Source organism: Mastigoproctus giganteus, chromosome 9, assembly GCF_048544385.1.
Source record: "Mastigoproctus giganteus isolate SK-2022 chromosome 9, ASM4854438v1, whole genome shotgun sequence".
In the NCBI taxonomy this organism is placed as follows: Eukaryota; Metazoa; Arthropoda; class Arachnida; order Uropygi; family Thelyphonidae; genus Mastigoproctus; species Mastigoproctus giganteus.
In genome coordinates this window covers 98,574,053-98,646,141 of record NC_143583.1, presented here as the reverse complement: position 1 = coordinate 98,646,141, position 72,089 = coordinate 98,574,053, and the positions used below count along the sequence as shown (strand labels likewise).

At 38.9% G+C, this 72,089-nt stretch overlaps 1 protein-coding gene across 1 annotated transcript; it reads right to left on the bottom strand.

Annotated features, from left to right (window-relative positions):
* Positions 1–16,327: 16,327 nt before the first annotated feature.
* On the bottom strand, positions 16,328–67,925 carry LOC150080585 (N-acetylneuraminate lyase-like). Its single transcript, XM_090381356.1, has 11 exons — positions 67,623–67,925; positions 65,877–65,932; positions 64,748–64,818; positions 59,697–59,784; positions 56,992–57,049; positions 54,379–54,454; positions 48,826–48,918; positions 30,996–31,135; positions 29,078–29,209; positions 27,467–27,506; positions 16,328–16,602 (listed from the first exon to the last, which is right to left on the bottom strand). The coding sequence occupies exons 1-11, from the start codon at positions 67,671–67,673 to the stop codon at positions 16,445–16,447; spliced, it is 963 nt and encodes a 320-aa protein (XP_090237482.1). The 5' UTR covers positions 67,674–67,925; the 3' UTR covers positions 16,328–16,444.
* Positions 67,926–72,089: the final 4,164 nt, after the last annotated feature.

The following is a 72,089-nucleotide window of genomic DNA, read 5'->3' as shown; positions in this document are numbered from 1 at the left end:
GGGACATTTTTTTCGTCTCCTCATCGCCCCCCTTTTTCTTCTCCTCGTGGAGCATGGGCCTACTTCACTGAACTCTGGTCTGCGCGGTAGCACGGTGCTATCGTCACCGTCCTCCCCACACCAGGTGGAAAAGGCCCGGGTTCGAATGTCGTCGATGACGCGAGGGAACTTTAATGGGCCTTTTTCACTTCGTGGCTGAGTTAGATGGTCTCAGGCATAGATAGCAAGGTTTTATCCCCCCAGAAACTGGGATTTTTCGTCCAGAAAAACAGATAAATCGACCACAGAACACACACAAATAACAGACATAAATCACACAGCACGGCAGATGAATATAATTATTTGGGTGGCCTAAAAATAATAGTTTCCACTGAGCTCTAGAGAATACTCTGCTGCCTTAGCAGATCCAGTGCCCAGATCTTTTGTTTAAGACCATAGCTAGCTATTTAAACGACAGAAAAATTATTGTCAGGTCACAGCATAAAGTGTTTTCTAAGAATATTACTCGTGGGTGTCCTCAGGGCTCCGTCTTGGGCCCATGTTTTGGAATTTAGTGTTAAATATGTAGTTGGAGGTTCATAATAATGTGTCATAGGATAGTTTATGCTGATGACCTTGATGTGTACCTGGCAAGTCCAGTCAAGAGATACAGGGGTTTCTATGAGTGTAATGACTAATTTTGTTTCAGTGGGCAGTTCAACATAAATTAAAGATATCATACAATAACACGGTTATGATGCTATTTAACAGCAAATTAGACACTGGAACACCTCCTGTTGTTTCGGTTGATGGGCACAGGATTCCCATGGGGGCCCAGACTAAACATCTGGGTTTAATTATTGACAACAGGCTTACCTTTATGCCCCATCTGGATTTTCTCCGGTCATTATCGTATCGCAAGCACTGACTGGGGGCTTAGGAAGAAGGCCTTAGTTGTATATTATAGTGGTTTTCAAGAATTGTTACAGTTAACTTTAAACAGAAACTCCTATCAATTCAGAGGCGTACTATTTTAGCAATATTTAGAATTTGTAGGACTGCGTCTAATAATGCCATGAAAGTTTTGTCAGGGTTCTTGCCTCTAGATTTATATGTGGCTTATCGTGCTTTTTGTTATTTTTTTGCGTAAAAGAGTTACATTGGAATTAATTGGGATTACTTGTAATGTAGAATTTCACCGAAATAAGGGGGAAAAGGGATTATGAATCGGATGCTGGAACTTTAGCACGAAAGATGAGATTCCAGTAATGCTGGTGTAGTGAATAAGTTATTTATACTTAGGGTATCATTCGCCTCAGATAAAAAAGTTAATGCTCGGTTCTTTCCTGCAATGGAGATGCCGTATTTATTGACGGGACATGGTTCCTTGAATTTTGAATTGTTTTATTTTGGGCTGGCAACAGATCCTTACTGTTGTGGGGGGTGTTATTTAGAGATTAGATGGCTAGATTCTGGGGGGATAATATTTTTTTCTTTTATTATTATTTTTTTATTTATTTCTGTAATCATAAATCCCCTTAACCTTCCAGACCCACCTCTTTTAACTTTGTATTTCTCAATTAAATTTCCCCCTTAATTTACCACCCTCCACGTTAACACCTGACTTGTATACTGCACAGAAGATCACAGATTCTGGGGGAATAATAGTTCGTGTATGTCTCCTCTGGACTGGCTGAGTATTCAGAATGACTCAATACTACACATGATAAACATATACAAATTTGTTTATTTCACAGTATATACATTAAAGAATTGTATCATACAACATCAATTGGTATAATGTTAATAACTGGCATTATATGTGTGTTAAGATGTAAAATTAATAGCAAATGATATAATATGTCTCTTCGTGTCTTTCTGCTCTTTCTCCTTCTGGTTTAGGTTACATCTCATAACATTATTTTTACTTTCTAACAGTTAAACTTCCCAACTGGAATTACCTCAGTGAGCTTAACACCTCTATGGATATTGTCCTAGATTTATAAATCCCCGCTATAATCTTTCATTAATTTATCCCTTCCAAAATAATTCAATCTTAATATCTTGTAACGTTTCAAGTACATAGAACACCTTTACTTCTTAACTTAGAACATACCAGTCTCAAGTACATGTATCTAAATCTTCCTTGCTTTAACTTATCCTTGAGATGAAGTACATACATCTATGAACCCTTTTCTTCCTTTTATACTAATCAATACCAAATCTACTATCAACTAAATAAACATTTTTCTAAAGTCCTTCTCTTCAAATCTAGCTTAAAATTATTATCTCGTACTTACATATTAACTTAGGGAATCACTCTTTACACTACCTTTTCTCAGTTCAGGGGCGACTCATCATCAACAGCATAGGGCATCATCAGGCTCTAACTGGAAGTATTCATCGGCAAAGGAACTGCTGCTCATCTACAGGGATTCTCCTACGTTCAGGAACTCGCTCTTCTTTCCATACGGCTATTAAATAAGTTGCTCCGGCCTGCTTTTTGGGCGTCTGATCAGTTCGACGAAACTGGGAAGCATAATAGGATTATCAGGACTCTTCTTACTGCTTTATTAAGAAGCCTGGCTATGTAGCTCTTCCTTATCGTTCTATGGTGAGGCTTTTCGATCCTTTTTTCTCAGCTCCAGCATAGGTGTTTCCATCTTTCAACGGTTATCTCCTTCCTATTCCAACAACTCTTAAACAGCAACTCATTACTCTGTCCGCTACCTTCTGGCGATTCTCCCGGCACTTCTCGGGATTTCTTTCCAGCCGCACATCACTCAGGCATCTCCACGGGAACTCTCTCAACTTCCACACTGCCAAAACTCACAACTCTCCCAAAAACTCCTTTTTTGCATCTGCCTTTTGTTTCAGCCGCTCATTCTATTTTGATCCAATCGTCGTTCGTTCTCCATCATCTCATTATTCTCATTCGCTCTCTCCCACTTCTTCCGTTTTTCTTGGCCCTTCCCTCTCCTGGGATAACTTCTTGTTTACAAAATTTCAAGCAACTTCGATGAACTACAGGGCGTCTAGAAATTTCTAGATATTTCCTTGTGATCATTCCCGATTCACTTACCGCTATTAGTCTCCTCTGTTTCTTCTCTACCGCTCCTTGAAATTAGTAAGTGCTCAAGGAGTCGGTCTGTTTCATCTAGCGGCTAGCTATTTCTACATAGTGTATATCGCATCCAGGGTTTTCTTCACCCTCTTAGTTCTTAAAATCTTTCTCTCCACAAGGGGGAGTCGGTTCCCTTGTTCTTCTTCTTCCAAAGAGTTGCTCACTTTCTGTTTATGCGACCATGAACTGGCCTTGCGGTGCTCCCTTTGTACTAGTGTTCCAGTGCTCCCATTGTCTTGTGTACCGTCCTGCTACCCCCCGTTGTTACGTTAATCCTCCCCTACTTGACTGTATGGTACAGAGCGATCGCAATCTGAGCTTAAAATCATCCTATGTAAATAATATTATTTAATATATATATATTTTTCTTCCTGTTATGTTATTATATTTATAACATAACCTTCACTAGGATAAGTGTAAGAATTTTGTTCTTACATTCCTTCCGCCTCCCTTTAAAATTTATATCCCTATTATAAATTTTCTACAGGTTCCCTGCTTGTGCGTCTACTTCCATGGCCTACTTATTAACAACAACTCTATATTCCCTTTTGATCTGTCTCTAAGCAAGTACATGCCAACTCCTTTAATTGCCCTTCTAGATTATCCTAAATACTATAATATACATGTACACTACTTAAGTGTATATTTTGGGCTTCACTAAACTATTCCCATCCCATGTTTTCATTAAATGCTGCTCCTAAACACATTTGTTGTAGCCTGTTTGTCTCTTTCAACTTGAGGGCCCTTTCCCCATAGGAAGTTTCAGTTCTGTGGTTCCATGGCCATTCGATTCTTTTCGGCTCTGTTGATTCATTTACCAAGTTGTCATTCTTTTCACCTCCACTTTCTTCCACTTTATTTATCAGTTCGCTATCTTCATGTTTCTCTTTATCTTTCTCCCTTACTTCTAATGTTCCCACGTGTAGTGTTTTGGTTCTATTCCGCCGTCTGGGTCTCTTCTTTCGCCCTTTCACATCAATTTTTCCAGTCTCTTTCCACTTCTTTTCTTTCTTTTCAATTACCGAGCTTGATCTCTTATCGCTTCTCTCACTTACCGGACTTCCATAATTCATCTCTCTCATTTCTGGCCTATCCTTGCACTCTATTGGACCAAATATGAAGTTTCTTGAGCGCCAAGGATAAATTCGACCTGTCTTGATCTTCCATGACTTTCTGGGATCAGTATTCCCATACTTGACTCCCTGATCCACCATCTGAGTCCGGCAGAATCTGGCTATATGCCCATATCTGCTACACCTATAACACTTCACTTGCCTTGGATGATTCCATTTATGTTCTAGGGTGGCCAAAACTATTGGTTCTCTATTCATAAACTTATTTCTATGTGTGTGTGGCTTCCTCCTTGTGCTGCCTGATTTATTCCTCCCTTTTTCACAGGAATTATTTTTCCAGCATCTAAGATGCAGAGCATTCATGCTTATATGCTGCCCTTGATTTGTGCCCCTGTCTTGGCAGTGTTCATTTCTGTCCTTGTGATATCTATCCCTGTACCAGCAGTCCTTACCCCAGTGATTGCTTCGCCCGCATATATAGCATTTCTTTCCATATCTTTCTCGCCTAACTTCTTTGACTTCTCCTTTACACCCCCTGCTGTATCCACCTCTTGTGATCTGCCCCGTTTGAGTGTTTTCGCCCCACTGTCTATTATTTTGATCTTGAGCGTTCTTTTTTGTGTTCAATTCTCCTAATAATCTATTTAATTTAACTTCCATCCCAGCTATCTGTCTCTCTAGCCCCTCTAGCTTATTTCTCCCCCTTTTTCTTTAGTACTGCTTGGTTTTGTCTCTTCTCCCGTTGATACTATATTTATGTCCCTTCTAATTGCCCCCCGACTTTGGAAATCTAATTTTTGTTCTACTACGGCTAGTTCCAGGGCCTCTGCTAATGAATTTGGTTTTCTCCTCAAAATTTCTTTTTTGTATTTATCCCTGACCCCCATCAAAAACTGCCCCATCAGGATTTTGTCAAAAGCGCTACTTTCTTTTTCCGATACTTCTGTATTTAATTTTACATTTATAAATCTTTTATGATACTCTTCTACTGTTTCCTGACTTGTTTGAGAGTAGTTATTTAATATACCTATTCCTTCTAGAAAAGAGTTTTTCGGGGAAAATAGCTTTCTTAATATCTTTTCAAATTCATCTAGGGTTTCCACCTCCATCGCTTGGGTCTCCTCTAAATATTTAGTCTGGGCCCTGCCCTCCAGCTTGAATTCCGCCATCATGACTATTTCCAGTTCAGACAGGCCTTCCTTTTCTTTAATCAGTTTTAGTCTCCGTAGAAAATAGTCTATGCTTTCTGATGGCTCGCCCCTAAATGTTTTTAAAAACTTACTTAGTTTGAGTGTCCCCCTATTATCGTTCCCTACACTGGAAATAATAGTTTCTACTGATGTCTCCCGTCCATTATTATTTTCCATTTCTCTATCCCTACTGCTGTTCGCTCTCCTTGTAGCCATGACTTATCTTTGGGGGTTTAACTTCACTAACAATCTAATTTCTCTTTAATTCCAAAATTATATATATCTTAATCAATTCACAACTATATGCACATTACCTCAGATTAATCAACCTATTATACTTACTATTCTTTTTTCTGGCTCGCCAGCTGAATTTTTTCCTCAGTTTCAGCAACTGAATTACTTTTTATTCTGTCGTTCTGAACACCAGCCTTCCGTCGGGAGGATATATCCTGGCTGGCTCGCCAATTGTGGGGGGTGTTATTTAGAGATTAGATGGCTAGATTCTGGGGGGATAATACTTTTTTCTTTTATTATTATTTTTTTATTTATTTCTGTAATCATAAATCCCCTTAACCTTCCAGACCCACCTCTTTTAACTTTGTATTTCTCAATTAAATTTCCCCCTTAATTTACCACCCTCCACGTTAACACCTGACTTGTATACTGCACAGAAGATCACAGATTCTGGGGGAATAATAGTTCGTGTATGTCTCCTCTGGACTGGCTGAGTATTCAGAATGACTCAATACTACACATGATAAACATATACAAATTTGTTTATTTCACAGTATATACATTAAAGAATTGTATCATACAACATCAATTGGTATAATGTTAATAACTGGCATTATATGTGTGTTAAGATGTAAAATTAATAGCAAATGATATAATATGTCTCTTCGTGTCTTTCTGCTCTTTCTCCTTCTGGTTTAGGTTACATCTCATAACATTATTTTTACTTTCTAACAGTTAAACTTCCCAACTGGAATTACCTCAGTGAGCTTAACACCTCTATGGATATTGTCCTAGATTTATAAATCCCCGCTATAATCTTTCATTAATTTATCCCTTCCAAAATAATTCAATCTTAATATCTTGTAACGTTTCAAGTACATAGAACACCTTTACTTCTTAACTTAGAACATACCAGTCTCAAGTACATGTATCTAAATCTTCCTTGCTTTAACTTATCCTTGAGATGAAGTACATACATCTATGAACCCTTTTCTTCCTTTTATACTAATCAATACCAAATCTACTATCAACTAAATAAACATTTTTTCTAAAGTCCTTCTCTTCAAATCTAGCTTAAAATTATTATCTCGTACTTACATATTAACTTAGGGAATCACTCTTTACACTACCTTTTCTCAGTTCAGGGGCGACTCATCATCAACAGCATAGGGCATCATCAGGCTCCAACTGGAAGTATTCATCGGCAAAGGAACTGCTGCTCATCTACAGGGATTCTCCTACGTTCAGGAACTCGCTCTTCTTTCCATACGGCTATTAAATAAGTTGCTCCGGCCTGCTTTTTGGGCGTCTGATCAGTTCGACGAAACTGGGAAGCATAATAGGATTATCAGGACTCTTCTTACTGCTTTATTAAGAAGCCTGGCTATGTAGCTCTTCCTTATCGTTCTATGGTGAGGCTTTTCGATCCTTTTTTCTCAGCTCCAGCATAGGTGTTTCCATCTTTCAACGGTTATCTCCTTCCTATTCCAACAACTCTTAAACAGCAACTCATTACTCTGTCCGCTACCTTCTGGCGATTCTCCCGGCACTTCTCGGGATTTCTTTCCAGCCGCACATCACTCAGGCATCTCCACGGGAACTCTCTCAACTTCCACACTGCCAAAACTCACAACTCTCCCAAAAACTCCTTTTTTGCATCTGCCTTTTGTTTCAGCCGCTCATTCTATTTTGATCCAATCGTCGTTCGTTCTCCATCATCTCATTATTCTCATTCGCTCTCTCCCACTTCTTCCGTTTTTCTTGGCCCTTCCCTCTCCTGGGATAACTTCTTGTTTACAAAATTTCAAGCAACTTCGATGAACTACAGGGCATCTAGAAATTTCTAGATATTTCCTTGTGATCATTCCCGATTCACTTACCGCTATTAGTCTCCTCTGTTTCTTCTCTACCGCTCCTTGAAATTAGTAAGTGCTCAAGGAGTCGGTCTGTTTCATCTAGCGGCTAGCTATTTCTACATAGTGTATATCGCATCCAGGGTTTTCTTCACCCTCTTAGTTCTTAAAATCTTTCTCTCCACAAGGGGGAGTCGGTTCCCTTGTTCTTCTTCTTCCAAAGAGTTGCTCACTTTCTGTTTATGCGACCATGAACTGGCCTTGCGGTGCTCCCTTTGTACTAGTGTTCCAGTGCTCCCATTGTCTTGTGTACCGTCCTGCTACCCCCCGTTGTTACGTTAATCCTCCCCTACTTGACTGTATGGTACAGAGCGATCGCAATCTGAGCTTAAAATCATCCTATGTAAATAATATTATTTAATATATATATATTTTTCTTCCTGTTATGTTATTATATTTATAACATAACCTTCACTAGGATAAGTGTAAGAATTTTGTTCTTACACTGTTCCTGCTCATGTGAGGAATTATGGAATCACATTTTGCACGACTGTTTAATTTACGAACGATTTAGACTCAAATCGAACCAATGGCAATGAATATGTGTTTCTGCTTAGCAGGGAAAGATTTAATGCCTTGCAAAATTTTGTTAAAATGTTTTTACTAAAAGAAGACAAATGTCAAGGTTGGTATTAACCATTGGATGAGACTTGCTGCGTTTTGTTTTTCTTTTTTTTTGTGTTATTGGCGCTGAGAGAGTTGTCAGTGCAGGAATTGAATTCAGCAGTCCTGAGGATTTTTTTTTAGGTCCTAGCCACTGAAATCTCAGGAAATTAGGTGGCAGGACCTGCCAGAGTAAAAATCTAAAACTGGTGCACCTGGTCAACCTCCACGAGGTTTAGTGTGGACAACGCTGGGCCCCATCAGGAGCCGAGTGGCTAATAGAGCAGAAGAACAACGGTACATGACATTACACACCAGAAGATCCGCGCACTTTTAAATCTTTGGCCTTTACAGCGTACTGTATCACATGACAATGAAAACTACGCGGAGATGGGGGAATCCCCTGATGCCGTTTGACCCTAAACACACTTTACACTTACCCATTACGCGAATCCGTTATCCATTAAAAAGTGGAGGCACTGCTGTGACCGGTTTTGGAACTATTTGGTTCCATCACCATTTTAGGGGATAATGGACTCGCCTAACGGGGAATGATATCCGATTAAATACGATATTGGTAACTTCAGTTGAATACTTGCACAAATATAGTCGTGTGTAAAGAGCTTAAGCCCGTGCGCTGTCACCGTTACTAGAGGGACAACTGCGTCCCCAGAGTGAAGTGAAAAACATAACCCAGAGAAGGAATATTGATGAGGCTAAATGTAATAAGAAATAAATGAATTTTCTGCTTATACTCCGGGCCACATAAGCACAAAATATAAAGAATACGAGAACGTATTCTCTCTATTGTATACTAAGGCTATATTGTATACTGTCTGTAAATTGCGTGTGTTTGAGGTCGATTTTCTGTTTGTTGGACGAGAAACCCGAGTTTCAGGGAGGGGAAACCATGCTACCCTCGCCTGAGACCGACTAACTCAGCCACGCTGTGAAAAAGACCCATAAAAATTCCTGACATTATCGAGGGGGGTCGAACCCAGGTCTTTTCCATCCAGTAGGGGGGGACGGTGTTTCTACAACTGTGCTACCCACCGGGTGTATTTAGTGTTATGATCCCACAAGAAGTCGTCTTGCAGAGATCGAGACCAGGAAATGCAGAAACACAAAATGTAAACCATCTTTCCGAAAGTGTCACGAGGAATGGTAAAAAGGTGTCACGCATAAGAAACGTGTAAGAAAAGTACTTGCGAGATGCTTATTCTAACTGTCAACATTCAGTGGAGTAGAGTGGAGTGTCAAGTTTCTGTGGCCTTCCTCCGTACAACAGCGCTGTGGAATTATCCGTTACTGGCACGAACAAAGAACACCCTCGTCCCGCATGGTCCACACACCCCCGGCATCGGTGACGTTATATTTCTCGAGAAAAGAAACAAATCAGCATTTTAAAAGCAGCGGGTCCATTTGTTCCTGTTCGGCATCGCTCATCCTGGCAGGCCCCGCTGCCTCTTATCTCGTGCTGCGTGTAACCATCTCCGCACCTGAAATGGTTTAAAGCGAAGATTTCATCCGGATAACCCTCGACGGCGAAACCATAAACAAGAGAATAAAAGGACTCGAACAAGGCTTCAATTTAGGCGTACAGGCTTCGTGAAAGTTTCAGGCAATGACAACGATAAAAACGTTTGTCTCCATTCCAGACAAGAAGGTTCCTCTTGTTTTGCGCTCCACCCGAGCCTCTTGAATTCCCGAGCAGAAAAACAGTTACGCTGCAAAACTGAATTATTATGTAAACTGCGACATATTTCACCGGCGACAATGAGCTGTCTTTCCTCTTGTTCTCCGTCTATCGTTCCCTCTGCTTACATTATTGATGAGACTACGGGCTACGACGGACGACTCGTCGAAAGCGCGTGCCAGGGACGACGAAGACACCCTTCCCTGTAACGACGGTGTGTTTGTTAGTGGTGAATAATAAAGGAATGGATTTAAAGAAGCCGCTTCGAAGAAAGAAAACCTTCTAGACTTTCCTCCTCCTCCTCTCTCTCTCTCTCTCTCTGCGCGCGGCTTACCTAAAGGACTATCGCAACACGCAGAGGAAACGCTGCCTACATATCTTTAAAGCACTTCTTTAACTGTAACTGGATCGATGGGCAAGCGTACACCATCGGGTTTAGTTTGCGTTTAAACATTTGCCTCATTGGTAATCGCCGGACACTGAAGATACGGCCGTTATTGGCTTTCGGTTAGTGTTTCAAGAGGTTCTGTAATCAGAGACATCTGAAGGATGCGTCTAGTTCACCGTTTAAAAGAAGTAGAAACCTTGTATTTTCATTATTCACATTGTTAACCGCACCTTGCTGGCTGAATGGCCAATGTCCTATATTTGTAACGTTCATTTTTTGTTGGTTTTTATTCTTTTATGTTTATTATAATTTTGCAGGTTTTATAATTTTTGATGGTCTGGAATCGATATTGATGAGGCAACCGAAATATGCAGAAATCTCGGCATGAAAACTGGCTGGCAGAGAGAGACCAGAACAGGGAGGTTGTTGTTATTGTTGTAGGGTTTTAGGAGCATCTGCGTCTAAGGCCATATTGCTCCGTGTATACTGTCTGTAAATTGCGTGTGTTCTGAGGTCAATTTTCTGTTTGCTGGAGGAAAAACTTGAGTTTCCGGGAGAACAAACCATTCTTCCCACTCCTGAGACCGACTAACTCAGCCAAGTTGTGAAAAAGCCCTATAAAAATTCCTCCCGTCATCGAGGCGACTCAAACTCGGGTCTTTTCCATCCGGTGGGGGGAAGACGGACTGTGCTACCCACGCGGACTTAACGGGGAGGAGTTCTACTCGTGTACGAATTCAAAACGCAGAGATTGAATTCGATAGGTCCTTTCAAGATCAAAAAGGTGGTATAATATTGTCAATCCAACCAAGACGGCAGTGGAGTTCAACGGGCATTTTATAACGATCTTTACTATTAAAACCACATTAATGTCAAGAGAACAGTGAAACTGAATTGAACCGTTGTAAAATAAGTTCGCCTCTCTGAAAAGATTCTGAGGCTTGGAGACTGTAAGGCCACAGGACTCGATGGTGTAGATCTAATTAAACAGGCGGAAATTGAGTGCATTAAACGATTCTTTTAAACAGGATCTCTATCAGATTCCAGGATTTTTTTTCCCTGGACTATAAAAGTACCGAGTCTCCCTAATCCGTAAAGGAGGTGCTGAAAAATTAAAATTTGGGAAGGTGATTAACAATCAGAACCAAGCCTTGTTAATTCTAAAGGATTTGAATTTGCTGCAAGGGCTGCAAAATGGCAGCTAAAGTTTCTACCAAAAATGCACTTTGGGGATAGAAACCCAGAAGTAATTTATAGATTAGGGAAAGGGATATCAAAATATGTTTGAGATAATAAAGACTTCGTAATTACGATACGGAAAGACATGAATTTGCAGTGCAATTAAGCGGGAAAGAAGTGCCCACCACCAATTAATAAAATATTCGTAAAGATCAAATTGATTATAACCTTTCCCAATCTATTAGAACATAATTTTCATCCTGTTTTATTATGTATGGGAAATTTATGTGTGAAATAACTTAGCAACCAAAGAATCAAACGGATATAAAGGTTATTCTAGTTGAGGGATGGAATAACATCACCAATGACATCTTGGAACATGCAGTTGAATCCACGTCACTCTGAATTGCCGCTAAAAAGTGGATCTGTGTGATTATACAAACCTGATTCGCAAAATCTTTTCCAAACGCAGTGTTTCACTAAAACATACCCCCAACATTGTGGAAAGTTTTATTTTTCTCGTGTATAGTTAGGATTTTAAGCGATTATATAAACAAGCTTTTTTTAGTTGGAAAAACAAATATCCATTGCATGATACGATCAGATTACTTAAATGACACAAAGTTCTGGACGTATTTTATTTTTGACCAATCTTTTAGCATTACATCATCGAAAAAAAGCCGGTTTGCAGCAGACTCTGCATGAACACACTATACTAACACGCTAGAACATGGCAAAAAAGTATTAATTTTGAGATAATTAGAGAAAATTGTTTTCAAAGAGACCTTTCTCTTCGTTCGAGAAGTTATTATCGTGAAGCCAAAACAAAAGAGCCAATTACGTACAAAGATTTAGTCAAAATTAATCCACAGAAAGACTGGAGAGGAAAAAGTTGTTTAGTCGTACTAATAATATGTTCCTCGTTATTGAAGCGAAATTTCAAAATGTCCGTTAATTAAGTCAGAGTTGAGGAAGTTAACTTTTTAAATATATTTTTAATTCACTCGTTCAATTTTTCCCTATTCATTACACAAAATATATATTGATCAGTTTTACACTCGAATCCACAAAACTAATTTGCGTACCTACATCGGTTTCCCAACTTGATTTGGTATGATTATTGCAGTTTTTCATCCACTACTGCTGCCATCCTTTAAATATGAACGTAAGAAACAAATCTAATGCCCGATTTCATTAACAATACTTCCACCAGCTTTTGTAAATTCAGCAAATATTTTAGGATTAAGCCAAAACAAGTCCTCCTAATGTTTGGTATTCCGAAAATTCTCTCCACAACCGCTTTCAATACTAAATCAAGAAGAAATGCAGACAGGGATTATGGCTAATATTAAAAGAATTTATTAAACCTACCTTCTTGGTTTAAAGTGACGATTGTCAGTGGGATTTAGAACACAGACACTTGAATTTACCATCCTGGTGAAAAAAACGTTCCTGGAGTTTATTGATGCTTTCCCCTCCACTGCCCCGCGTGACCCCCTGTGGTGCAGCAACAGCAAAACGTCTCGTCAACCACATAACCTTCCACCATGTCGATGGCCACACCGTTCATCACTTCCGCTATTCTCGAGCTCACGTCTTCCGTATCGTTTGCTAACGTAGCCGTCTGCTCTTGACGGGAACAAATTCGTAGCTCGTGAGGAAAGAGTAACCAACGGGGCTCGATGTTTATTTTGCCTCGTGGAGCTTGCACCTGCCAACGGAGGGTGGATGTAGCCCGTCTATCTCTCGCCTTCCAAGTCACAGGATCTATGAAGCGGACAAACGCAGCGATTTCTTCAGGAAACTTAAGATTAAAAATTATTAAATTACTCTTCGGCATTCAACTAAATCTGGGTTTAATTTCTACAGATCGATTTTATTCCTGGTATTAATTCTTGACATCTGTTCGTATTTCTTTTCGCGTGTAATAGTAAAGAAACAACCACAAAAAAAAAAATCAGATTTAGTATTTTCTTCCTGGTTCCTCGTCCAACACCCCCAACTAGCTAATCTATGGTTTCACTGGAATGGGTCGGTGAAATAAACGTTTTCCTTTTTCCATCTGTAACGGAGATCGTAACGACTTGCAGTGCAACGTGCTAATGGTACGATAGTACGAGTGATTTCGATCTTGTGTTAAGGTATCATCAAGGCTGTCCCAAACGGTTTGGAACGGGAGAATATAAACAGATAATATCAGTGATATTAACGACCAATGACGTGTTTCACCACATTCCATGCATGTGTAATGGGCGCGTGGCAAAAAATAGAAACCTCTCTCTCTCTGCACAGCCTCTTTCGCTGTTCTACCTCGCTGTACGGTGACATCCATTAAAGATTAATTTGCGGAAGGACTTCATTCCAAACCTCTGAGAATTCGTAGTCGTCAATAGCAGCTCCACATATCTGTACATTTAATTACCTCGTGGAAAAGTCCCCACGGAAACCCATTAAAGAGTACCAGCGAAAAGCCAGTGATGCTGTGTTTTCCAAAAGAATTTTATTTACAAATAGAAGCATGTCGTAATGAGCTTAACTGGTTCTGTACAAACATAATCACAAATAATCTTCTATAATGTAGAATTATTTACTCGGGGAAGTTTTCGTTGTTACGAGGGCATTTCCCTTACCCGTGTGCCCCCCTTTTATACATCCCTATAGCTCGCAAACGCCTTGCAGAAAGCTTTAAAGATACTTTTATCAGCAAGCGTCCATTATCTCCACTTTCTGTTAATAGCTTGGAAAGATAAGTGGACAGAGTAGATATTGAAAAGTGCACTTAGTAATACAGTGTACTCTTTAAAATCCTGAATCTTTGGGAATTGAAAGGTGAGGATTTTAAAATTTTCAGTAGTTTAGAGAGATATCCCAACATAAATAACGGTTCTATTTATTAAATGAAAAACGAATGACAATAAACAAAATCGCAGCAAATCATATAATCTTAATTTTAAATACATACCTAGTATTATGGACAGAGAAATGTTAAGATTCCCAGAAAGTATAGTTTTCTGGGAATCTTGATCTTTATAATGGCTAACGTAAATATTAAAATTCACATTTTTACAGTTGTGCCCACCCTACGTATTTTCTACCTCTTTTCGCTCTGAGCCGTTCTAAACTGACTTCAAAATGGTCACAGGCTCACTCAAGCACTGTAGGACTAGCCACATAGCTGTCGTTTGCAAAGAGCAGTTCGCGCTAAGTTACGAAGCATACTGAATAAGCGATAGTACTAAAAGAGAGATGAATGTCTGCCTTTCGTACATAGATTGTTAAAGACAAATGCAATCGTTGATATTAGTGCGGGAATGCTTTCTTAATATTTCTTTTTTGGAAAATGTGCCAGATTATACGATTTAGAAGAAATGGGATTTTTCTTCATTGTCTGCAATGGACGGAATTCGTTGACAATGCTTCACAAATATGCTGTAAAAGCGAATGTGGAATTTCGTTAGTCTAGTCTTAGATGATTTATACCTTTGAGAACTGAAGGGAAAATCGGTGGAAGTTCGTAATTCTTGAATTTTAGAACCACTAGCCTAGAGTCATGAAAAAAGGGTGTACTGTATGTTGCTTTCAACTGCAGCGTATGTCACTTCCTTGTGACAAAGAAGTTGTTGTTGTTATAGTAGGGTTGTAGGAGCATCAGCGACTAAGGCCATATTGCTCCTTGTATAATATCCGTAAATTGTGTGTTCTGTGGTCGATTTTCTGTTTTTTAGACAAAAAGCCGTGTTTCCAGGAATAAAAACCATGCTACCCTCGCCTGAGACGTTACGAAGATGTACTTGGGACTAGTCGCGGAGCAAAGATTTTAACAAAGTATTGAGTTATGATTCTGAAATGCTTCCACAAACTGATCTACATTGAAGGGCTTCTAGATTTATCTGAGGAGTCTTAAATATCATCGCAGATAGCACAGTACATATAAGCATGGTGCTCTTCACACCGGGTGGAAAAAGATCTGGGTTCGAATCCCGTCGAAGATACGAGGAATTTCTGTGTTTTTTTCCGCAACGTGGTTGATTTAGTCTGTCACAGGGGAAGGTTAGATAGTTCTTATTCACGGAAACTCGGGTTTTTTTACCATTCAGCACACGAAATCCGCAGACAATATAATATGGTCTAAGTCGCTGATGTGACTGAAAAAACCTATAACAATAACAACTATCCACACACGAGTCTTCAGTGATGGAGAGTATGTATTCCTTCTGTCCAGTGGTAAAATAATCATTGCATTAGTCAATATAAACAGAGTTGTAAATAAACATTGTGAAAATATATCACTGGCCGATATCGAATTTTTACTCTTATAAAGAATAAGTCGCGTAGTTTAAATATCAATGCTTTAAAGAGGGAGTGTTACCAACACTGTGATTTTGAGGAAATGTAGGGACATGGTATCCTGAAAATTAAGGCGACATGGACAATTGGTCAGTTATTTCACCGTTAAAGATGATCCTGTTAGAATGCGATTGTTCGCTGGCCATTTCTTTAGAAAAAATTAAACAATCCCAGATCTCATGAGTCGTATGCTTGTGTTAAATTAACAGTTGACATGGTAATAGAGGTCCCCTCATGTGCCTGCTGTGGCCAGGGTAACAAGGCTTCGAGATTCAAAGCAAGGATACAAGATTTGAATGTACCATCAAACGAATATAATAAAAAGTATATAATCACTACACAGCCATGGCCACAGATGATCGCTATCAAGTCTCCAATGGATACATAAATTATGGATTCCATTGCTTTGAGACACCTGGCGATCTAAATTAATAAATTATCAGAAAATCTATCTTTTAGTCTCTTAAAATGATAATTCCTCTCATTGTTATGTAAATCGTGAGCTTTGAAACCATACATTTCTCTTTTTCTGAAAGAGTGCAGATGGCACACTACATGCTACTGGTAGACTGCACCGTTCAACAAAAATTGAATTACAGTCTTTGATTTGTCGAATATTTTAATGAGAAAACAAACAGCGACATAGAAACGCTTCATTTTCATGCTGAAACTGGAATTACATTTTCTCATTTAAACGAGTGGCCAGTGCAAATTGTTTCTATTTATTCCATTCAGCTGCACCCAAGATTTTCAAATCCTCTTTGAGAGACTTTTGTTGACATTCCGTCAATGGGATCAATGGAAGACGAGGCTGCCCAACAGAGAAAGTATCAACGACGATGTTCATTGCTGCTTTCAAAGCAGCTATCTGATGACCTGTAAAGAAAAATACCATTGTATTAACTGGAGGTACCATTCTTCTATAGTTAAACAGTATGTTTCTATAAAAATGTTTTAACACTTAAAACTGAAGAATAAATTTGAACATCAACCAACAGTGTTTTTTTCCTGAACACAGCAACAATATCTTATTTATTTTTAAACGTATTTGCTTAAATTTTTACAGGAAATTTAACACCAGGAGAAAATACCATGTAATCCTCACCTGAGACCAACTAACTCAACTACGTTGTGAAAAATATCTTAGATCGGTTGCACAAATGGTCTGGAAAATGTCAACTAAGGTTTAAGACTTTTAAATATAAGATTTTATACCTGAGAACATAAATCCTAGGAATTAGTTAAAAGATAGGGGAACAGTGTTAAGAGTGGTCAAGAGCGAAAATGGTTTAGGGACTACCGTTCACCGTTCATTCAGACATGACATTTTCTACACAGTGTAAACAAGCGGCTAGGAAGGCACATGGTATCTTGTTTATATACAGGACCTTCGCAAGTATGGAAAACAATGTCATCATCCGTTTGTATAAGACGATGGTTATACCTCACTTAGAATATTTTGTTAAAGTCTGAAGGCCATAGTTGAAAAACGACTTAGAACTTCTCAAAATGATTCAGAAATGGACAACCAGACTGATGAGAGGGTGCTAATCGATGTCCATGTGAAGCAGCTTAAAAAAAGTGCGGCTGCAAAGCTTGGCCACTAGTCATCTTAGGAGGGACCTGAGATATAAGGTCCTGGAGGGAATCAATAAAATGAAAGAGAAAAGCATATTTTTACTGGCAAAAGAATGAAGAACCAGGGATCACAAATAAATAATTTTGGGAAGTAACACAAGGCAAGATCTCATGAAGTTTACTTCCGGACAATGTGTTACAGATCATTGGAATGGATTACACGCAACAGTAGTCCAGGTTGAAGTTTGTTAAAATTCTAAGCGGAATTGGATCGGACTTTTTGGACAGGACTGTCATTATATAATACTAAATATACTTAAAAAATATATAAAAATTCCTCGAATCATTGATGGGATTCGAACTTAGGTCTTTTCCACCTGGTGTGTGACGGACGGTATTTATAATCACTGTACTACTGTGATGGCACGTCGGAATATGATTTAAAGTTCGTAACACACAATCAGACAAGCTGTAAAATTGTACACTATAACAGACACCACCTCTTTCTATTCTAACAAGGAATTTTTTCTTTGTATAGAATGAAACATTCTTCTCTGGAAGATTCGGAGTGTTGACTTTAGCAGGACTGCCGCAAGCTGAGGAATGCTGCGTTAAGAATGGCAATAGCATCGGGTGAATTATCTCAAAGCCGAGTCAAACTTCATCCAACAGTTGTAACATTCCCGGATGACGAGCTCTATTTACTTCCAAGCGCAATGAACAATAGGAAAATGATCACACAGCTCTCTCTCTCTCTCTCTCTCTCTCTCTCTCTCTCTCTCTCTCTCTCTCTCTCTCTCTCTCTCAGCAGTCACAGGAATGCTCCGATCATCTCCTTCAAAAGGCAAGCTCATCAGATTTGATGCAGATAAGAACAATATTCTTTCTCTTTTCGGATAAATCAAAGTTCATTCTTTTTAAATTGGTCCTCGACATGTTTTCACTTAGAGGAAACGCGGAACTTGCTCTCATATTTAAAACATCAGGGAAAGTGCTCACTCTCGTGGTGGTGGCCTGATCAAAAATCATTATTAACAATCAAGGTGATCGTCTCATCTTTGAGGAAAGCATCTTGGCTGCTGAGAGATACAGGGACGAAGTCCTTAAACCCTATATGAGGCTTTTTCAGAATTGTCATAAGCTCTGAATTCAAATTCATCGACAATAATTCCCTTTAAAATAAGGCTCAAGTGGTGGACAAAAGTTCTTCAAAGGGAAGATATTCTTCAGTTTGTCCGGCATGCCAGATCTTTGGAGAGACGCATTATGGTTAACTGACCTTCTATAAGATCTTTCAATTTTGTAAGACCTTCTCTAATACAGCAATGAAATTTATTACTACAAAGTCTGATAATGAGCCATATAAACACCAAGACCGTTGACACAGCTGTTTTATTATCTGCGGGGGAAGATCATATCCTCCCTATTAAGCGTATGAATTATGCAGATTAGCCCCTCATTGGAGAATTGTACGATCTCATGATTATGATTCATGAAAATTGATATATTTCTTTTCTAAACTCATACCGTTGTTAAAATTGTTAGTTTTGTTTTTTTATAACAAAGAAATTAAAGCTATGAGGTGCTAGCCAGTATATTCTCCCTTTAAACTACATATATTCTATGGTCGGTTTCCTAGTTTAATGGATGTGAGTTTCCAGGAGGGAAGTCCAAATAACCAAGACCCTTTCCAGACGGTGTGGATTAAATTCAATGTAATCAAGTCTTATGATAATACCCTCTACAAGGGACATGAGAATATCATCAGTTGAATACATATATTTCTTGATATTTCATATATATATTTATGGTTGCAACGTAATTCTCAAATACCAGTGCGGATAACCCTAGTTAAGTTAAACTAGATATTTTCCTTCTCGCCGCACCCAATTTGCACTATGCTTAGCGCTGAACATCGAAAGGAAGCAATCTAGTAGCCAGAGGAATAATTATGGGCATTCCACCTCCAGACACAACCCTAAAACGCAAAAGTCCTAAAATGTTCCCGAAGTTTTATGCGTGTCCCAAAAGGTTATAACCCGCAGCTTATAGCTCCGCTAGTAGAAAACAAAAAAGAATGAAGACGGCTGCCAGCACATTTTAAGCCATTCCTTTATCATGGCCCCGCACGGCTATGGCAGCACAGACAATCTACTTGCTATTCCCCATCCGTGCAGTTGTAGAAAATAACGCGAAACAAAGAATGACTTGTGAATTCGCCAAACAAGGTTTAAGGGGGGAGGCCTCTATTGTGGATGCAGGTAGCGTTGATTCTGGTGAAAGGCAAAGAACAACTCTTGCGCCACATTCTCATCTCTTTACTGGACAATGGAGACATCGCTTATTATTCCGACACACGTGTCTATAAACTTCTCGTGCGAAAGTTCAAAGAAATAAACACTAACCTACGAAAAACCACTGTGGTGTCAATGCAGAGAAAGTGTAGAAGTGCATATCTCAACTGCATTAATTGCCGCTCTCTATTCTCATCACTGATTTGCCGCACGAAGTGGTCAGAGTCAGTTCGGTGATCAATAATTAATGATGTCTGCACTGATGAATGGAATCAGTGGCTGGAAATGATTGAGTTGATTTAGGGCTTTCACCATTTGTCATACGAATGAATCCAAAGTATAACTGATATTCCTAACAAGTATAATTTCACTATTGACCACAGTAAATTGATATTTATAGTTAAGAATAAATTTGATTAATTATATAATTATAATTATAATTAAATTATCTAATTTAATTATTTAAAAGTCTGCTTAAAAATTCTTTACACAGTTCTCGTATAACCCAAAAAAATTAAACGAGTATTTTTTTTTTTTTTTTTTTGTTTTATCGTAGTCCTATTCCCATTAGCTCAGAACACAGTCCATATGATCCTCCTTCATTGTAATTAAACTGTTATTGTTTATTTTTTTCGCGACAGCAACTATAGCTTTGCGGTGTCAATATTAATATATTATATATGTAAAGTGTATGCACGTATGGTCTGGTTTCCTGTTTTAATGGATGAAAAACCGGTTTTTTTGGGGAGAAATAGAATTATTTAAAGTCCCAACTCTACTTCTGGATTCATTTATAACTGTAAAAATTTCGAACTCATACATTTTGCTATCTAATCTCAGAGCCTTATAGACCTCAATTAGGTCCCCCTCTAAGGAAATTGGATTCTAAGCTCCGTAGCCCACCACTTCAAAGTCTTTCCTCGTATGTACAGCCACTTGGCGATCACACCAAGTGCGTTTCAAGAAGCACGATGTACTCCATACTTGGACACAATATTCAAAGTGCGGTCTTCCAATTGCCTTATCCAGTGGGATTATAAGCAATCATCTAATTGATTTAATGGGATTATAGTCGATAAATCATCAACAAGACACCATGAGCCCCACATGGCCATATATGTCTGCACTGCACAGAGAACTCCATATTTGCTTGTATTGTAACTCCAAATCTCTTCCTCTGTCTACTTTTTCATACTCAACTTCACCAGCTAACTGTATAAGTTATCCTGGGGTTACTACTTCCCAAGTGTAAAACCTCGCATTTTGTTGCATTAAAACGTAGCTACCACTTCACCGCATATCTCTGAAGCCTATCCATGTTGCCCTGAGAAAGAGCTGCTCGACACACTGACCATTAACTACTCTTCCGATCGTGACATCATCTGCAAATTTTTACATCGCATCGTGTACCTCTTCGTCGGTGTCATTTAAGAAAATCAAAAATAACAGTTACCTCAGTACCAATCTGAACAGTAACCATTAATCTACCCACCGTCTCCTGCCCTGAAATCCATCTAAAGATTTCATTGTGATATTCCACAACTCTAATATATTTTCCCTCTGTGTGCTGCTCCCCATTTGGCAGAGACCACGCAATACCTTAAACTATAAGAGGTGCCTTTCCTAAAATTAAAACCATTACTTTGCCTTTAACAACTGCTACCTCTCTCTCGTCTTCCAAGACTGTATGAACACTCCCTGCCAATGGTTCCTGTATCGTGAGCCCTCTGATGTCATCTGGTTCGTAGGTGATGCGCAGGTTTAGAATATTCTTGCCCCTAGTAGTTAATATAAGTTAATATAAGCCAATAAGAAAACTAATCCTCTGTGTCTCTCTCTGTCTATTGTCTTTCCTAGTTTTTATTTAGTTTTGCGGATTTGATAAGTAAACAAGAACCCCTCTAAACATTGTGGCTCCCAACACCCAAAGTCTGCGATCCAGAGCAACTCTCATACCTTAACAACCCACACAACTTCATCTCGCAATGAGAAACTCCATCTTACTGCAGTTAAAGATCGTATTCTATTCAAATTTAAGGGAAGACGATCAGCGTGCGTGAGCGCAGAACTAAAACATTTCCAAACTTTTACTTTCTTCTCAAGTTTAAATAAATATCTGCAACTCGATGCAGTTCTTCTATTTCACCCTCTCAGGGACTTAATTACTGTTATTTAAAAGAGCGGTTTAAATTTCACTCGGGTTTTAATGATTGCGAATATAGCGAAGGAAGACGCGGGGAAATGAGATATGGCCACATCCTGCCTGTCCCTGCCTCCACATACTTAGATTACCAACAATGGGCCTCCATCTCACGTGCTACCATTAAGAGTAGTTTTCTGGTCCCAAGGAATCGAGCCACGATTCTGAATGTTAGTTCGCCACCACGATCACAAAGGTCGACATTAATCACCCCTCTGTTACGTTCACTGCGGAGACTTATTATGGGATACCGCGAGTTCTTGTAACAACCAGGAAAAACTACTGCACTTCTGGACAGCTAGCGTCGTAAACTCAATTGCTGTCTATATTACGGATGACGCCGTAGCAGGAAAAGAAAGCAAGAAAGCCGAGCCATTAATTTCTCTTTCTGCTATGCTACACGTCCCGTCCAAATGAAATAAATGTCCCTTCCGTATCTTGAAGTGCAGACGTCCCACCTAACAAGTAATTGGCTTCCGAAATGTTTTCAGAAGGTCCTTCCGAGGAGAAGAGCAATGAACGTTTTCACGTCTTGTGATCTTTCCCTCTTCTTTCATTTCCCTCCCTCTCACCCTCCCACTCTATTCCCGACAGAGAAAAGTGCTCGAAATGCAATTTCATAGCATCCTCTATGACGCTAAGTAGATATAAATTTGAGGAGTTTCCTAGTCGCCAAGCAAATCGAGAAGACAATGTAGCGCATGCAAGCCATCTGGTAATTCAGAACCGACTGATGCTTATTTAAACAGAGCGAGAAATGGGTATTCCACAACAACCCAAAGCAAAAATATGTGCGAATAACTAATAATAAATGTACTGTCTGTGAAAACAGTGGTGGGGAAGTTTGTCGATTTTGAGTAGAAGCTTTTTCTACTCAACTACTCAAATTCGAAAAAATAAAATAAAATAAAACCAACTATAGAATTGGTAGCCCTAAGGAAAGTACGAGGGTAATCTCGGGATGGATGGCAACAGAGTTTCCCTCCCACCAAAAAAAAACTTAAAATTTTAAAGTTTGGATAAACACCAGTTTCGGACATAAATTTGGACGTTCAACCGTGGATGTACAAGGTGTTGAATTTCTCAACAATCACGATGGATATCTGAAAACCAACTGGTTCTAACTCGCTACCAAATGAAATACTGCCTCTCATTTATCAGCAAAGCGCTCACCAATCTCCATAACAGGATTATTCAACAGTCTGAATACTTTCCAATTGGCTCAACTACCGGTGATGCCAGTAGCTAAGAAGGCAAACCCCCCCCCCAAAAAAAAAGAGAGAAAGACCTACAGCGCGCTATGTTATAACACTTTTAATGCCCAAATTGAATTAAAAATATTCCGTGATATTCCCTATCTCAATAAGAAAGACTTGCACTAGTGCTTAGGTTTCCCGATTATTAGAAGCCCTAGAAGATAGTATAGACAGGATTCGAACCCACACCTCTTCCACACCGCATTGAAGAGGCGTGGGTTCGAATCCTGTCAGACACCAGGAATTTTTATGGGTTTTTCCAACGTGGTATCAAATCCCGCGGTGATGTGCTGGACTGTTTCTGAGTCCGGCATCGTCTTTTGGGTCCTCTGGTGCTATTATTATTTATTAAAAATGGTTTATCTTCTCAACCATTTACTTATTTATTTATAAGTTAATTAATTAATTACTTTATTTATATACTTATTTGACAAAACATGCCTTAATGTGAAATTTTGCCCGCGTAGCGGTTTTATAAACATGAAAATGAAAGTGATGAATACCAAATTTTTCTTGTTTATATTATGTTTGTAACGGTTTTTATTCGAATTAATAAAAAGTTTTATTTTTTGGAAATAACATGTATAAAAATACAGTATTTATAAATTACATTTTTCATTAGAGAGTTGTATTTCGTAGTACAAGATCGACTAAAAATCTATTTTTTTTCCTTTTTTAATAAAAAAGAAACTTTAGGGTACCTCAGACCAGGCGCCATTGTAATTGTAACAGTTGGTAGTGCCACTACTGCTGAACTACAAAGATCTGAGGAAATTGGGGGCAGGGGGCCACTAATTTCCTCAGACGGAGGCAAAAATACCAATTCATCAAAGAGAGTGTACCGTATTACTAGTACGAACCTCAGGCCATACTCACAATCTATACTGGGACCATGCCATACAGACCGGGCATGGTCCAAGTATAGACTGCGGTCACAATCCCGCACAATAGACCGGGCATAACCCTCATCCACAAAACGAAATGGCTACTTTCATGACTGTCATAGCGGTGCCCAACACCAGCAACCTACTAGGAAAAGATCAAGAAATACACAGACCTAAGACAGGAGATCAAAGAGATGTGGCATATGGAACAAGTAACGACCATCCCGATCATCGTGTCAACATGTTGTCACGATGATCGGGATGATGTCATGATGTCTGTAGCATGTTGTCAAACAGGCTACAGAAGAGCTTAGTAGCAATAGGCTTCCAAAAGAACACGTACAAAGAACTCCAGAAAGTCGGAATCGTGAACATCTGTAAGACAGTCAGAGAGGTCCTCGATCAATACCAGTAACCGAACATAACAATCACCCAAGCACTTGGTACCACTATCCATAGCGGGATGGAAAGAAACCGTTAGATGAAGAAAGAAATAATAATAATAAAGAGAAAATACTATTTCATATAATTTCGGTTTTCCTAAACTGCTTTCGGTTTTTTTTAATCTGAAAACACCGAAAGCAGAAACGAAGCGGAAGGTAGAAGCAGTAACGCAAAGTTGTGCCTCATCTATCAGGATGTTTCACTTAATTACTCCGCGTAAATTTCCAAAACTACTCAAGTAAAACTTTATATGTATCTCCTTGAGTTCAACACAGGCCCTCCAAGGACAAAGAAAACGCCAGAAAAAAGAAGTCTTTGTTTTGGTCTCCAAAAAAAAAAACCACTTACAACTTCTTTGAGATCGTTGTCACTTGAAAAGAGGTGCCCACCGCACAAGTGTTTTTTCAAATTTCTGAAGAGGAAATAATTTTTGAGGAGCAGGTCTAGGTTGTAGAGCGGGTGATTTGACTCATGAAATTGGCACTCTCTCACAGCATCAAATGCTTAATGGGACTTGTGTGTGCAGGAGCATTATCATAAAGAAGTAAGCACCTCCTGTCAATTTCCCTCTTAGGTGTTCCTTTACGGCCCCGTTAAAATTTTTGGAACAGCAGCGTAGGTATTACTAATGATTGCTTTTAGTTGGTATGTAGTTTATTAGAATTCCTTCCATATCTCAAAAATAGTGTCCATTATCTTCCCGAATTCCTAATTTTTTTCAGTGGTGGCAACTCATACTGTTTCCATTGCATGGACAACTGTTTTCTTTCCATGTCCCAGCGATGAATTCACTTTTCATCACCAGGGTTTAAAGATTTTTAAAGAAATCCCTGCATATCTGCATCATGCATATGCAAACTTTCCTCACAAATTTGAGCGTCGCACTGTTTGTTTCTTTCTGAACAGGTGTGATAATTCTTGGCAACCAGCGAGAATGGATCTTTGAAAGAGCCAAGTGTTCATGGAGGATGGTTGATAAAAATCGTCAAAAATATTACATTCTATATCAATTTCAGACACTTTAATATATCTACTTGTATAAATAGATCTTCAATTTTTGGCCATTTTTGGAATTGTCAGTTCTGTTCGTCGTCACATGCAGGGCTCATCTTCTTTGGTAGGTAGATAGTAGTGAAGTTTTAGGAGCATCAGCGACTAAGACCATATTGCTCCGTGTATACTGTTTGTAAATTGCGTGTGTTCTGAGGTCGAGTTTTGGTTTTTCTGGATGAAAAACCATGCTACCCTCACCTGAGCACAACTAACTCAATCACGTTGTGAAAAAGGCCCATAAAAATTCCTCCCGTCATTGACTGAACTCGAACTTAGGTCTTTTCCACCCAGTGTGAGGAGGATGGCGATCCTACCAACTGTGCTACGCACGAGGGCAATCTTTGAATTCTCAACCCCATTTGAACTACTTAGACCAAAATTTTATAGAGTATTCAGAAAGGCATCATCCCCATATACAGCTTTCATGTCCTCAAATAACTTTTGGTTTATTCTCATCCTTTGTCAAAAATTTGATGGTGGCTCTACAGTTTCGTGACATCCATGTTTTCCTTTTGGTTGGCCACTTTAAATATCTTCTATACTTCACTATACTGAGCTTGACCTTCATAAAAACAAAAGATTCAGACATTTATGAGAGTATGATAAACTCAATTTTTTTATACATTAGATGTATTTATGGTCAATGTTACTTTTAGTCTACTTGTGTTTAAAACAATAAGTAAAAACAACGCACACAGTTAATTTGTATTTATATTCACTCAGCCTTGTAGTTGCTTGAGTGAACATCATTTTTCGATAACTCTTTTCTTTTTATTAACATCTTTAACAGACGCTGTCAAAGGCAACGATATTTATGCAAATATTAGGCAAAAATACGCTTGTAGCTTATTCATGTCATAACCTTCCGGTATTCAGAAGACCAGTCACTGCTGAAGGCTTTCTCCATCACCGCACGAGCACAGACAGTTTCCTCTGGTAAACACTGTCACACAGCTCATCTTTCAATCTTTTTGAAGTCTGAGTGAACCCTGGTGGAAAGAGACACACGCACACGCAAAAGATGCCATCGGAAAAAGCTGGTTGATACCAGGGAGATAATATTTAAATACAGGAGAGATAAGAAAAAGAAGAGAGCCTGATGAAGCTGGACGAAATGTAATCTCTTAATAATACTTTCTCAGAGCCTGGAGACCTTAACTTTAAGATTCGCCCACCGATGTGCTGTCAGAGACGCCAAATCGCCCTTAATATCTTCCTTAGGGGCTTTAGAAAAACACCATTTAACCCAAGATAATTTATCCATAATTAGTTCTTAAGTACTCTAATTAGCGGACCAAAGAGACAGGATGGTTTCGGAAGAGGGGACGTTTCTGTTCGAAAAAATAAAATAACGCGCTGGAGACCAACTACAGTCGGATGTCGAAACAACGACTTTTAGAAAAAAAGTCATAAAAAGCCCAAAGAACTAAAAAAAATGCTAATATATCTTTAAAATACACTGATACTATCTGAAGCGATATACTGTTTTAAGTAAATCGCGCTTAGTGATGATTTTCCTATTTCAAATGAGAATAAATTGTCCCTGGAAAGCAGTTCCCCGAAATGCAAGATTGATTTTACTAAAGCGTTTTTGTCTGCGGAATTAACGATTCACTTGGGAGGTTTAGTCCTTAAAATTACTCAATTTTAAACTATAAAAATATTTGCATAAATTCTATACATCTGGGTTATTTCCATTCCTTTCTACACTTAAAAATTCTTAATTTGGGATACGAACTGGATTCCTTTAATTACGATCAAATTTGATTTAATTTCCATCGCATTTTTACGTAACACGTTGAACCTTGACACCGTATTTTCCATGTTGCCCATTTAACCCTGACAACAACATAGAAAAAAGTGCTTCAAGCAAAGGGATGACCACTTGACTGTAAAATATATCTTGGAGCACCCTGGAATGGTATATATTTCACGGAATCTTTGGACCAAAGATGTTTATATCGTGGATTAACAGTTTTTCAATTCAGCCACATGTAGTTCCAATAGATAGTAATAGAATGCTATATTTACCGTTCTTCAGAATGGTATCCACGTTACTGGTGATCTGGCGCTGAAAAAGAAAAGTATAGTAAATCATAGAATCGGTAGCAATAACACAAGAAATAAATAAAACTAAAGTAATTAAAATATATATTCATCTTTTTTGTCTTCCTTACGATGTTGCTCATTTCTCACTCAACCAAACCCATCAATTAGTATCTTCCATCAATTCTATTTCTAATCAACTGAGAATTTCTTGAAACAACTACCCTTTTTGAAAATGTTTTGATTGCTAATAGAATCTTTAACTACAATCGGTAGGGTTCAAAACAGACTCGAGCAATGCCACCAGCACGTTCACCATCTTTGGAATGCCTAATTGCATCTAATATTATTTTATTGATCTCCTTTTTGAGGGTGGTGATCAAAAGTTTCAGAAACATTATTGTTTCTTTTTTATTTTAGTAAAAAGAAACCAATTTAACCAGAAAATATTGAAAAATAGTGGGCGAATCTGGGCAACCAGAATTCCAGAATATCATAACTTAGAAATTGTGGCAGAGTTAATCAAGGCCTGAAGGGACTTCTAGCACAACAACAACACGAGTTCCAAATTTAATAAAAGTAGAGCAAAATTAAACGATTTCATTCATCAACCTAATTGTGAGGGGAGTTCATCAAGATCTTATTCATACGAACTAGTTGTTATATCCCTGCGTCCTACTACTGAACCACACAATTTGAAAAAAAGTAGAACTGTGTTCTCAATGCTATGAGTTCTGTTAGTTCAGAATTTCCGTAACGCAGGCTCTTTGATGATCGCTCATTTATCTTTGGAGGTGTCTCCATAGCTTTCCCGCCCCCCTGATTAGACATTACGTTAAGTAAATAGTTGACAGGCTTGCAGCAATCCATCACTTAACTGTGACACTCTTTCCAACAGCATACGTAACAAGAAAAAAAAAAGTTAAATAGCAGTTTAAATAGCAGTTTACGAAAGCATTGGTACTGCAGAAAGACTAAAGATTGATTGCATACACTATTTAGAGCTCACATATTTGTTGCCAGTTTTTGACTCGCTCTTACTCTCCTCCAGATAAATGTACGCGCTGGAACATTCCTCTGGTCACCATGGAAACGCGCTACCAACACGTGATGAGCGACACCATCTTTTCCCGTTGTCCTTTTCGCCTGTCTTCGACTGAATGCAAACGGAACAACTAACCTTCGCCGACCCCCTCAGATAAATACGGGTGTCTGCCTCTATCACTGTCAAAACAAACATCCATCTTCAGCAACTTGAGGATACCCGAACCCCAGAGAGAAGAGCAAAGGTGTGGATGCTTTTGTTGTGACATTTCGTGATCTCTTTCTTCTGTTTCCTACAACCGCAAACTGTGGAGATGGTCCCGTTCGCATGGTATTCTTAATTTCGTTCGTCTACACTTGCGCAGATAATGTAATGACCAAGCTGCAATGGACAGCAAGTCGAAAATAACCGGATTCACATCGCAACAAATTTTCAGACCACCAAATGACCATGCCCCATTTGGTATATTTTTTTGACTTCTAGATGGAAGCAAAGTAATTTTTGTATCAAATGGTTATGATAAGCAATACATACTTTAATAAATATCTTACCGTTATTCCTATGGCTTCGCCTTTTCTGCCTTTTGCATATGCATCTCGAAGGCGGTGAGCTAGCGAGGCCATAAAATTGTACGTGGCACCAATACCAGCAGTAACTCCAACAGTCATGGCCGACAGGAAAACCTAACAGAAAAGAAAACAGTGGACATAAGCATGCCTTGGAACGAAACTTCAACGACAAACAGAATACAATAAATGGTATTCGAAAAATTCATCAAAAATAATCGAAGATCATTTAAGTTATGGTAAAAAAGGTAAAGTGCAGTCATTATCAACCCACTGCAGGATGGAAGCCTCCTCAACAATTCATGCTGAGGGAAATGGACCATAATCTGCCACGCTGGTCCAGTGCGGGTTGGCAGATCGACCGTATTCAGCAGTCAGGGGCTTGAACCCCGGTCTACTCAAAGAGCGTGTGCTACTGCACTCCCGCTCCTGACCACTCGGCTACGGAGGGATACCCTCGGTTATGGTAACAGCGGTTAATTTATGGTAAGTTATGGTAACAGCGGTTAATTTATGGTAAGTTATGGTAACAGCGGTTAATTTATGGTAAGTTATGGTAACAGCGGTTAATTTCCAGTATTCTCGTATATTTACAAAAGTGGGCCAAGAAAAACTCAATTATCATGGGCGGGTCAGGAAGAATTGATGAAAGACCGCTTATACTTCTTGTCCAATGAAAACGTAGTAAGATCTACATCGAGGTTTCGGACAAAGTAGAGCATCTCCAGTGGGTATAACTTATCTGAGAGGTTTAGCACCAACGCATAAAGACCCAGCACAATTATTACGTGAGTTTTCACATGCCACTAGCCACTGAGTGCGAAGGAATGCGCCAAAATAACGATTAAAGTCCTTGAATCCAAAAACAAAAATGCATAAGCCTTTATTTATGGCAATGTCTTGTCTTCGTCCGCTTCCATGAATGCAATAAAATGCCATGAATCGCGTCTAATAAATTGTGCAAGTACTATACGTATTTCGGGGAAATGTAACACTTTCCATGCCACTCTCTGCTACAGAATCGATTATCACGTGTGATGCAATAATGTTATCTCTTAATCTAAGTGTACATTTGTGGCATGAATCTGATTAAAGTCCTCGTAGATAACACGCGCAGAGCGTCGATGCCTCCTGCACGTATTAAAATCAGGATCCTGATATTAAAATTTAATTAGAAAAGTCAAAAATATGCCGCATAAAAATTGAGCTTGGGGAACGAAATTAATTAACTACTTTAACAAACTAGCAATTATCTTTCCCGTGTTTAGCAAGAACCGGTAACCAATAAAAACTTCGAAAACCTAATTAGCTTTAAGGAAGTCGAAAGAAACAAAGTAAAGAATGAATACAACACCCCAAATATTAATATCGAGCCAGATAAGAAATACCATTATCCACAGGGAAAATTAAGTGGGCGCAAATCAAAACATAAAATACAAACAGCATTTCCTTTTCCAAAAACTTCGTTAGAATAACTGCAAGACTCAACTACACTCCCATTTCAACCTTGCGCTTTAAATCAGCATCGGTCTTTGAACCTTCTTGCAACCAAACTTTGTGCTTAATATATATTTTTACGTTTGCCATTAGAAGTTTAATTAATGAACAGCAATTCTATTTTATAAATCTGAAGATACAGAAATAAAATTTCACTTCACTTTTCAAAAATGCACGCGTTCCAGCCAAATTAGATCGATACAACAGACAGGAACCAGACTAAATAAAAGCAGGCAATGAATACGTATTCTTCGTATTCACTTTTCAAATTGAGCTCGTGAAATTTTAAACTCGAAAATTTTTAAAGCAGACGACTTGAATTTTATCTTTTGGTCGATCAAATATTCTAACGAAAATTGAAATTCCCTATTAAGGAAAAAGAAAGAAAAGAATTCAAGAAAATTACCTCATCTACTCCAGACATCAGCTTCATTCCTTCTATAGACTGGCAACTAGCTAACTCCCGAATGTCTGGTGACGTATATTTAGCTCCACAGAAGTTTGGAATCGCGGCCTTCGCTTCCTTTAGAAATTCACTGACTTTTACTGAAAATAAAAAAAAAAGTTAGTTAATTTACGCAGCGACCTATGTTTCAGGCGCGTGAGCAAATAGTAATAAAATTCATGATTTAAAATAACAGAAGGGAAAAAAGCAGAAAGAGAACTCTTTTGGCGAATCCGCCATATTCCTTTCATTCCTCCAATCAGCGCACGACAACAAACATAATATCCAGTGCTTCAGCTCAATATATACTGTATATGGATAGCCTATGTCTGAAAAAATAATAAATTCCGGATTTCTATTCGTCCGATTTTAATAAAATTCGGGAGTACTCAACAAATCGTTCTAAAACAGCGAAATATAAAATTTTATCAAAGTCCATCCACTGAAAGTTGAGTTATTACATGAGGACGGACATAGGAAGACAACAGGCGCTTTACGCACATACTAACGCGCCTAAAAAGAGATACAGGCTTATATAAATATAGGCTTACGGTGTTTATTTATAAAGGCGGTTTATGTGTATTTATAATATAATGATCTGTAAAAATGTATAATTATAAATTTATAATATAATGATCTTTAAAAATATATATACGGATTCTTGTTAGTATGGATCATTGACTACGTGAGAGGAAAACCCCTATTATTTTAACTACAAACTGTTGGGTGGTCTGTGTGCACTAAGAGTACAGCAAGCGGTGGAGAGAGAGTATATGATCAGCTCGCGCACACACAGATGGATGTTCAAGAACGGTGGATCTTCAACGAAAATGTCTATGCCCAAAATATTCAAAGAACATTTTAATTTTCGAACTCTGGATTTACTCCACTTCAAGGTGTCTCCGCAAGGATCATCTCTTGGTCCTCTTTTATTCTCCGTTATCAATGAGCTTTATTACCTTCCATAAAGATCTCGGAATTCAAGTTCTCATCTACGCGAGTGATGTGAAATTGTTTTCGCAATCAACTCTATCATTGAAGCCACTGTCCTTCAAATTGCTACTGTCTCTGTTGTTGAATGGTCGAATTTTAAAGGAGTAAGAATTAGTCCCAGGTCGCAATTAGGGAAAAAAATCGAATCTTTTCATCTCATGAGTAAAACAGCAATTGCAAACAGTATTATCATCTCTGGTTAATCTGGCTTATAGACAGTCATCAGAATTCGTTGAAAAAATAGATACCCGGACCCTAATTTGCAGTACTGTTATTCTTACATTTAATGGAATTTGCATTCTCTATTTTGTCTCCCTGCAGAAAAAAAGTACATTAATTTTCAATCTACCTTAATCTGTGTATAAAAATTTCATCACCTCTTCAATGCTCTAGAGGAAGCACTGTATCTTCACGTTCTAACTTGATTCGCCATAGAAAAGCATGTCATTCCGATTACAAAAATGATGTCACAAATTATCCTTCATTAACCGAATGTCATCCTTGGATAACTTGATCTCTCAGAAGATATATTTTAAATTAGTAAATAAATACAGGCTTTCCACCAAGTGACAATCCATCACAAGGAGTCACCTGCCAGTAACTTGTGTAGTCTCTCGATTCGCAACCTCCGATTTCTAATTAGGATTCGTTGCCGAGATATGGTTCACAAGGAATGGAGTACTGAATCTACATAATATACAAAATTTGGCAGGAAAGAACTCACAAACGCAATTCTTTCCACAAAATACCAGCAGCAGAGCCACCTTTCAAAAAGGAAACTTTCGTTAAGTCACAGAAGTGATTCTGATTCGATTTTAGTACCCAAACTTGTTACAAGAAAAATGAAATTGAAAAGAACGTAAGGTGGGTATATGATAATGCAAGAATGGCTAAGCAGGAAATTGGAGGTTTCGCTCTAGATGGCAATGATCGAAGAAGTATTGAGTTACGAATATCGATTAACTACGTAGCTATGGTGACAGTAATGGTTAAGAACGGCCAACATTCCTATTATTCCATTCCGGATTAAATATAAGTAGGTTGTTAAAGCTGCGCCATAGAAGGAACGATCACAAACAGGGGGCTTACGTGGAATGGATTAGCAGAAAACACGAGCAATTCCCAGTAACGCTCTCTGGTGTGAATAGAAAGAAAATATAGTTATTAATAGGAAGGAAGTGTGCCTTTTATGAAGGGTGTTAAAAGTCGTAATCAGTTTCCATTTTATACTATTTACTAAATAAAATATTCTCAAAATTTTACCTCTCCTTTCAGATTCATAGTAATCTTGAGTTTTTCGTCACAAAAGATCCAAATAAATAGATTTCTTTCAGCAATATTTGCTACTCTACTTTTTAATATTTTAGCAATAATAAAACTAGAACAGAATTCATTACGATTGGATTTTCTAATATATTTGCTACGTGTGGCGCGTGTCTCATTCTAAGTCATGTGGATGATCACACCAGGTGTTCAATTATGACGTCTTTTTTTCTTCTTTCGGTTATTGGTTTGTGTTCTCATCTACTGGCCTTCCAAGAAGAGTGCCGCGATATTATTTGCAGTTCCAATGCCTTTGTAAGTTTATATTAAAAAAGGAACAGTGCAATAAAACCCGTCCGAGCTTCTAACATAGGCTATATTTAGGACCTCTTATAGCGCTTTTGGTTGTGCTCGGCTGGATAAAACTTCTCTTCTCTACATCACTTTATTGTGTCGCAATAAACTCAAGGCGTTTGCTTCTAGCAAGAAATGAAACACATTCACACCATTACTCCAAGAAATCTCCCAAGACGCTGTCATACAGAGCGGAAGTTTCTTGTCCTTGATACCTTTCTTCGCCTTGTGAAAGACCAGGTCGACAACTCTGTCTCGAAGATTCCAAATACTCGAAATTTTCAAACTTTTTTTTTTTTTCCTTCTAAAGAAATGTGAAAAAGGACTCTGTCTAACCAAAACACGCTTGTGAGTCGCTTTAAATAATCCACTCCAGCCAATTCAAGGTACGGTGACATGTCATTTCAGTATGCCTCTATACACACATCGACTTTAATACCACTGATGTCCGCTGGGAGGTTTTTCCTTATTCTCTGTTCGTCAATACAATAAGCCTCCACCAGCTTTGAGTGACAGTCGCTGTACACAGCTGCCTGTATTAAACCTCGAGGATAGCTATGGAAAGAAGAAACAGGATTTGATAGTGTCTGTTACACGGTGATGCAAGCACTGTCCTCTTGGCTTAAATCCGGCATAGTAAGCTACGCAACTTTCAATGAAATGTCTTCGCTCAAGTGAACCAAACTAATGAACAAGCTTAAAATATTGCCACACTTGATGGGTATTTTCTTCAGCAACGACGACAGGGAGTATAAGAGTGTTTCACTGAACTTCCAGATTGTCATTTAATTGATATTTTTTCTCCTTTCATAAAGCCTGTCAAGAACTCCATCTCCAAGCAAAAACTATTCAACCATCTTCCATTCTATTATGCGTGTGATCTTACATTTTTCACTCGATTCTTGTTTATTTGTCTTCAGATTCAACGTCTTTATTTCCGATAAACAAACGCAAACATATCCCTCCTCTGTGAGAAGACCCTTCAGTCAGATTTGATTATAAAGAAGTTTCAAGTAACAGAACAAAAGATGCTACCGAAAGCGTATTTTGTTATTTACACTCTTTTGTCTATTAACGCATAATAGAATAGCTAACTCGGCGGTTATAAATATTTTTTAAAGTAGTCAAAACATGTCCTCTGCTTTTCTATTGTTTGGCATTTCGGTGCTTAAACAACATTAACAATTTACAGAGTTTTGATCACCAAAAAATCTGCATACCTTGCGAAAGGTTTTTGAATGTCATAATATACCAGCAGGATAGGAAGTGACGGTTATTGACGTATACCTGCTGTTTGAATTAAGAATAAAGAATGAAGACAAACATGTGCACATCACATCCGCAAGAATCTTCACTCACTTCATTCAAGAATCTCCACAAAGGATTTGAGGAAGAAAAAATAAAAGCCGCTTTTATTATTTTATTATTTTATTATCAAATGAATAATAAACAATAAAGTAAATTGTTTCGGAAACATAAGCGTTTAAAAATATTAAATTAAGAAGCTTTCCACAAAGACGTGAACAATAAAATGATATTTTTTATCAAATTTGGAAAAATATTCGTGTACTTGCAAAGCGACTGCCATTTCTAAGATTTTGCACACTATTAAACCGAAGAGGATAATAAAGCATTGTCACGATTCGCCCAGGACCTCTTCGTGAGAAGAAGGGTGCAAATTGCCATACACTGAGGAAAAGAGGAAATGTCACTCAACCATGACAACGCAAAGACAAAACATATCACCAACCAGCATTTCTCCTCTTTAAACGAAAGAAGATTAAAACCGAAAAACTTGATGACAGACTGCAAGCGCAACCTCAACAACCTGAACTGCAAGTACAGGACTTGTCCCAGGAATGACCTACAACCCTAGAAGTTGATATCTCTTTAGAAGAAGTAGAACTTGAAATTTTGGGCTTTTTTCTTATCACAGCTGAATTAGTCAGCCCATGGAGTACGTTGTTTAGCAAACTGCAGGTTTTGCTTCCGTCAATTGGAAGAAAATGGTTCTTAAAGTCGGGTGGTTTTTCATCTCGGTGTTGTCCCAGAATGCTAATATGTTGACAGACAACTCTGATTTACTTATCAATACTCATTGTAGAAATGAATGCTGAAACACTTCCACTTTTCTTCATCTACCTTTTCCTCTGGGATATGATGGAACGCTCGAAGTGCTTCTGTGGAAACAGCTGGCCAAAAGAAAAATCGATGTGAAAGATCAAACAGTTCAAATGAACAGATGTCAACGAACTCTCTGTCATACTCGTGCCATTTGACCCTTATGAACATCAGTTAGATCTAGTTTCTGCTCAACAGTGTCAAGAACGACACTTCCCAATTCCCCAATCAAATTTCCACACGCGTTTAATACCTTCGTTGATTTTTAACAATCTGAAGTCTTGCCCCGTTTCTCTGCATAAACACCAAGTACAAAATACAGAGTTCAAATCCCAAACGTACACCAAAGAGAGGCCTTCGAATGGCAACTGAAGGCATCAGAAACGAGAGTAGATTATTTACAAAGTCGCTCATAACCGGATAAGTTCAGAAGTGTTTGGGCTGGTCAAGTTATCAACGCAGAGCTGCAAATGCAAACACTTCTTTGAGAAGGGAGAAAAACAAGTCGGTGACTGTCGGTTGCATTAAAGATTGAACCCTCGACACGAACAAGACTTTGCCAACTAAGTGTAAACACCTCCTTGCCAGGTACTTGGCTGAACAAATCACGCTGTTTAACGTCTCGATACTCAAGGCACTTCCTATCACAGTTTGAGAAAGTAGGAAGCAAAAGAAGTTAAAACTTCCCCTAGAGATCTGGTGCAGTGATGAAATCACAGCTCCTTCAGGAGTACTACAGGACACGGAACCATGCGATTCCCAAGACACGGCGTTTTATCTGACGTGATTTTATTTATGGCGTAACGCGTTGCCTTTCCTCCATTCGGCCTAGCTGTTATTATACTCACTCAGTTGGATTTCTGGTGGCTCAACCGAACATCCAACATAACGGAAAAACAGAAATGTTAGCTGAGGGACAAGATATTTCTTCGATGAATATATACAAGTCATCTTAAACCGAGTAAAATTTCGCTAATACCAAAAACTAGCTCGAATCTTTAGGTACCAGTGAAAGGACCAATACGTATTTCATGACATCAATAAGAGAATATTGCAACAAACGTATCATCTATTTAAGAAAACTATTTCTAAAGAATGTGTTTAAAGTCATTTCATATTTCATTTCAGTCGTGGCATATTATGACGACTAATTTAATAAAATTTCAACAAATAATTTTCTTGAACAACAACAGTCAGTGGGCAATGTATGTGGAATAAGTTATGCAGATGATTAGCGATGTGTTTTTTATGGATTTCAAAGAAGAATTTGATAGAACAAATTGGGAAAAATTTATGAAGATATAGGATAAGGGCACGGGCGTATTTGGGGGAGGCAGATGAGGAACATGCTCCTTTAACCATGCGTATAAGTGTTCCTAGGTCTATCAAAAAAAATAAACGCTCAAAAACCTAGATGTCATGCCCCCTTACGATGACACCTGGATAAGATAGTCTATAAGGGAATTGATTGAACAAATAGAGGAAGAGGAACTATATTGGGGTCAAAGGGTTGTGTTCAGAAGGAGGTGGGCAATGCGAGGAAAATATAAATAGTTAGAGAGGTGAAAAAGGGATGGTGTCTTCCCTCCAACATGGTTCAATATACTGTATATGGAGAGATGATACTAAGAGAGGATGGAAGAATTGGGCAATTATTGAGGAGAGAGTTAATTAAAAGATGGAAGTAGAAATAATCTTCTATTTGGGGAATATGGTAGCTATCCCAGCGTTCCTGGTGACTATTAATATATATAATAACGGCCACCAAGCGTGCGCTCATAAGCGTAAACGTATTATATCTGTCGAAGGTTGTGTTCACGGGCCGTTTTGCATCTTGTGCGAGCTGAAAACCCCCAAAATATCTCACAGGGACACCCTTCGCCTGAGATCGGTAAACTATAGTCTCGAATGTAGTTTAACCTCTTTAAACGAATAGCAGAGGGTAATCTATCGTGTTGACTAGGCTGCTACAGAGGGCGAATTGTCATATGCGCTTTTAAACTCCCATAATAACAACAACAACAACTGGCGAAGTGTCTCAGATATTCGGCTTAGTATGATAAAGAATAGTATCCTCGCAGCCGTCAGCAACGACCAGTATCACCTTCACTCCTGGGAAAATTATCCATGACACCATTCGTTGTTTTGATGGTCCCCCCTTAAAGTTAGTAGGCCAGAGTCGATATCTCTCCTAATGTAGTGGTGGTTGGCTCGCCATTGCAAAATGCGAAGTTCAACTTTTATTGCTTCCAGTACTGCGAATACGCAGGAATCCGATATATTCTAATCCTGCGTATTCGCAGTACTGGAAGCAATAAAAGTTGCACTTTGCGTTTTTCAATGGCGAGCCAACCACTACCATACACCACGCACATTCTGAGAGTCTGGATCGAAACAATTCTCCAATCGAGTGACAGTTGCGTATAGCAATGCTTCTGCTCTGCTGTGTTCACGTAAACCACGTAACCCCCCCCCAGAAAGATTTTTTCGTCCAGCAAACAGGCAAACCGACCTGAGAACGCACACAATTTACAGACAAAACAAATATATGGGTAGTTCAATGCCGATGAGACGGCATTATTCTGGAAGAAGATGCCTCAGCGCACCTATATAGCCGTCGAAGAGAAGAAGATCCCCGGATTCAAGGAGGCACGAAATCGGGTTACGTTGTCAATTTTCAGCAATGCAGCAGGCAATACGACAAAGCCTGGCCTAATTTTCCGCGCGCAGAACCCAAGAGCTCTTAAAGGACGTAGCAAAAATATACTGCCTGTGTACTGGATGTGGAAAGTAAAATCCTGGATGACGAATAACTTTTCCTGAACTGGTTGCACCACTGCTTCATCCCCGAAGTCAAGGAATACCTAGAGGAAAAGGGGCTTCCAATTAAAGTCCTCCTCGTGCTGGAAAATGCCCCAGGACACCCAAGTGATGAACAGCACTATGCAAATGAAGACGTAGAGGTGGTCTTTCTACTCTTGGAAGAACTTATGGCCCGAGGTTGTGCATGACTTCAGTCCAGACGAACAGAGCAAGAAAATCATTGCAGAAATAAAGGAGCTGGCCAGGAGATAGAGGGCGTAGGTTTCGAGGACTTAGAGAAGGACAACAACAACGATTTAATTAATGGACAGGCAACAACGCTAACAGATGATGAACTCGAGGAGCTTGTTTGTTCCAACTCTGAGGATGAAGGCGAGGTTCATGAAGAACCACACCAAGAGAAGAAGTTCGACTTGGAAAACCTAGCGCAGGCGTGACACTAAATGCTTTGCGGACTTCTACGAATACGACGAAAACATGATTCGTGCAATGAAGTCCAAGGAAAGCCTCAACGATATTTTAACACCATACACAGCCATGTTCAAAGCCTCAAACAAAAGAAGAAGCTTCCCATCACAATGTTCCTGACAAGGACAACTTCTACATCGACGCTTAAAACTCCCCCGAACCGGAAGTCTCGACGTCAGCCAACCCTGCTTCTTCTCCAGCCTCTGCTACCCCCTACTACTGAAGCCTGTAGTGAATACCCTAGTGCATGCCTTGTTCTTAACTAAATAATAAAATTTTGATGCAGTATTTTCGAAACATGGGTCTAAAATGTTACTCATTATTGTAAAACACAATTAAAACACATTTAAACACTTTCCTGTTAATTGCAAATAGTTGCGAAAGTGTTTAGGCATACGTAGAAAACATCTGGGGCTATTTGGGCGGGCGAGAGTACAAATTTTCGCAGGAAGTGTCGACACGCAGCCCCCGCGAATACGGAGACACGACTGTATTGTGTCTGTACATTGCTTACACCGATGAGTCAAAACATTATGACCACCTACCTATTATGATGTCAGTCCTCCACGTGTAGCCAAAATAGCTTCGTTCCCGGCGACGCATGGACGCTACAAGATTTCTAAATGTGTCTTGTGGTATCTGGTACCAACACGTAACCAGCAGATCCTTTAACTCCTGTAAGGTCCGTGGTTGAGACGCCGCAGATTGGAGTTGTTGTTCCAACACAAACCACAGGTGCTCGATGGGATTGATGTCTGGGGGATTTGGAGGGTAGGGCAGGGCAGGGCAATACCTGGAAGGCTTCCAGGTATTCCTCATGTTCCGCGAACCAGTCTCGAACTATCCGGGCGGTGTGGCATGGCGCATTATCCTGCTGAAAGAGGAGAAGACCGTTGCCATGGAAGGGTGTACCTGGTCAGCAATGATTATAATAACATGCCTTCCATCACAAACAGAAAAAGTGTTGAATCTAAGATCCCTTTTATCAGGGGCTCTAGTAAAACGCTTCACGGACAGACCATCAAGGGAGTCCAAAATCTCCTCTCCACCGGCATAGCAATCAGATACCCTGCTATCTACACATACTACGTTCTCCTCTCGTCATAGAATCCCCAGATCCCAACTGTTCAGTGTTTACCTTCAGAATTGCAGGAGTATAATTAGCAACCTAAACCACTTCAGAGCAATCCAAGGCTCACATATTTACGACATTTACCTGCTCACTGAAACCTGGCTCTCCATTGATATTGATGATCAGGAGATTATAGATGGTCAATATACAATCCATAGAAAGGACAGAGGATCTCGTGGAGGCGGAGTAGCTATTATACATTCTAACCATATACTCTGTGAAACTGCATCAAATTTCACAAATATTGAATCAGTATACTGCCTTCTTCATCTTGGCAAGTTAAAGGTTTTAATAGTATTGCTTTATTTTCCACCTCCCTTAACTAATATAGACCTCCAGTACTTAGAAAGCTCGCTGGAATCAATCTTCCCACTAATTCAATCTGCCGAAATAGCAATGGTTTTGGGTGACTTTAACTGTCAAATGGCCAATTTAGAATCTTCTTCTCCATCACTGCAGACTAGGGCTCTCTTAATATGCTTCACAGCTATGGTCTGGAACAAATTTGCAACTTTCCAACCAGAGAAAATGCCTACCTCGACCTAATATTTTCCTCTACTCATATAGATGTTCACACCGACAACCCCATATTTCACTCGGATCATTCACCAATTACTTTTGACATCACAGTGACTTCTCATAACTTCAAATGCAGCTCCCGTACTCCTCGATTCAATTTCAGAAAGGCTGACTGGCCTCTGCTGAACCTAGCTCTAAGAAACGTAGACAAGCAGCTCGCTGACGCTATGGATGACATCGATGTGCTCACCAACAACCTGATTAACTGTGTCCATTCAGTTATATCTGACATTGTTCCTCAATCCCATCTTACCGCACGCTCTACCTACCCGCACTGGTATAATAGTGAACTAATACGTAAAATTAAATCCAAAGAATTCTACAGAAACAAATATAAGCAAACAGGTGACAGTCAATACTATGAAATATTCAGCCAACTCCGCAAAGAAGTGAAAACTCTCATATTAAACTCCTACAACATGTATACAGAGTCAGTTCAGGATAGTCTGCTTACTCACAGAGATATCAAACCATTCTGGAATTTCATGAAGCATAAGAATATAACCAGTAGAAAGTTACAACTCCGAAACGCAGATGGAATTCTCTTATCTGACGAATTCAGTATTGCTCAAGAGTTTGCCAAACACTTTTCTAGAATTCAAACAAATGATACATTGAGACCTGCCTCATTTCCTGACTTCACACCTGTTAAAGATGATATCCTCATTAATCTCTTTATCACTGATGAAGATTTAAATTCGGCATTAAAAAGCATGAAAAATGAATATACTAGAGGCCCAGATGACATTCCAGGCTTATTTTGGAAAAGGACTATCACTACATTGAAACCCCTCATACTGCGGATCTTCAACCTGTCTCTCAGGCTGGGGAAGTATCCTAATCACTTTAAGCAGGTCAATATAGTTCCTATTTTCAAAAAAGGTGATAAAAATGACGTATGCGATTACAGACCCATAACCTTGCAAAACAGCCTGGCTAAACTCTTCGACACAGCAGTGCACAAATTCTCTTCGAATTCTTCAAGCCTTTCATCGATCAGAATCAACATGGTTTCTGCAGTGGCAAGTCAGTAGTCACAAATTTACTTCCTTTCTGGCAATACACCTCGGAAGCTCTTGATAACCACCTACAAGTTGATGCAGTCTACACAGACATATCTAAGGCATTTGATAAAGTCCCGCACGAACAACTTCTGGAAAAACTTAAGCTATATGGCATCCGTGACCCTTTGCTCTCATGGCTACGCAGCTATATTACGCATCGTTCCTTGAGCGTTATCATCGATCAAGTGAACTCAGACTGTTTTATACCACTAAGCGGAGTACCACAAGGCTCTCCCTTAGGTCCTCTTCTCTTCATTGTTTTCGTAAATGATCTTCCTTCTTTCATCTACACCTCCAATGTTCAAGTTGCTCTCTATGCAGATGATCTTAAGATCTACTCAGCAGTGAAGGAGACTACCGATTCTCAACAACTTCAACGTGCTCTCAATAAATTCTCTCTGTGGCTATCTCTAAATGGCTTGTCTGCTAACCCCTCGAAGTGCAAAGTTATCTCTTTCTCATCTTGCAGATCTCCACAACTAATGAATACGGAGTATAGTATTAACTCTGTGATCATCGAAAGGTGTGACCAAGTTAACGACTTAGGGATTCTCTTTTCCAGCAGTGCTAAATTCGATGCCCATGTCCTTAAAATCACCAGCAAAGCATTCAAAACACTGGGATTCATCAAACGGAACACATACAAGTTCAAAAACTACAGATATGCGGTTATCCTTTATAAAACTATTGTTCTGCCAATCCTTGAATTCAGTTCACCCATCTGGAATCCTCACACAAAGACTTTAACTAACAAAATTGAAGCAGTCCAAAAAAACTTTATCCGTTACCTTACGTACCGCAATCCTCTATTCTATCACTCAGTGTATTATGAATCGCTGTGTGATTACTTTCATCTGAGGCTTCTGTGCACTAGAAGAGTTACTGCTGACATCGCCCTCCTAGCCAAAGTAATCACTGGAATTTATGAAGCATCTGATATCCTGAGTAAAATAAACTTCAATGCTCCCTGTAGACAAGTCAGGAACCTTACACCGTTTCGCCTTGACTCTGCCAACACGGACTTAATGAAGTTCAGTCCACTGAACAGAATCAGCAAATGACTCTCGCATTGACTTCTTTGACAACTCCCAATCACTGATGAACTCCATCCACAAGTTTGCCTCTTCACTTAAACTGCAAAGTGACTAGCTCACATCTAATTATTGTAGCTTATTATTTGTTATATTATTTTTCTATTCTCTAACGGATTAATTATTACTTGTTTTACCGGTAACTTAACTTAATACAATCCTCTTTTATACATATGCTTTTATTGTTTGAATCTATATCAATGTTTATCGTCCTGTTAGATTTCATATTATTGTTATTATGTTTATTGATCTGATCTCAGATACACTGTTAATGGTTACCTGTTGTGTATCTTTTTATTAATAAAATAAAATAAAATAAAATAAAAATGTTTAGGTAAGGTGTAAGGTATGTTGTTGTCTAACGGCTCCTGGGATTTCTCCCATCTCCGCGAGTATACATTGTATCGGGCCAGAGATCTGAAGGTGTATGGGGGTCATGTGCTGTATATTGTGTTGTGCCCTTTGTTCCTCCGGTCTATTAGCCGCCAAGCCCCTAGTGGGATCCGACGTTACCACACCGTGCCACGGGGAGGTTGACCGGGTGTACCACTGATATTAGAGTACTCTGGAGGGTCCTGCCACCTACTTACCTGGGATTTCAGTGGCTAGGACTAGATTTGAGAATGAGATGTTCGCTGTTTCTTGAGAAACGGTTGTAATTTTAACAAACCTGTTTATAGCGTGATTGGGGTAAAAAACTATATATATAAGTGCTTGGAGCAATGTCTACAAGAGATTAGACGTAATTATATTTCAAGAAATCTTTCTGATCCTAGCTTCTAGGATGGGATCCTCCATAGGATTATTTCCCATAGCATGAGAAGTCAGTCCACTTCTCCACCTCTATCTCCTTTAGTCTTGCTTCATTTCTTCTACCTTCTAACTATTGGAGAGTTCCTCTGTTTGATCCTCCTCTCTTCTATTCTTTCCTACCTCTCAAGCTCCCAAACTTCTCCTTCTATAGCCTTTTCATTTCATCCTAATTTCGGCTCTCTCGGGTCTTTCGCCCTGTATTAGTCCAGCAGGTGATAGTAGATCCTGGCCGCCTCCACGTGGCGGGGATGAGGGTGGGACGTGGTGACCAGGTGTTGCTACTTCCCATCTGCTAAGAGCCAGGTACCGGCCGAAAACATAACAACACACCATATCACTACACTTACACATCCAACACTATACATAAAAATGGCCGGTTTGGGTGTAAGCTTCTACACAAGATGTACAACGGTGGCTGATCGGAGAAACCCTGGGATCAACCTTAACAACACATGAATATTCCCCTGTAATTTTAAGAGAGCGCAGGGTTGTTCGCTGATAACTTGTTCTAAGGCCAAATAGGTCGGGCAATAATTTTGATGTGTTTAGATTTAGACCTGCGGGGCATGGGGGAAAAAACCGTCGTGTAAGAGAAAAGTAAGTGGGGAGGCAGAAAACTGGAGGATAGGAAAGAGAAGGAACGGGCCAAGAGGGAAGATGGCCCCTGCTGACAGCGTGGCATGCCCAATGCCTTACCAGAGGGAAGAGTGGGGTGGCTGGGGGAGAAAAAACACCCCCCCCCCAAAAAAAAAAGAGATACCCCGCAGGTGGTAGACGTCACAATGCCCGGCACATGGATTACTGGGCCAAGGTATCCCAGCAGAACATCGCCCAAAGCATGACACCGCCGCCACTGGCTTGTGTTCGTCCCACAGTACATCCAGGCGCCATCATTGCCCCAGGTAAACGACGCACACTACCCGGCCATCCACATGGTGCAACAGGAAACGTGATTCATCGGACCAGACGACTTTTTTCCAACCACTCAAGGTCCATTTTCGATGCTCTCGTGCCCATTGTAGGGCTATCGCCAGTGAACTGTGGTTAGCATGGGCACTCGGAGCGGCCTGTGGCTACACGCCCCATTTTCATCAGGGTTCGATGTACTGTGTGTTGCGACACATTACTCCCGTCACAGCATTCCAATTACCGGCGAGTTGCGCCACAGCCGCCCTTCTGTTGCCGCGTACCATCCAGGAGAGCCTTCGCTCACCTCGAGCATCGATGAGCCTTGGTCGTCCAACACTTCGCTTGCGGTTCGTGCGTTTCCCCCTCCTCGGACCACTTTCGGTAGGTACTAACCATGGCTGACCCGTGAGCATCCCACCAGCAGTCGTGCCGTTTCGGATATGCTCTGACCCAGTCGTCTGGCCATTACAATTTGGCCTTTGTCAAACTCGCTTAAGTCCACTGCCTTTCCCATCTGAAGAACAAGAGTAACACTGATTAACGGAGTTCAGTATCGGGTGTTTTTCATGCCGTGTCCCAACCCGCGCATACGCCACAGATCGCCTGCAATTGCTTCGATTTGCATAACGACTCGCTGGTCATAATGTTTTGGCTCATCGGTGTGTATTCTGTAGTCGATTTGCCTGTTTGATAGAGGCTGAATTAGTCGGTCTCAGGCGTAGATAGCAAGGTTCTTTCCCCAGAAACTGGTTTTTTTTTCGTCCAGCAAAACAGGCCTTTCGACCAGAGAACGCACGCAATTTACAGACATAATACATACACGGGTAGATGTAATTATTTACGGGTGACCCTAATATCAAATTTTATTTTTATTTTATTTATTTATTTTATTTATTTTATTTATTTATTTTTTTTTTTTTTTTGCCTATTTGATGGATAAAAATCCCGTTTCCAGGTGAAAAGCTCATGCAACCCTCACCTGAGACCAACTAACTTAGGAATGGCATGAAAAAAAAACATGAAACTTTTTGCGTCATTGACCGGATCCGAACTAAGGCGTTATCCACCCGGTGTGGGAAGAAAAATAATTATCTCCATAGTGCTACTCCTGAGGGCGAAAAACCGGTAGCATCGTTCTCCATTGAACCCAGTAGTGAGTTCCAGTAATGCAGTGTATCTTCTTGGGCATCCTGAATTGGCATTCTAATTCATCCAGGCACTCTATTGGGCTGAGACTGATGCTTCGTGATGGCTGCAGAATTGCCACGATGCTTTTGACCTCAAATCAGGAATCCACAAAGTAAAATGTACATTGTCGGGCGTGCATTATCCAGTACATGACACCAAGTTCTATGCACTGCGACCAATTGATCAAGGCCATACCGTGTGAAATTGAACATGGTGCAGCTTCACGATTTTAACCACTTATCAAACGAAAAATGGTACAGCATAAGCCTCTGATTATAATCAGCGGCTTATGCTGTACCGTAGAAATTCACAGAATGTAGTTCTGCAGGAATTGTAGAATAACCTCTGGCTCCTTGCATCTCCAAATCAAGGAGAGGTTAGTGCAATGATTTAGCAGTTTTTGCAGGGTCCGTTAGTTCTTTTTGGTAAGGATTTTAGGTATGCCTGGTCGTTTTGTCATAGCAAGATGATCATCCAATCGACTTAGATGTCAAGTACGAACCATCTACTGCGCGATGTGGTAGTCACCTGACAGCGCAACTTTGTTGCGAAACAAAGAAGGCACATCTCATGTACTTTATTCTAATGAGGGGGGGTCCATTAATTTTTGTCAGTTAGAGTATAAATTTCTTTAACTCTAGAGGTCTTCGTGCAGCTGAAAATTTTTTACCTTTAACTCAAATACCGAAACAGATATTTCCACTATACTCAGACCATATATACTTGAACTTTCTTCAAAGAGAAAGCATGTTCTCTTTGAAGAAAATGCTACACTTCTCTACTATCGATACTCATGCTGCAGGAATGGAATTGTTCAAAGATATCTCCTGTTTAAATGTCATGTTGTATAAAGTGAAGAATTAGAGAATTATTTTAATTTATTTATTATATTTTATTTATTTACTTAATTTATTCATTTAATAAATTCGTTTATTTGTATTTGAAAAGATATACAAAATCGAGAAGCTCTTTGAAAAGAAAAACAGTACGTTTGAAATTTGTCGCGGACGTGACCTAGCACACACAAGCGCCATCTATCGGAAATTAATGTAAGCACATATAAATAATTCTTACGATTCCTCCTATATTTAACACGACTTTGAATGAACATTTGGATAAGTGGGGGGGGGGGAGACAACTGAATAAAAAAATTATCAAAAATTAATAAATGCTACATTTCTCAATTTTTGTAATGTTACAGAAACATCTTTTAGAAAATATGAAACTTTGACGAGTTCTTCCAATAAAAACGTCAACGCTGTTCATAATGAATTCCATTCCCCAGAAAAGTAATAATTTTCATTAAATCGCTAATTACTCTCATTATTAACTCCACAGCATTCGTCCAAGTGCACCAATATTGCGAAAGAGTGGATCCCTTAATGAACTGTTTGCTCAAGCTTATCGCCAAATACCGCATTAAAATCGAACATTCGAGAGTTGTCGACCTCTTATCGCTGATTATTCTGTTTGTACGCCTGTTAGGGGTAATCCTCTCGTTACAGCAAATCTCTTTTGTTATTCGATTTTGCTTGTTTGGTTTTCCGTGCAAAGCACCTTTATAAATCTTGCTAAAAATAATGTCCTCGTGGGTAGCACAGTTGGTATAATCACCGTTCTCTCCATACCGGATTGAAAAGACCAAAGTTCAAATCCCATCAATAAAGCTAGGAATTTTTATAACGTGGCTGTGTTAGTCGGTCTAAGGCCAGGATAATGTGGTCTATTGCTCCCAAAAACTCGGATTTTTCATCCAGCAAACCGACCATAGAGCGCATGCTTTTAGTAATAGTAAAGGTATGTCATGCAAGGAAGCAAGCTTATGTAGCATCAACCAAAAAAATATATATATTTCACACATCCATTCCATCTAAACGTTTGTCCAGTTCTTCCTTGAATTTATTTAAGCTATCAACTTCCACAATGGCAGGTGGAAGTTTGTTCCAGCAATCAAGTACCCGCTGGCTCAACAACCGTCTTTCCTCAGATTGAATCAATGCCCCGCCCCCTCAGGTCTGTAATCTGATCAAGAGGAAGAGTCCCATCAGCACTGAGTTTGCACCGACCATTAAAGGCCTTATACACCTCATTAGATCACCTCGCAGGTGCGTAGTCACTATACGCTGCAATTTGCAGAACTTAAGCCTTTCTTGGTAAGACCATCCCCTTGTTCCCCTCACCAATCTGTTATAGGCATAATATATACGGATTAATGTGGTGTAAGTCGCTGATGCATCTAACAACCAAAAACTAAAACCAAAAAATACAATTTAGAAACTTAGTTACCGATTAAGTTCTAAGCAAAGTTTTAAGACTAAAAAATTAAATTAAATGGTACATTTTTATTATTTTATTTAAAATTTTAATTCCAAAATGGCAAATCAGAGAACAAATAACCGGTGCCGCCATCTGTTGTAAATAACGAACACTAATTTCCAAGCATTAAACGCCTATTTTTCGTACATTCCTGTACATTATTATTTTAATTTTTATTTCTAAATGGCAAACCAGAGAACAAACAACCGGTGCTGCCATCTGTCGGATATAATGAATACTTGAAATTATTAATCTACAATATTTCGCGAAGGAGCTTTTACTATCATCATAAAAGCTCGAAGCGCGTACTAAAGTAGCAAAACTCTTTCTTTTTTTTCCAAAAAATACATTAAATCCAAGAGCATATAATGCCCTGATATAATGCAAACCCCTCACTACATCACCTAACGAAAATTTTTCCATAGACCCTGACTGATGCCACGCTAGACTGCAAAGTACCAACTAACATTACACGTTGTGCAATAGAAGCACGCCAAAACTCGCTGGCCTCATTATTTCCTCTTCTTCCTGCACCGGCGCATTGTTAAGTCATTACCCAGCATCAAAACGCCTCTAGACAGACACGAAGTTGATGCAGTCACCCTTCCTACGCGTGATATATATGAGGCAGCGCATCACCAGCTAACTCGCTCTTATGTGGCTGTTGCTCTACTTACCTTCCACTCCTGAATACGAAGGGATGTGGTAAAGCATCACGGGCAGCGAAGGAACAACATCCGCTATGGCCTTCATGTAGCTCACGAGATCACCTGAAATGAAAGAAAAAACACATTTAAGAAAAACACGTTAAAATATGTTAGAAATCTCGTATCTATCTATTAACCCTAACCCGTGGTTTTTGAATAAAAATCCAATATAAGGGACTTTCCCATCAGTATTAAGTTACTCTAATGATGAGGTTCTGATCAAGACTAATCCAGTTCCATTTTCATAACACAACAAAACATAAAATTGAAATTGGACGTCCATTATGGAGTCTGGCATGGTTAATCTATGGGCTTGCCCTCATAATCTCCTGTAGATTAAGCGTGCGAGTTAAATAACCCCAGATTTATGGCGAGTCTTATTTGGCCAAGATTTGGGTTTTATTATGTTGAAAAATTCGAATCCGAATTAAAATTAGAGGCTCATTAAAAGCCTGGACCGTTCTGTCCAGTGGCGGTTAACTTTATCGTTTTGCTAACTACACTTGTCTTTAAAAAAAAATTATAATAAACTACTGAAAATTTCTGAAATGTGTAGTTGTAAGGTAATGCGAATGACGTTAATGATTTCCATCTGACATACTTTATTACATTAGGACGATTTTTTTAGACACGATAATCGGTGTACGTGTTTCTCTGGTAACAAGGTCTCAGCTGTTTTACTGTTCCTTGTTAGGATCGACAACGATAAACTCTGTCAATTGAGTCGCACCAGAGCAGAAGCAGGTCTTTTACTTCTGTAACTTGATGATTCCGGTGTATTTTAAGAAAATTCCTTGAAATACTTATGTACTGTCTTTGCATCTCGCTCTCTAAATGATTTTTAGGCAAGAATATAGAATCTCTTCCACTCATTTTCAAAACGGACATTAGGCAAAACATGGAAAATTCCACCATTTTCATAGAGACCAAATAAAAGTTCACAAAGTCCACCGCGGGAATTCAACCCAAGTCAATTGAATGACGAAAACATCCAAAGGTCTCTTGCTGCGCTACTGCACTTCATTTTTAACTTCCAACAACTAATTTTCCCACCCTGACCGAATGAATCTGTCTCAGTCGAGGACTGCATGGTCTTTCATCTCGCAAAAGCGGAAAACGGATCATAAATACACGCACTGTGCAAGCATAAAACAATGTCTCATGGCCTTAGATTCTTCGCAGATATAGAGAAGTTTTAAACAACCCATCCGATCCAAAAAAAAAAAAAAAATTATACTGTTAATTTCCATTCCATAAAGCTGTCCAACAAGTACGAAGTTACCCAGGTGATAACAAAAATTACAATAATGTCCTTATAATCTCTAGTCTGCAAACTTCCATGGTCCAACGTGGTGACCCTGGAGCATAAACACAGAACTTATTTAATTTTTATAACCACCTATCCGATTATGTTTTCCTTGGCCCATCTGCCGAACGTGACAGCATGGAAGTTTAAATCCAACATCACACAAACCATCGCCCGAATCCACCTCTGATATTTTTTGGTCATTATCGCGGATTAATGTCACTCAACAACGCGAAAGTCACCATCGTTGGGGGAAGGAAGCGTCACTGTATCGGAGAATGGCAGAATTAAAGAAACATAGACTCGTTTGTGTGTTCAAGTTAATGACGTTCTTAAATCAACAGTTACCCAGCAAGTGACCGAAATTGATGAGGCCCTTGAAGGAACTTCGCCGAACGAAACAAAAACGATAAATGCGCCCAGGGCGACTGAAGTGAGGTGCCAGGCCGCAAAACGTATTAACTTTTCTTTATATCCGAGAGAGCAAATCGTCCGCGCGCATTTAACCAATACTTGGATGGAGAAAGAGGTTGATGCGATCGTGTTTTATTTAATTCCTTCAATAAGACGCTTTCTTCGTTTCTGTACACTTCGGTGTTTTCATTTCTTCACATAACAGGCCAGTAATTGAAGGGCACTGACAAGGAGGCAAAAAACATTTCTCAAAGAAAACATCCGACGTTGCTGAAGTATTGTTTCTTTATCATTCCGTACGTCGTATTTCCTCTAATTCCGACCATCCTTTTGAGAAAATGTTTCCAGGGGAAAAAAAAAAAGACTAAAATAAAATATATAAACCTGATAATTCCATTTCCTTTTCCGCACACACACACTTATAATGAAAGCTTTTCAAAAGTTACCAAACAAACAAACAAACAAAAAACGCTCTCCAAATAGTCGACATCCGCGGATTACTTCCATTGACGAAACTAGTTGTGCTGAATGCGCGAAAGCCTTTAGTTGTAGCAAAATCGAACTTAATCCATTTTTCTTATCTGTTGTTTCTCCCACACACGATAAAATAGCAACAGCAGCGCCTCCTCCCTCTGTAATATTGCATTAAGCCGCATACAACCAGCCCAAAGCGCTGGATTCCGAAATTTTCAATTGTGGTCGATTGGTAGCGCGTACAATGCGAGCCACTTTCCACACACCTCGCGCAATTCTCGTGCATTAATGTTTTCGATAAACACGAAACTCTTCTTTTGCATGCTGAATTGATTCTTCGTTGATTTATTTGGTAAAACAAATGCTAATGAGTTCCACAAACAATGCGTTTCTGTGTATGTATATCTGTAATTAAACCAGCAAGTATTCGCATTTTCTTTTACAATATGTCACCATAAGAACGATTTTGGCGATGCTCATTTGGTTATTAAAGCCTATTCGGTTCGTGTTTTTCCCTTGTTGGACTTTCCCACCCAGATCTAGTTTTCACATATCTTCCATTAAATGATAATAAAAAATAAGGAATTTAAAATAATCTTTGCTGATGCAAATTTATGGTACAAAAGAAGGTCTTAGAAATCATGACGTTCTTTCTTTATTCTATTTATTTAACACTAAAAGTTATTAAATGATGCAAGGAATCAGATATTTGCTGCACCTTCGAAAAAAATCCCCATCTAATCACACTTTTTCGTCGGGAAAAATTACTATACAATCCATTTTGGACCTTAGCATACTCTACATCTCACTAACCGTGGCGGGTAATTAATTTAAATGATCTACAACACGCTGCCCAAAGGTAAACTTCATGATATCTAGCCTTCCATTACCCTTTAAGATTTTATATCAAGCGATTCTTGTCTCCCCTGCCAGTGAAAATATATCTCCCTCATTCATTTTACTGATCCTTTTGAGGCCATATACATTCAACCGGGATTCACTTGAGATGTCTAGTTACAAAGCTTTCCAACTCCGCAGCTTCGAAGGCTGCTTAATACACTGGTGTGCAAAACTTAAGGATCAATATCATTTCTAAAAGTTACAACCACAAAATCAAACGAAACAGCTTGTGGCGATGTGCATAACTGTGACTGTTCGGGAGAAAGCTGGTGCACATGCAAAATTTTAATCGTGATGAGAGGGCTCACATAAACAGATAAAAGAGCAGTTCAGCAGTTAAGTGAAAATTACCGAATGGTGAGCACGATTGTTACAGACATTCGATTGGTGCTGCAGACAACGAAATGGCCAGTAGACATCTGGATAACTTTACCTGGGGTCGAATAATTGGGAAGCTCGAAGTGCGAGGAGTGTGGCTGCAGAGGTCGGTATCGCACATAGCATCGTCTCACGTGAGTGATCGGCCTGCAGAACGACAGGTACAGCTGTTCGAAGGACCAGTGGTGGTTGTCCACGAAAAACAACGCCCAATGATGACCGCTGCATTACTCCTACAGACCAAGGGGAACTGTAGATGACACCAGACTGCGGGATCCATTGCAAACCAGCTGCACAGGACGCAGGATATCGCGGTTTACTTGGCCAGGCGACTCCACGGAGGTGGACTGTTTGCCTGACGCCCACTACGCTGTGTCCCTTTAACACCTGCCCATCGGAGACACCGTTTACAGTGGTGCATCGAACACAAGGACTGGACAGCAGCGCAATGGGGTAAGGCACTCTTTACTGATTACAGTAGATTCAGTCTCAGCAGCGATTCTGGACGTTACCTAATCTGGCGAGAAGTTGGCACACGGTATCAACCCGCAAACATCACTGAACAGGATCGATATGGCGGTCGAGGTGTTCTCGTCTGGGGTGGCGTTATCTTGGATGGACGTACACAACTCCAGATACTGTACTGAGGTAATCCTTCCACATGTGCGTCTGTTTCGAGGTGCCATTGGCCCCGAGTTCGTGTTTATGGATGATAACGCCACACCCCATCGCACTGCAGCCGTTGATATGCTTTTGGAAAGTGAGGGCATTGTTCGTATGGATTGGCCTGCCCGTTCCATCGATCTAAATCCCATCGAACACATGTAGGACGCTCCGGGGAGACACCTAGCGGCACGTCCATACCCACCAGAAAATGTTCACCAGCTGAAGATGGCGCTGACAGAGGAATGGACGATGTTACTGCAAGAACTTATCAACAACATTGTTCTAAAAATGGACAGGCGGTGCAAAAGCTGATGCATCTGTATCATGGCAGCCAGTGCTATGTTGCCATTTTTGAATAAAGTCCCTTTATTATAAAGACATTCCCTTTATAATATCTGTACCGATTTACTTTTAAGACTTTAACTCAATCATTTTTGTTGAGCATACATGTATATTTTCTTTGTATAGAAATCTTTAAAAAATTACAATAAACAATTGTAATTCTTTTTGATGCCGTACCTGCGTTGATAATACATTGAGCTGCGTGGTATTATTTAAATAAATAAACGGGTAAATAAAATAGAGACTTGAAAGATCTCGCGTGCAAGATTACATGGAGGATCGCCTGGATGAAGTGATTTTTTCTGTGTGCAGATAGCATCTTTGGCGTGGAGAGAAGCGATTTCTGTAGAAATTCCCCGAAGAAATTCTGTTAATAGAGATTCCCTTGCCACGGGTGCCATTTATTCTTTGGTGCTTCTCCCTTACGGAGGTCTCGGTGAGGTGAACAAGGTCACGTTTCTGTGATCATATTAAGCCACTACGGAACCCTGCACAGCGGGGGCAGGCTTCCGCCATAACACTCACGAGACACGTAACACTGAAAGACATTGAAGGATGGTTACGTTGCTCGCCTGTACAGAAAACATTACACATCTAATGACATCTGCCAGACCTGGCCCCCCTTCCTTCCGGGGCTCAATTCCAGTCCCGAAAAATAAATGAACACGTACATAAGATACTCAATACAATAACTGTAGTAGCACATATAAATTTCAGATTATCTCGAAAAGGAATACGTGCGATACATCTTTCTTTTAAAGTGGCATTTATTGGCCACTTAAATCTGAGATTTCTGACAAAAGTAGTGGTGTATAAATATAAAAATATCCTTCTTCGGCCTTTCCCTTCATTTCACAACTTTGCAGGCTAGGCTTTGTAATTTACCACTTAAATCAACAAAAGATATTTAGAAATTAAAACTCGTTTCAAAGCCTGAAAATTTCAAGCTTCGTACTTATGATTAAACTCATACTAATTATTTTTTTTTTATTTAAAAAAAAAAAGAAATGATAATAATTTTAGAGAAATTTCAGGAAACTTACCAGTACATTTGGGCTTATAGAAAAGCGGGGGAATGGCAGCAATTCCATCAACATCCAGCTTGGCAGCGTGCATTGCCTGTTAAATACAACGATCTTACTGTAGATCTTCGTCATTTCAAAGTGACACTGTTACAGATCTGATTATGAAAGTTTTAATAAGTGCCTAGTGGGTTTACCGAATTCATTAAAGAAAAGACAATTCCTTAACTGTCTTCAAAATAAACAAAATCTTCACTTAAAAACACTGACTAGGTTAAGAAAATAAACTTTAGTAATACAAACATCCAACGGCAAATGTCAAACTATATAATATCTGAGCACCTTCTTGAAAAGATGGTTGAAGTGTTTAGAATTTGGATATGGAGTCACTGCCATTTCTGTAAATTATGAGTATTCTGTGATTAGTCAAAATTTTTTGAGGAATGAAACCAGAATCTCGAGAGGAAACAAATATCCAAAGACACCTCGATACGAACTAACTAGACAGAATGATAAAAACAAAACGCTCATAAAAGTTCCACACATCCTGATGAGAAGTATTTCTCAACTTCACCCGACTACCTCAATCGAAACCTAGTCCTTGAAGTAGACAATGTTAAGTTCACGCTTAACTTCTAAACTACGTTTCATTCCTATATAAACAAAGAACCACGGATATCATCACCTGCTACATTTCAATGTGTCTTTACCTAAATATCAACGAAAAAAATGAAGAAATATAGAAAATGTAATTGGCCAAATCTGAAAAGAAACAGAGAAACGCTTGGTGCCACATATATTCAACTTCTTGTGATTAATTGTTTAGCAAACCAGAATCCTGAATCATCCTTCTACCCCCTCACTAGTTCTAAGTTTAATTCTTTTCTTCATTCGAAACTAATTTATTTAGGCACGTGGCGACATCCCTAAGACATTTTTCGAGACTGACCCCTTCCGGTGATATGGCTATCTGGCGAGGCTTAGAGGATTCGTATTTCTGTTTATTTCCCATGATCCATTGTTTCGGACTGTTCATTACAATTTCTCCATCGATTTTCATGTGAATTCATCATACTCCAACTGATATTATTTATCATAGATTTGCACGTGTTCAGACCATTTGTACGACGGTTCCAGAACTACAAAGGGGGGGGGGGGCTCTCGCGGTGGTCGATAAATGATTTAATTGTTTCTCCCATTCATTTATCCCACACAAAACTATTTGGAACTGTCACGTATCTTCCACTGTTCTTGACTGCCTCTCGATTAAAGCACCAATCGTATCCATTAATAACAATTGACGTATCATTAATTAGGGAAATGTATTATCTGCACCGAGATCCAGTCAACCCTCCAACAACAAATTGCGTTATTGATGAGCGAAAGAGACAGCAGGGAAGATGGATTCATTAGCTGGTTTTCAATTTTCTGCTTTGGCAGGCAGATAACAGTCCTTCCCCATATATCAGGTGCCATTTGCATTTTGATCGAATGATTGCTTTTGTGTTCCTCCCCTCTAGTTTTCCAGAGGGTGATTTGAGAAGTACCCCCTTCAAACAGCAGGACAGAGAAGAAAAGTCGATTATGAAATATTAATTCTTTGCTCTGGCAATGATTATTCTCATTCTACATTTCTAATCTCATCCTTTGGCCTGATTAGAACTCAGTACCAAGTCCCACTCATCAGATAGGTGTTTACAAAAATTCTCTCACTTTCCGCCCTGTAGTCATAGTGAATACCTCTATTCAAATAGTCTAATTTTTATCTCTACTCGTTTCTCTCTTTTGTCATTTGTGCATAAAATCATATTGACTGGCACTAATCACTAAAAAAATGTCTTAAAAATATCTTTCGACCGTAATGCGGCTAACAGATCTTCAAGTACAACATCTCCAACGAATATGAAACGAATCCAATAATGATTCCATAAAGACAGTAGCGTAGTGTTTCGTTGCTGAACCTGACTTAACGATTTTTTTAAAAGTTTTATAGAAGATTCATCTTAAATTTTGCAAAGGCCCATCGAAAGATGCAAATTTTCGTCTCAAATTACCTGCCTGTATTGCTAATAGTTTATTATGAGAGCCTTTGAATAGAAATTGAGTTAAAGAAACCCCTTTAGATATGTCATGGATAATTTAGAAAACAAAGTGAAAACACACTGGTGAATCAATCAGACTCCACTTGGCCACTCTAGTAACTAAGCACGCGGGATCATCGGAATCGATATCCCACATTATAAGCTGCTTTAAACTACCATAGTCGAGACTGGAATACCTACACCAGTACCGGATGTCGTTTGAAGTTGCTGTTTCTTGTATTACGAATTTTCGTATGAAAGTTGATATAATAAGGGATAAAATTCGATTTGTAACAAAGAAAAATACTGAGAAGAGATCCTAATATTCAGCTTGTAGCCACAAGCATTACTTACCAAAGGCGCCTCCGTAGCCAGGTGGGAAGGAGCAACAGTGCATAGCACACGCTTCTTGATTAGACTGGGGTTCGAGTCCGTCACCACCAAATACGGAGGATGCGGAAAGGTCAGGGAATAACCACCGCATATCCCGGAGCAATATGGCCTTAGTTGCTAATGCTCCTAAAAACCAAATAACAAACAAAACATTACTTACCAATGTTTGGGCGTCTTTCAGGCTGTTCGCACCAATGTGGATGATCACAAGTTCTAACCTGAAACAGAGAATGAATGTAGCAATGGCAAAATGTAAAAGATCTAACATCATTTAACTTATAGCGAACTAGTAACAACCTCAGTAGTGCCATCGCGTAGCGTGTGAACGTTCCCAGATGTCAGTTGTTTGTGTGCAGAAGCAGAGAGGGGGTGGAAGTGGTATTACGCGCGTTATGATCAATAAGAGATGATTGATGAAGGAGATTTAATAAATACGCTGTGTGACTTCGTCAGAATCACCAGACTCCTAACGTTTCTCTTTATCTGTTTCCGTTAACTAAATCCAGAAAGGTCAAAAGGCTGCGTTGTTTATAATAAAAACCGAGGCAATTAAGACCATGAGGCATCAGTATATCGCGTTGCAAACTGTGCAATGAAAAACCAATTTCCGTGTTTTCATCCCGAAAAACCATATGCAATCTTCCCGAGAACCGTATTATCAAGTAACACTTGACCAAGAACTATCTCGGCCAAGTGTTTCTTGATAATACGGTTTGCAATATCATCGGTAAACACCACAGTATTACGCATAAACACCAATCTGCAAATCTTATTAGATTTCTAGAGTTTTATATCATTTAGCGACAACACAATGCATATAATCAGAACAGATGCCTATTGAGTTCATAACACGTGGATGCCTACAATTGAGCATACTACGACTAACTTCAAAATGATTTTGTATGATTGTTAGAGACAGATAAGTGCCCCTAGCAATGTCCCTATAGCTCACATCATATTTTCTTGTGAATCATGTTGGGGAATATCAGAATGCAGCACATCAGAAATAGGTTGCTCAGCTATAGACATATGCTATCATATTAGGGCCACAAGAGAACGTATTACACCTGCAAATTGCAAAGAATCCTTTTGGCCCATGCATGTGCATAAAACATTTATTTATTTATCAATTTAATAGATTATTTTCACCCCTGGACGGCAATTTTGTTAAAAGGATATTAATTACATAAAAATTAAGCAAACTATCTGTTTAAAAAAATACTTTAATGTATTATAATATACATAAACTTGTTACAGTTGTTACACAATAAGCATCTTATAAATTTAAGATATTCATTCCTCAGAGATTTGGAGACGCTGATTAGAGAAAGAAAGCAGCGAATCCATCCAACCGATTTTCAAGTTCAACTTGCCAACCTGAGCTGTAATTGTCCATCAGATAGCCTACAGTTGGAGAAATGTATGTACTCTCTGTAGCATCGAGAAAATAAAAAAGTTTCAATTTAAATTTGAAGAAAATTACAATAAGTAATTTATTATTCCCAGTATTGTTTGGGATCCAAAGTTTGAGTCTGCTTCTAAAGCGATTCTTATCTCTTCTTGTAGGACCATAAAACACAATACTTTTGACTGCAGGTATATCCATCTGTTGGATGATTAGTTGCTGAAATATGCCTAAATTCCGAGAGACGACTATATATTTCCGTGGTGTAATGCCAAACCAAGTATGATAAACAGAATTCATTTCGATACCATTGGGGAGAGTCATTCAAATTATACTTTCATCATCCACAGTACGGAAAGACATATACACTCTTTTGGTAGATGCAGCTGTACAGACCACTCTGATGCATAAAGGATGATGGGGTTAAAATATTAAGAAACATTGGAACTAGGAGCTGACCAGGAACTTCTAGTTTGTTATTAGTTCTTGTTTAAATCTCCAATATACGGCACACAATTGATTTTTCAGATAACATTGGGAAGGCCACCGCAATAAGCGAAATTCACTCGCATATTCTTGAAATGAATTCTTTGCGATTCGGAAATATTTTCCAGATAAGCTATAGCATCCAAATGTTGCTCCACTGGTATCAAGGAGTAATGAGAAAGCTGTGTACACTTTGTTCGGTTACATATTCGCTATTTAAAGGGAAAATGTGTACGAAATGCGATGCGTTTTGTAAACAACCATCAAAGAAATGCTTCAAACAGTATCTCTTCTTCCTCAAAAGTATTTCTGTGTTCATCGGTCATGCTGCTCAGTATCTCTCTTAAAGAAACTGGCTTTTACGTACTATCGGGATTTACAATAGCGCCAGTGACTTCTTTTGACACCATGTGGTTACAATAACAAGATAAGGATGTGATCAAGTTGTGGGGCTAACATCATATACTCATACCCCCTTGTTTAGCCTGGTTAGTATAATATGTCTTACACTGTATTACAGTAGAACATTACATAATCTGAGAGAATACATACGTTACACTCATGTGTCACAAAGTAATTGTGTAATCTGAACTACTGATTACAGAACTGAAGATCGGGGTGGGCAGAATTCAGCTGCTAATGAGGACCGTTGTGAATGCATTTTGCTTCACTGAGGCACACCCTCCCCTGACTGTCTGTATTCAACACGCACACGTCACATCAGAAACTGTCAAAACAGTAACTCGTTAGGGCTGTCACCCGTTCCCCATGAGACACCAGGCACACGTCAAAAACGAAAGAATTGCATCCCCTTTTTTCGCTTGTTTTTTGTAAGGTTAAGAGCTCCACTTCGACGTGCCTGTTACTTTGAGAGTGCTGATAATATTTTTACGACAGAGTTTATCGGGGAAAAAAGGGAACATGTACAGACTGTATCTCTGATAAAACTTAAGAATGAAACAAAATTACTCAACCTGCTTTTGGCCACCTTCACCCAAGCTTCCGCCACATGCTTTCTTTCTTCTACTGTCAAGGATACACCCTCTCCAGTGGTACCATTCACTAGAAAACAAAGATACAACACTAGTCCTCGTGGTAAAGATATTTGTTATTAATCCTAATTAACAATGAAAAAATTGCTAAAACTTTTACTTCAAATAATTTGCATATCATAAAGAGATATGTGATAAATTAGAGCATAATCAGAAACATCCAACCAATAAATGCTCTCAAAAGACAAGGAACGAACAAAAAAATCCTAAATAAAACAAAAACGTTTCAATTACTTTATAAAAAAAACATTAGTGAAACAATCGATCTAAAATTGCAGAGTTATGCAAATGAGGCACAAAATTTTAATCTACAGAAAGATCCTTTAATAGAGTGTGGTATCCATCGTTAACAATATTTTACAGGCGTGCGTGATATTAACTCGGCATCGTGTCAACTGTTGGCAGAGGTATCAATTGCCATCCTTACGTAAGGGGCAAAGTAAGTGCATTAGCGCATTGAGGTTTTTCGGAGGAGACTCAAGACTGGCAACCCTACTCTCTACAACGTCTCAAACATTACCGGCCTTCTTGAGCGGGATTGATACGTGGATGGCTTCGGAGAGGTCTTCAAAAGATAGTGTGTGTGGTTCTGAAACTGGTCCCATAATCTGCTTATAATGATGAAAGCCACATTCAGCCACCCAGTTGCTTTGTCCTCATTATTGCCCTCCCCCTCGAATAATGACTAAACGTTCTCTTTGTTGATATTTTCCCAATGACGGCTATCTTGAGATCAATGGCACAAAAGACAAACACGAAATACTTGAGTTTACGAGTTGCAAAAACAATGTTTTTCTTTCATCTGGTTTCTAGATTTGCATGTGGTTACGTGCAAAAATAATGTCACTAAAAAACAGTCAGGAAATGACTGCTTATACGACTGAAAGGTTAAAATATTTCCTTTTGTCTTCATACATTATGAATATGTCTTATGTCCTCATACGTTATGAAGGTATGCATTGACAATGTCTTCCTAATACCTTTCTTCCTAACTAACATTAACTCAAGTTATAGTAAAAGCGATATTTATATTATTTAAAATCATCTTCTCTACACAATGAAGAGTGGTGAGTTCACAGAAGCACTCTTTCAATATCCAAAGACAATACATTATTTCGTGTTGTTTTTGAGAAGGGCTTTATGCAAGTGAAGTTATATTATGAATGTTGTATGACAGTCGTTGGATTCACAGAAAATGGGGAGGAGGACATAGGTGAGTTCCTGACTTTTGGCAATTTGTAAAGATTATTCTGTCAGGGTAAAATACTTTAATTTGATAAAGTATCGCCTCCAGATGTATCGTTGACTGAAACTGTTTCTAAATAAATGTGGGCAAACCACTGTTGCATCTACAAATCTACAAAACGCGGTATTTTAAGCAACAGGGCTTTAACTCAAAATTCTAGTGCGGTGTACAGAAAAAGTAAATTTATACAATTTCCGAATATGTTCTGTTTTGTTTTTTGTTCATCACTTTCTGTAGAAAGTTATGTTAAACACTAAAAGATTGGAAGATTCAGAAAACCATAATATTTAAGTAATAAGCAACGCGATATACCTGTCAACAGAGAAAGATTTCTAGATTTAAAAAGTTCTGAAAATGTATTGCAGGATGAGTGCGCACGAACCTGAATCTTCCTTCGCGTCAAGTTATTTGGACTCAGAATCAAAGTCGGTCGGTGTCGGGTTGTATCCATGAAATTTTCCTCCGCTATCCGCGATTTTTCTACCCGAGAACACAAACGCAACTTGGAATATGTATTTATGGTGATCACACTTAACTCGGAGTAGCGACGAAGAGAACTGCGGCACTACAGGTACTCGAAGAAGGTTACAGGTTAAGTTTCTGTCGATCAGAGAAAGAGAATATGCGAGTGAAAGAAACTAGTAGCCACCCTCCATCGATCACTGATATCCTAGCTATTTTAGCAGCAGGGAAAAAATTGAGAATCCCCAAGCAGGAGAGGTATTAGAACCTATAGTACTTGGTATCATGCATGAGTTAAGGGTTGAGAAAATGAAAGAAGATATTTGTTGACATTACACTTGAATTTCTGTAGATTTTAATTTTCGGGAAATACGTGTGAAGGGGGGTTATTCCAGAAACCCGAAGTTGAATGAACAAATGAGGAAGAAGAAAAGTTGGTTCTGTGAAGTTGAAGTTGGACAGTAAAAGGATGCTGACTGGATGGGGCATATATTTAGACTGCTTTGGAAGAGCAAGCGAGAATTAAGAAGCCAATTCAGAAGAACAGTGTCCATGGAAGTATCTGTAGAACAGGCATGCAGCAGAAACAGAACATCTACGAGACAAGGTTGAGAGACTTTGTAAGAGATAAGTCATTAATTAACCTAACTGCCCTCTTTTGAATGGAATCTAGAAGCCTGAGAGAGGTTTTGGGGCACCGCCCCAGATGTGGAAACAATATTCCATGGTAGGGCGGATTTCTGATTTGTACAGAGTGAGCAGCTGTTTGGAAGAAAAGTAACGCCGAGAGTGAAAGAGAAAACCCGGTTTTAGATGTATAGGAAGCAATATTTGTGATGTGCTTAGGCCAAAATAGATTAGAAGTCAGGGTAATTCGTAATAGAAATATGTGATCTTGACTAGAAATCTGAGTGTCATCGAAGATAAGCAGAAGAATCGTTATTCCGATATATAAGACAGGATTGAGTTCTAGAAGGATTAAAATTAACTAAGCTTATCTTTGCCCCACCGGAGAATTACTTGGAGATCAGCATTTAGGGAACTGGTAGTGGATATTACAGAAGTTGTTTGTGCAGGGCAAAGTTTCTCAAAGTGGAAGGTGGAATGCAATGTGCTGTCATCAGCAAAGCTATGGATAGGATTTCTAATCAATGGGAGAAGGTCGTTAATATACAAGAGGAAAAGACTGGAAGAAAGAACTCAACCTTGGGGAACACGAACATTAGTAGAAAAGTTAGAAGATAGAGATCCAACTAGCGTTGCCCGCAATGAACGGTCAGAGAGAAAACTGGATTCCCAATTAAAAAACACAGTTGGCAAACTATAAGATGGAAGCTTAATTAGACCTCTATACCAAACACGATCAAAATCATTTGAAATGTCAAGAGCGACTGCTTGAGTTTCACCAAACTTTTCATTGAATTTGTCCATATATGGGATAGATGAACCAGAATATCACCTGTGGATCGACACTGACGAAATCCATACTAGCACTCATTGATCATATGGAAAGTTTCTAGATAGTTTAAGAGTTGGGGGTTAATTGATTTCTCCATTACTTTAGAACGAGTAGGAGTAAGTGCAATGGGTCAATAATTGGATGGGAGGGATTTGTCATTCTTTTTTAGGAACTGGCTGAATTTGAGCAAATTTTCAGGCAGAAGAAAAAACACCTTTGGAATAAGAAATTGAAAAATATTCGACACAAAACAGGAGTAAGTAAGTTGAAAAGTTTTAAGAACAAGGGGAGAAATATCATCAGGACCTGGAGTTTCTTAGCATCAAGGCTGTCAAAATTCTTCAGATCACCTTTTGACGGAAGACCACAGGATGCAGTGGATGGAGTGTACTCAGATTGGTAGGATGTGGTTTACGAAGATTGTGATGAAGACGTTTATGAAGACGATACATGAGCTAGAAGAAAAGTAGGACGCTAGCAGGTCAGCTTTATATTTTGTTGAAGTAACAATATGATCATTTAGTTTTGACAAAGGTGGGAATAGAGGTGGTCAAAAGTTGCTGCCAATAGCTTTGGCAAGACACCAGAATGCTTGACTACGATATGGACAAGGAGCAAGTTTTCTGCTCTTAGCCTGTTCGAAGTCTAGTTTGGACTGATTAATAACTGCTTTACAATTGTTGCGAGCTTTGGTGTAGGCAGAAAATAAAGCTGGAGATTTGGATACAAACTAATTGCGATATGCAACGTTCTTATCTTAAACAGCCTTAGCACATTTATTGGAAAACCAAAGTTTAGATAAAGGACGAGATTTTAAGGTGAAGTGTGGATATTGTCGTTGTTGTAAGGTTTTAGGGGCATCAGCGACTAAGGCTATATTACTCCGTGTATGTGTTTGTAAATTATGTGTTCTGTGGTAATTTCTGTTTGCTAAAGAAACACCCGAGTTTTCGGGAGAAAAAACCATACTTCCATCGCCTGGGACCGACTAATTCAGCCACGTTGTGAAAAAAGTCCATAAAGATTCCTCACGTCCTCGAACTCAGGTCTTTTCCGCCCGGTATGGGAAACGCGGCAATTCTACCATCTGATGGAGTGTAGAATAAAGGAATTCATACCGTCAAGAATAATTTCACTGACACGATCTGAGCAAACACGGACATCAGAAGATTTAAAACAGTAATCTGACCAAGGAAAAGTCTCACAGATCATTCTACTTTGCATTCTTGTAATGCCAAACAACACGAGGTTGAGAATGACCACGAGAGAAAGGCTCCATTGTTGAAGAGACCATCACCAAATTGTGACCCGAGGTACCTAGACGACCGCTCACCTTGACCGTGTACTTTGAAGGTAGAAGGATATTTTGTGAGAATTCGATCACATTCACTGCTAACAGTGGGATTAAATGTGTTCTGTACATCTTGCTACGATTTGATACATACTATATCACCAAAAATACTAGAGAGCACTAATCGCCTTATGCAGTCTGTAAATTGCGTGCATTTATGGTTGGATCGGATTGCATGTTTTGTAGATGCAATCTGCACAGACATTCTGCACAGAAAACCTGTGAGCGCGTTACCATTAATTTCAATCGACTCATTATCTGCACGACTTTATAAAACACGTATCAGGTATAACAGGAAATAGGAAACAGGGAAAAAAAGGAAACAGAAAAAAGTTACCCCACTTCCATGTTAACGGTTGTGTCCAAACGCTTTCGGTTTAACTAATAAAAGCGCAACTCCTCTAAAGAGATGAAAAAATATATACAGTACATTGTTTTTTAATATTTATACTCACCGAAGACTCCTTTGACTCCAGTCTTCCGAAGATGTTCTGCATACTTCTCGTACACATCGAAGTTAATCTCCCTGAAATTAGATAATTCATCATTAATAGTCCCCTCGGAGGCTTTTACATCTCAATCAAATTTCCCCCCAAAGGAGTTTAGTTGCTAAGTTCTGCAGACCACATCTTCTAAGGTAGATGATGTCATCTACCTTAAAAGATGTGGTCCCATAGAGATGATGCCTAGTTCTCTTCCAATCTACACCCCCCTTTTGCACCTTCTCACTAAGTTCTATACTTTTTCTTTTGATACCGCCCCCAAACCCCGGATACAATATTCAAAATATGCACGCTCCATTGCTCTATAGCGAGGATAATGATTTCCTTCTCTCTATTTCCAAAATTCCTATTAAAACCTTCTCTTACCAAAGTTTTTCTTGCAGCATATTTAAGTGAATCTTGGGTGTTCCGTTATGTCCACCCTAAAAGGTACACATTTAAAAATTAATCGGACTTAAATAGTTCTGACAGATACGTTTATAAATGAACCGATTTAATTCTTCAGTTCAAAAAAAAATCTTCTCAGACATTCTTAACTTATTTAAATCATTCCTGGAACTTTTTAGCCACACCTCTTATATTTAAATTCAATATTTACAAATTAAAATGGAATTAAATGGCCCTTACTATAAAAAAAGCGGCTTTTACCGATTTTTTAAAAGTAGAAATCATCAAAAACTGCGAGGGGGTTGAAAACTTCTACTTTTAAAAGGTTTCGATCTGTAATTTGCATTTCAGAAATCAAGCTTTTGAGAATCTCTAAGAGATTCTGATAGAGGAACGTAAAGACTGGTATAAGGAGTGGGAAGAGGGAGGAAAATAACTTATCATTTGCGTTAAGAGATACATTGTGCTCTTTCGTACCCGCATTCACTCGTTCCTGAGGCACAAATATTATCAAAGCAACCTCACGCATGCCAATTGCCTAAAAGATTATACTGTGCTCAAGAAAACCGAATGCAACACACTGAAAGCTATTTACCTTCTACCATAGACAATAGGAGACACGATAAATTGTCCTAAAAGTATACCAAATTATAATAAAGAAGCCGTCATTGCAAATTCTCTGCAAGGAGCTTACCCGTTTTCTTTGAATGGCGTAAAAGGAGCAGATATTAGCCCTTCGAAGGAGATAATCTGAAAGAGAAATGAAAGAATTAAGAGAAAATATCAGTACCCTGCATATTTCAGTGCAAAAAGTAAAACGCCAGCTGGTTTCATTATTCATCGTAGCAGAACGTAATTCAGTAAAAATCGAATTGCCATCCCACGTGATGTAATCCTCGTTCTTACCAAGGTAGATGGTTAACAGTGCTTTTACACTGGCAGAAATTGGCTCTCGCGAAGTAATGCGCTGCGCGCCACAGTATCACAAATGAAACAGATTTCGAAGAAGCAATCCTCGCAAGAGCTCACGTTTCCCACAATCATGCACATGTGTCACGTGAAGTATCACGAGCGGAAATCATGAAGCGTTATTCAGAGCTGGGAGAATTTGAATCCGAATCTTAAATGACACACTGAATATTAAAGAATCAACGAGCAAAACTAGTATGAACTCACTTCCTTAAAGGGACACGTGCAGTTTGGTACGATTTCGTTTAGACCTTCCTGAATTGCGAGTAATTGCATAAATTACCCACGCTACTTTTTTTGTGGTTTTACTCTGCCATAACTCGATTCGACTTTACTCTGCATAAATTTCAACTTCATGTGTCCCAACATAATTCACCTCAAAAACCATACACTTGTACATTCTTCTGTTGGGTCGCACTGATTGTGTCGGTGAAAGGGGCCGGCCAGCCACGTTATGTTATGCAGGCAGATGTAATCCATTTGCTCATAGTTGTTCGCTGCTTCACGCTGACTGGCCTGCGGATTCAGTCCTACGGTTTTAAAACCATGTCAGGACATTCATAGTTCGTTCCCCTTATGCCGCTGTTTGAAAACCGGAATCTGTAATCCACGACTGTTGTAGAAATAATAATAGATACTAACTGGTTGATTTATTTGCACTAATTTTATTTATTATGATTAGATATTCATGGTTAATTTGCATATTTGAGCTTAGTTTAAATCTCGTTTCAACGTTTACATCGAATTCCGTTTGTTATATTCTGTTTATTTAAATTCCAGAGGGCGCTGGCCATGGCGTATGTTATTTTTCAGTTCTGTTTCTTCTTTTTGGTTCTCTATTCAGATCGTACAGCAGCGTCATTGATGCTTTGCCGGATGGCAACCAACGAATAAAATAACAAAATACTAAAATAACGTCGTTTTGGAATTCATATTCATTTTTATGATTGTTAAGGTATCTTAGAGTTCAGGTATTGAAGATTAAACTTAAATTTATACCAAAATTTTAATTAGCTTTTATATAATATGCATACAACAGGAATAGTTATAAATAAGATTTTTATTGTAAAGTTCATGTTTAATATCTTAAAACCACAGTATTTGTTCCAATTTACTCTGACTTTGAAGGGTGTTATAATCCCACGAACCTCCTCCTTAATCCTCCCTCTCTTGAACCGCCCTCCAAAACATCAGTAGTAAATATATACCGATTAAGAAAGATAAAAATTATATTCTTTTTAAAAAATGCTTTATGTGATAAATAATTCATAATTTACTCTTAAATTATTTCCGTTTTATTTAAAATACAAATTATCAAATTTAAGAGGGGGCTAGAAAAGGGGGCTGGGAAAGGCTATCTATCTAGCCTTTCCCAGACATTGCAAAAACTATCGAAATACTTCAATGATTCGTCTTTGTAGGAAGTTTAACACCAGTTGAAAGAGACCTGATTTTCTATTAAACAACTTACCTTTTGTCTTTTCTCTAACATTTTAGTTTCCTCGCTGTGTATTCTAGACATTTCTAATTGCGTCTTAGATCGCTTCCTTGTTTCTATATTCGACACTGGCACTGCTGAACAAGCCGAGGAGGAAATGGCCGCCGAACAGATTGCGATGGCCTTGACAAATCAGGACATTCTGTGCTGTTGACCTTTCTAGTACAGAAGTACGTGGAGCTGATGAAACATCGCGTTTAAAGTTCATAACCTTCACGAAGCTACAAGCACGTAGCTACGATCTCCTTCAGCTCTTATTCCAACAGATTTTGTTGCAGCTATTGGGAAACTGCTGAAATTAATGTCTGGCTGGAAATAAAGTTGTGACTCGAAAACAGGAATCATCTGGGTGAGCAGCTCTTTCAACGTACGCCCTTCGTCCAAAGTTATCTAAAGTGGCGTGACAAGAAATAAATCTTCTTTGTAGAGTACAAAACACTTTTGTAAAAATGTGCATCACATTTATTTTCTACAACTTTAAGTTTTTAATTTACCGGACCAGTTTCTTTTCTTCTACCCTTTGCTTTAACTTAAAATGGTCTATTGTTCAATAATTTGTATAATTTTAGTTGGTTAATATTAAAATGAACAAGGGCTATTCGTAATAGTAGACAATTAGAGTTTAAATATACCTGTACATTATTCAAATTCGTCTTCTCTTGCATGTATTTATATAGCAAGGAGAAGATGACGGATTTGTTGTTGTAGTAGGGTTTTAGGAGCATCAGCGACTAAGGCCATATTTCTCCGTGTATACTCTGTAAATTGTGTGTTCTGTGGTCGATGTTTTGGGTGCTGGACGAAAAAGACGAGTTTCCGGGAGAAAAAAACCATGCTACTTACTCCTGAGACCGACTAACTCGGCCAACTTGTGAAAAAGGCCCATAAAAATTCCTCCTCTCATCGACGGGACTCGAACTCAGATCTTTTCCACCCGGTGTGGAGAGATTGGTTTAATAATACACTTACGCTATAAATTTATAGTATAAAATTTCATTTTAAAAGCGTCGAGAATATATTCGCCAATTCATAGATCTTGCCATTATTTGTTAACACCATATCTTCCTCCTGCTGAGCGGATCTTTAAACGGTTGTGTTCTTCACAACAATTTCAGAAGTCTTATTGCTTTTGAGTAAATGGTTTTGTTTAAATTCTTTTATTATATTTTAATATTACAGCGGGATATCTAACTAGAAGCTGATGACAATATTAGAAAATTTAATAAATACTGCGTATGTGTTACAGAACCTTTAATATATATATTATTCAAGGAGTTGGCCAAGAGAAAAAGATCGAAAATACTGCTCTATGGAGAAAAATTTCGAGTCACCAACCACCATCCGAAACCTTCCAGAGTTACCAACTGCCTTCCTAGAAGAGCGCACATTAATTCGACCAGGATCACTGTGAGTGCTGCCTGTCTGTTCAGATAATCAAACTGCCCATTAAGACCTAAAATCTCGGCTGAATAAATCCACTAATGTCGAAAACACTTGAGAAATACAACTGCTCGATGCTACCTCTTCCCATCCTGCAATTGAGTAATGGAGACGCAAGTGATTTGTAATTATCTAAATTGACTAGCGGGGTTGGTAAAGTTTGGGAGTTACAGCTTCATACAGCAACCGCAAGTTGTATTTTTTAAGTGTGAAAAGTTATTTGATAACTCACAGAATGGCCTTGTAGGTTCAATTCCCTTTTGTACGATAAAAAATCTTCCCCAGATTAACTTCTAAAATGGCCTACCAGCTGAATGGCCTTCGGCATCAGTTCCTGCCTTTTCACATTGCAAGATAAATAAATAAATAAATAAATAAATAAATAATCGCTCCTTTTCCATTTCAAAGTTAGCCCAGATCGTGATGGAGTTATAAGACAACATTGCAGCATTGCGAGTCTTCTCATAACCCTCGTTTATCTTCATCTTTGCATGGAACCTAATGTGTACTAAGATCACAGAATGTGTAATTAGGAAAGAAAAACTTTGGGAAATGACCCTTTCTCATTACAAGTTCACATAAGAAAGTGTTGTCCTATATATGGCCTTTTACATCAGAACACGATAGATGTTGGACACGTTGCAGACAAAAAAACTCGTTAATTTAACATTTTAATAAAACATAAGCCGGAATTCTGTTAGACAAACAACCCGCTTCAATATTACTAACTATTGTAAATAAATAAAATCAGGAAAGTGTCTTGACCCTGCACGCGTTTCCAGAGAAGTAAATTTACCACTTAAGAGTTTTAAGACGTCGTATTAAAATGATGTTCATACAACCAGATTAAAAGGAAATTTTCGCCTTTACAATTTACGAGTAGATGCTTAAATGTACAGAAATTAAATAATCGTTGCATACACCAAACTTCGTAACAATTTCTGGTTTAAAAATTAAAATCTCATTCTGAATTATTTGGACACAAACTGCTGACATAAATCGTACGATGTCTCGTTATGAGGGCTGTTAACGAGCTCGTCTTAAGAAACTATGTAAGGCTGATTATTGTGGCAAATTATAGGAAGTGTTTTTGCCTCTGGTACAGGGTCATTTTTCTATTTCTGTATTATGCAGTCAAATGCTTGTATCGTTAAATATATTCATGTAATGAGAACATCCCGCTGCGGGTCAACACTTCGAGTAAGAGTTTCTCCAGCTACATTTAACAGATGTACCATCTGAACAAAGGATAACACACAAGATAATTAGAGAGAGAGAGATATATAGAGAGAGAGGGCAGCATTGCGGTTCAGACAAATGCTGTACAATGGATGGCTCTTTATTATAATGGACACTCTTATTAACTGGATAACGAAATGTACTAATGGGCCACAGCTACTGGCTGCTATCAGCTGGTGACCACTTTTTTTGGTTTTGTTAAATGCTGTTGTGGGGTTCGCAGCGAGCTGTTTACGATGAGCGGAAGTCAAGTCTACATTAATAGGAATTTTACCTCATTAATATCTACTGCTGCGCCATAATACTCAAGTGGCCGACTCGCAAAACTCTCGTTTTGCTAGTCGATGGTGATATCCATAAGGTAGATTACGAAATCATTTTTATTGTGTGTAAAATGGAAAATAATTCCTGGAAAAGTAATTTTCTGTTTACAAATGAAAGGGCATGCAATTTATAGACATTATATATATGGCGCAATATGGCCTAAGATGCTGATGCGCCTAAAACCTCACACCAACCACAAGGTATACTTACCTTATAGCGACTTGCCCAGCAGTCTTAGACCAATGGCTGACAAAGAAAAATGGAGATTGCAAAAAAATTGCATATGCAGACGACTTGGCGGTTAGCGTTACTGGAATGTCGAGAACAATCTTAGAACAAAAGATTCAAACAATATTGGATGATTTATCCAACTGGGCCAATCTAAATAAGCTCAAAATTTCCCCTACAAAAACTAATTTCATGGTTTTTCGAAAGCAATTCAATTATGGCAGACCTCCCAGAGTTATCCTAAATGGCTCACAAATCCCCTACGTATCCAGCACCAAGTACTTGGGACTTACAATCGATGACAAACTAAACTTTCATACTCACGTATCCAAAATTTCTGAGAAAATTAATGGGGCCTCAGCAAAAAGACGTTGTCTTTATACTATAATAAAACATGTATAATGTAACTATTGCTTCCTACCAATTGCTGCGTACGCAGCAGGTGTTTGGTTCTGGAGGGTCTCAAAAACTAAGACCAGGACTAAACTTCTTTCATTACAGCGTTCGGTGTTGCTCACACTTCTACAAGCTCCTCGGACGGTGTCGAATAATGCCCTACAAGTTCTAGCAGGAACCCTGCCTCTGGACCTTTATATCTCCTACAGGGGTATGATCTACAATCTCAAAAAAGGAATTTCTGTAAATATTTTTAACATTGTAACAGATCCTACGAACAGAATAAAAGAGGAAAAACGAAGACTCTGGAAGGAACTCACCGCTGTTTGGCAGCAAAGATGGGCTGAAAGTGAACACGGTGAGGTTACACGAAGATACATTTCAAATGTTGAATTCGCATCATTACCCACAGTCTCAAAATGGTTTGTGCCTAGCATGACTACATCATATCTAATGACTGGCCACGGATCGCTCAGGGCTAAACTTTTCGAAAGGAGCCTTGAGCCTGATCCTTTCTGTCACTGCGGAGCATCTGAGACATGGCAGCACGTTCTCTTTGAATGTAATGATTATTCGAATGAAAGACAGGTACTGCTGAGTAAAATAAATAATCTCTCAGAAAATAATGTACATTTGCTCATCGAAAATTCTGATGTCTTCACTACATTTCAACAGTTCTCTGCGGCAGTTTTCAAGAAAAGACTTGCGGCTAGAAACTCTACTGTGGTGTCATAATGATCCAGATTAACTCACTTTTGGGAAGAACATATAGGAAGATAGCCATCAACGCAACAGGAAATAACAGGTAGACTC

Coding starts and splice junctions, on each gene's coding strand:
- LOC150080585 (XM_090381356.1), bottom strand. CDS start 67,673: ATGTCTAGAATACACAGCGAGGAAACTAAAATGTTAGAGAAAAGACAA. Junction 65,933..67,622: donor TGTTAGAGAAAAGACAAAAG/GTAAGTTGTTTA, acceptor TTTCTCTTTCAG/ATTATCTCCTTCGAAGGGCT. Junction 59,785..64,747: donor TGGAGTCAAAGGAGTCTTCG/GTGAGTATAAAT, acceptor TTTGTTTTCTAG/TGAATGGTACCACTGGAGAG.